This window comes from Notamacropus eugenii, chromosome 4 (genome assembly GCF_028372415.1).
Source record: "Notamacropus eugenii isolate mMacEug1 chromosome 4, mMacEug1.pri_v2, whole genome shotgun sequence".
Classification (NCBI taxonomy): domain Eukaryota; kingdom Metazoa; phylum Chordata; class Mammalia; order Diprotodontia; family Macropodidae; genus Notamacropus; species Notamacropus eugenii.
Window position 1 is genome coordinate 41,713,448 of NC_092875.1, and position 72,089 is coordinate 41,785,536.

General features: G+C 38.1%; 2 long non-coding RNA genes across 3 annotated transcripts in view; one reads left to right on the forward strand and one right to left on the reverse strand.

Moving 5' to 3' along the window:
* Positions 1 to 5,946, reverse strand: part of LOC140499381 (uncharacterized) — a 12,218-nt gene extending 6,272 nt beyond the window's left edge. For both annotated transcript variants that reach the window (XR_011965425.1, XR_011965424.1), the window contains exon 1: positions 5,831 to 5,946. This is a non-coding gene — a long non-coding RNA (uncharacterized lncRNA). The remainder of the gene's footprint in view (positions 1 to 5,830) is intronic.
* Positions 5,947 to 36,229: 30,283 nt separating this feature from the next.
* Positions 36,230 to 50,650, forward strand: LOC140498082 (uncharacterized). Its single transcript, XR_011964999.1, has 3 exons — positions 36,230 to 36,606; positions 38,172 to 38,396; positions 50,215 to 50,650. It is a non-coding gene; the product is annotated as an uncharacterized lncRNA (long non-coding RNA).
* Positions 50,651 to 72,089: the final 21,439 nt, after the last annotated feature.

Genomic DNA, 72,089 nt, shown 5'->3' on the forward strand with positions numbered 1-72,089 from the left:
AGAGGAAGGAAGAAAAGAAGCGAAGAAGGGAGGAAGGAAGGAAGGGAGGAAGGAAAGAAGAAAGGAAGGAAGGAAGGAAGGAGGGAAGGAAGGAAAGAAGAAAGGAAGGAAGGAAGGAGGGAAGGAAGGAAGGAAGGAAGGAAGGAAGGAAGGAAGGAAGGGAGGGAGGGAGGAAGGAAGTAAAAGAGGGAGGAAGAGCAAAATGGCAAGGAGAGGAATTGTTGTTGTTCAGTCACGTCCGACTCTTTGTGACCCCGTTTAAGTTTTTCTTGGAAAAGATAAATGTTTTTTGCCATCTCCTTCTCCAGTTTATTTTACAGGTGAGAAGAACATGGTTAAATGACTTGCCTAGAGTCACAGAACTGGTAAGTGTCTGAAGCCAGATTTAAACTCAGGAAGATGAGTCCTCCTGCCTCAAGGCCAGACACTCTGTGCACTATGGCACCACCTAGCTGTCCCAAAGACAGAGCTAGAGAGATAAATATGACATGAAGTAAGGAGACTTTGTAAGAACTCATTGAGGATGAGAAAACTATTAGATGATGTTTGTATGACACTTCAAGGTTTATAAAGGCATCTCTGCAGAACAACCTGGTACAAGCATTAGGGTTGCTGATTTTACGCATAAGAACCTCTGAGAGAAGTCAATTGCCCCTGCTCATACAGCTTGCAAGTTCAAGGTGAATCATGGTGTCCTAGATTTGGAGTTGGAAGGGACCTCAGAGGCCATCTGGCTCAACTCATTTTACAGATGAGGAAGCTGAAGTCCAGGGACATAAAATGTCTTTCAGTACTTAGTATAATGACTTCAATGAAAGCTTATTGACTTGACTTTGCTAAGGTCATACATTTGCCTTTTTTAAAATTTGAAACCAGATTCTCTGACCCAAAGGCCAATGTTCTTTCTAAAACATGGGCCTTCTCATTGTACTTCAGTGAACCCAAAATTCTTGATTCCAAGACTAATACATGTTTTACTCCTCTGCTTTCCTTGCCTGACGTATACTCTTGTGATTAATGATGTGGCTAGCTAGGACTGACATTTCCTAGAAAGGCACGGTCTGTCAAAAGCTAAAGTGACATATAGATGGTCATCTATGGACACAGAATCAAAGTTGGGAGAAAATTCAGTAGCCACATAATCTGATCTGTATCTGAAGAAGAATCCTATAACAAACCAATCAGTCAGACGATCACTAACTATTTATTAAACACCAATTATGGGCCAGGCACCATCCTGGGTGAGGGAAATACAAATACAATGAATGAAACAGTCATAATTGGTAACATTCTAATAAGAGACAACATGGACATGTATAATTTATAAAGAATACAAAGAGAAAAAATAAATTCATTTTAACAATTTCCTCCCCAAAATGTGGTGCCTAGAAGTGAATGTAATACTGCAAATGTAGCCTGAGCAGGGCAGAGTGCAGGCATCCATCAGCTCCCTTATCATCCTTGATAATCCTGTGAATTGTCTTACCAATCTACTAAGTGACTGGGGTCCTGTATGAGAGAAAATATGTTAAATGTAAAATTGGATTTACATTATAACAAATTTACATTCACTAAATAAAAAGTATTTACAATCTTCAATTGCTTTTAACTGCACCATAAAAACCAGATTGTCTTTTCATGCTTGGATATCAGCAAAGTGCTAGGAGCAGTGTCTAATTCAAGGGTGTAGAATTGGACGTGATGGTGGTCAGATTCTAAGGCCATGATCTTGGTGGGGCTGAATGTGTTCCCACAGGTTATCTTCCTTTTCCTTTTGGCTTAACTGTGCTTTTTCCTCATGTTCTAGCTTTATGGGAAGCCAGAGGATCCTCTTGCAAAGAAAGCTAGGTAATTGCTAACCACTTTCTCTCCCTCTGCCTCCCCCAGATTAATGAGAGCAGACTTTCTACAGGAGTTGGGAGATGGGTTTTGAATGAAATGAGATTGATGGCTTAACAGGCAGAAGGGGCCTGTCCACAGGCAGACAGGGCAAGCTAGAGAGAATCACGGGAGTGGCTGTTGAAGGAAAGGGAGGGTAACTTGGCTGAGGTATAGGTGGCAGGACAGAATGTAGGGGAAGATGTGGAGGAGGAGACTTGGGACCATGCTATCAGAAGGCTTCAACATCTTCAGATAGTGAGCTGGAAGATAACTTAGAAAAGTAATAGAAAACTAGTTTAGCTTCCTCATTTAACAGATGTGGAAATTGAGGCATAGAGAAATTCATGAGATCATAGTTTTAAAGCTGGAAAAAATTTTTGAATCTAACTCTTTCCTTTTACAAATGAGACAACTGAAGCACAGAGAGATGAGATGACATCATAGGATCACAAATTCAGAGTCAAAAGAGATTTAAATGCACTTGAGTCTAACCCTCTAATTTTACAGATGTAGTATCTGAAGCACAGAGAGCGGAAGTGATTTAAGACATAGCTTTAGCTTTAGAAGGTATCATAGAGGCAATCAAATTTAGCCTTTTCATTTTATAGGAGAAGGAACTGAGTCACAGAGAGGTTACATGAGTTACTCATAAACCATGACTTGTGATCCATTCATTGAAAATATTGGGGATATTTAATTTAGAACAGACCAAGAGGTTGATATCATGATTCTCTTCCATGAGAGATCTCACTTCTGACACTTGTTAGCAGTCTGACCTTAGCTAAGTCATTTCAGCTCTTGTTCTTGGTTTACTCACCTATTAAATGAGAGGCTTAGATGACATGACCTTCAACGTCCCTCCACATGCTAGAATCTTATGATAAATGAAAACTCACCTTTAATCAATGGCATTAATGAAAGGGTGCTCCCCTTCTCCTGGTTTACTAAAAGATCCTTCCCTCTGCAAAATGATTCAGCATAGAATTATATTAAAATAGCTAAGTTGCCTAGTGCATTTTAAACACCACTTAACTTAACTAAATTATAAGGAACATATTTTTGCACAAAGTTATGTAAACAGAACTTTGCCTTTGGCTTTTTTTTGTCAGGAGAAGAGAGGAGAGAGTGTGGAGGCAGGGATGCCCCAGAGCAGTAGGCAATAGCAGTCCAGATGTTGGGTACCTGGGGCAGAACCTGAATTTGAATGGACTGGTCTGTACCTGACATTGGAATTGTGCTTGACCCTGGATACAGGAGAGCTAGCATTGGGCTTCTGTATTTAAAAGACAGTCCGAGCTCACTGGAGAAAATCTCCTTTTTATGCCTCCAAAGGAGTAAAAGCAGTTTACACCCTGGCAAAGTAATTAATTCCTTAGAGGTTCCAGTATCAGGATTCTTATTCCTTACTTGCCTGAGGGAGCAAGAAGACTCCTGGGCATCCCAGTTGTATCCCATTTAAAAACCATCAGCTTTCTACCTGAAAATACATTCTACAGAATCTAGGCTGATGCTCAGTTGGAGAAAAAAAACATTAGTAACCTCAGAAACATTTGGAATGAGGGAAGAAATGGTACCGTCATTGATAGGTTATTGTTTCTCAAGCAGTGCCAGCCATCTTCTTTTATTTTCCTGTTGTCTTGGTAGCCTGATTCAGCTGAATTCACCTTGACATTTCCTCTTCTATTCATAGACACTATGCAGTGCCCTAAAGGATGAAGCCATGTGTGTTGAAGTGAGGCATGACATGGAGTCATGAAGAGAACCCTGGACCAATGAGTCAGGACACCTGGATCCTTGAGCAGTTCTGTTGTTGTTCAGTCATTTAGTCATGTCTAACTCTTTGTGACCCTATTTGGAGTTTTCTTGGCAAAGGCCCCAAAGTGACTTGCTATCTTACAAAAGAGGAAACTGGGGCAAACAGGGTTAAGTGACTTGCCCAGGGTCACACAGTTAGTAAGTGTCTGAGGCTGGATTTGAACTTAGGTCTTCCTGACTCCAGTCCTGGGGTTCAATCCAGTATGCTATGTAGATGCCCATTGACAATAATTAGCCATGAGTATTTGCTGGATTCTTTGTTTCTACTTCTATAAAAAGGAAGGTTTGTATGAAGTTTCTGAAGATTTAGGACTCCAAGATCTGACATCTTGTGATTCTAAGAAGCAGTTCTGACTTTCTCACATAAAGGGGACAAAAGTTTCTGAAAAATCTGGGATGACTTGTATGAACTGATCCAGAGTAAAGCAAGTAGAACCAGGAAGACAATGTGAACTATTGCAGTAACGTTGTTAAAACTAACAACTTTGAAAAACTTAAAACCTGTTCAATCCAGTGACCAAATATGATTCCAGAAGACATATAATTAAGCAGCCCACTCACCTCCTGACAGAGATTCTGCCTGAGATCACACAAGTAAAAATACAAGAGCTAGAATTCTAAGGTCTTTTCAATTCTCCTATACCATACTATGTCATTAACAGGTCTAAGAGTTAACTCTAACAGTCACAATCCCTTCACATGTATGCTCTTCCTCTGAGCTCAGAACATCCCTCTGGTTATAGATAGACCGGGCCAGTCTGGTGATTCAGGCTTTGGACTGAAATGAAATGAGACACTCGTAAACCATCTAGCAATTTTAAAAGGGTGGTTTGATTGGTCAGAGCATGAAAAGGATGTTCTTCAAGAGTTGCCACAGCATCATATAGCTTCCCTGCTTTGGTGACCAGAAGCCAGGGGAATCAGCCTTTCCCCAACTCCTCTTTGTGCCAGCTACTATAGTCAACTTCCAGCAAGTCATACCAGTGTTTTGAGCTTTAGCTCCTGAAGTCAGTTAAGTCTCAAGTGTGGTTTCAGTACCTTTCAAGGAAAAAAAACAGCCTCAGCTGCATGGAGAAAAGTCTTGGGAAAAACCAGCCTGGCCTATGGTGCAGGGACCCTAACAGAAACTGCTCTAACCACATCTCTGAAGTAGGTATTACAGATATGTGTGCAAGCTCATATTTACATATCTATAAATGAATATATAATATGATTATAATAACCACACATATATACATATGTGCACAAGTATATGGATGCTATAGGCACATGTATGTACGCACACACATAGTATATATTTGTCTTTATGGGTGCATATATTCATGTATATATGCGTATATAATAGCACCTACCTATTAGGTAGCAGAAATTTTGTAAGGATCAAATGACATAATATGTGTAAAATGCCTTACAAACCTTAAAACTCATTGAACAAATAGATACGTATTATTATTGTTATTTCATAAGTGAGGAACTCCTCTCCCTGGAACAATGTAGATCATCAACCTAGGTCAGCTGGTTGTTCAATGCACCCTAGACATAGAGTCAGGGAGAGCTGAGTTTGAATCCTGCTTCAGTCACTTGCTAGCTTGTGACCTTGGGCAAGTCATTTAACCTCTGCCTGCCTTAATTTCCTCATTGTAAGATGGGAATGATAATACAATAACACCTACCTCCAAGGATTGTTGAGAGGATCAAAGGTGGCAATATATGTAAGAGCTTCGGAAACCCTAACTTCTAATTTTATCAACTACTTCTCTCCATTTTATGTTGTCTTGGAAAGTTGCCTGGGAGTATTGAAAGGCTGAGTGACATATTATTGACCTTAATTTCAGATAAGCAAACTGTGGTTCATAGAGGTTGTATGCTGGTAACTTATGCTATTAGAGTGGGGGCAGATTTGAACTCAGGCCCTCCTGACTTCTCACTCTGTTCTCAAACCATGATATCACACCACACACATTCTAGAGGACTCAACCGTAGTCAATTGAGATGTTCCACATAAGGGCTTTGTACTAATGTTGCAAGTATTTCTTGGTCATTGACTTGGCTTAGTCATATCTCCTTACTCTCACTCTCACCCCCACAGAGAACCCCTAGATCAAAAAGAGCCTACATTTATTTATTCTCTTACTTTGTTGGATCATTTGGGCAGCAGTGGCAAGGTCAGTAGAGAGTATCCTATGAGTGAAGACAGAGACACCCAGTGTTGATGCCTATAGACCTGCAGCTAGCCCTGTTTATTCAGTCCCTCTGTTGCCATAACAACTTTTGCAAACACTCAGTGGTTACCAAGGACACTGAGAAGCATCAATATCTCTCAAATCCCATTCTCTCTTCCTAGTAGGAGGAAGAGATGTTTCAAGTCTTAACCCTCTGAAAAATAGACCTACCTTGCCAAGATCTGTAATTATTCAGACGAACCTACGTAGCTCCAGCTCAGCATTAGCATCTTGACTAATCTCCTATCTGCTGCCATCCAATGGCTATTTCAAGGTTTTAAATTTGCTCTCTATTTTCCAGGAGAAAGCATTTTGATTGTAATGATAGCTCAGGGTCTGGCAGGAGAAAATTACACAAGACCACAATATGGAATCATAATTTGTCCTTTTCCAGAATTTCCATGAGCTACTCTACTTGACTTGTTTTTAAATAAAAGGAAACACTGCATTAATTCTTGCTCATGAAGTTTCTGGTAGATGAGGAGTAAATTTTTCGTTGCAGCTCAAAGAGATTAAGGCAAAGGAAGGATGGACATGAACAAGCCAAACAGGGCAAATACTCAGCCGTCAGCAGTTTGGTTAAAAAGACATAATTAAGGAAAAAAAAAATCTCAAGTCCCAGCAACAGGTCCACAATTTAATTGATATAAATTGCAGCCACCTGCTTATCCAGTTTCCAAGTAAAAGAGTTTTCTGTGTGCTATAAATCAATTTTTTTCAGAAAAACAGAAACTGTGGAGTTCTGGTTATTTAATTTCTAGGCGGAGTCATTTAAGGTTAAAGCTTGAGGCTCATTAGAAATCTCCTTATTTAACAGATGTGAAAATTAAGGCCCAAAGAGGTGGGTCAATTATGGATTTCTTTTCCCAACCCAGTGTTTTTTTCCCTCTTAACCTTAGTTGTCAAAAGTCTTTGAGTTCATGTCATGGGATGCTAAATTAAAGGAGCTAGGAAAGTGTAGTACATAGAAGACAAGACTTGGGGAGAAAAGATCCAAGAATGATAGATATCTTCAAGGATGTGAAGGTCTTTCAGGAAAAAAGAGAAATTAGACATATTCAAATAGAGCTATCCAAAAGGGAAGTGGAAATACTGTCAAGGTACTGTGTGCTTTCTACTTCCCCTCACTGAAGGCCATTATGTTTTCTATGTCTTTCCCAAGAAATTTCAGGTTTTCTTTTTCTGCTTGGTCCCAGAGGGCAGAAACACTAACAATGGGTGGAAAATACAAATTTGCACGTTCTTGTTTGATGTAAGGAAAACCTGAGGAGGATAAGAAGATGATAGAGGAGAGAATGTTAAATTTGGCTTTAGCTAGTCCAAGTTTAGACCCTGTTTCTTCTTCCTTCTTCCCTGTGACCTTGGACACCTTACTTTATCTTTCTTGGTCTTAACTTCCTCATCCATAAAGGAGTAGATTAGCTACATCAGCATTTTGTTTGCTTGTTTGCTTTTTTGTTAAACCAACCCTTTTCATCAGCAACAATGAAATGTGTCATGAGCTCCCAGGAAAATTAAATATAGTAGTCAAACTTGGAGTCAAGAAAACTTGAGTTTGAATCCTGCCTCAGACTAGCTTTGTAACCCTAGGAAAGTCCCTTGGCCTCCCTCAATCTCAGTCTCCTCATTTGTAAAATGAAAATAATAATAGTAGCTCCCTCCCAGGTTTGTTGTGAAGATCAAATAAAAAAAAAAAATGAAATGCTTTGCAAGCCTTAAAGTGCTACATAAATACTAGCTATTATCTTCCTCCTCCTTCTCTTCATCATTATATTGATGAATTAATTAATGAGAACTATCTAAAACTGGAATGATTAGGCTGCCTCAGGTGGTAGTGAGTTCTCCCTCGCTGGTGATCTTCAGCCAAAGTCTGGATAGCCATTTGTCAGGTATACTGACATAAACAAATAATGTTTTATAGAAATAAAAGAGCTCTGTTTCAGGTATAGGTTGGATTAGATGGCCTCTTCTTCCATCTATGTAATTGTTCTGTGGCTCACTTCCATCTGGAAGTCAACTAGAGCCAGAGCCAGAATGAGAAGCCAGTTCTTCATACTCTGAGCTCAAGCCCCCTCAGTGCTGCCAACCAAATTCTCCCAACCTTGATCTGGCCCTGTGTGGATCACGGTAAAAGCAATAAACAGTCACCTTTAACTAGCCAGTTACAAGTTGTCAGAAGATACCCAGCTGAGACCATTGAAAATGACAAATTCAAAAGATTTAGGAGCATGAGAGTTTCCATTGTGCTAATGGAATATTGATTTCAATTGAGGATAACTATTTAAGAGGTACTAACTGGCCATGTGAAAGATTGCATAGTAGACTCTAAACCATGTTAGAGATTAAACAACATAGCACATAGCTGAATATTAGCTCTCAAACTGTTTCCATTGGGATGTGGCTTAGAGCAGGTACAAAAGACATTAACAGGGTATAGTTGGAGGGCAGTCTGTAAAATACAGATCTGTCATATAAACTCAGGTACAGTATCTACAAATCATAAATCTAAGAAACCTTTCCCCAGTCTGTGTTTTTCTATGTTCTCTTTCACAGCTTTTTGCTCATGCCATTGGAATGGGAAGTTTGGATACGTGACATCATCTTGGAAAGACTATTGGAAGTTAGATTTATTGAGAAATTGAAGGCTCTGAACCGACATTGACATGTTTACATATCTTTCTGCTGTTGTTCATCATAATTCAGCATGACAGAAAAAATGATAGTCTTCTCTGGCTGCGATTAGCTAGTTTCAATTTATATTCACCCTGGCTGGGACTCATAACTCAGAGAGTCTCTCATTTTTTATTCCCTCAAAAGGACTGAAGGAATGAATCATTGCTGAGCGCCTCCACAATTTAGGATGTTTGTAGCAGAAATGCTTGAATGTATGTGATTATGACTTCCCTATGAACCCTAATAGGTGATTGAGATGTAAATCTGCTGAGGGAAGCATCTAAAGATATTCATAGGTACCTTCTGCGGAATGCAGTATATCTCCAGTCCATCTGAACCATAGACAACAATGAATAGAATAACTGGGACATCTGAAGGGGCTGCTTTCGCGCTTAGGGATAGACCCCATCAACATATCTTAATGACTGTGAAATGTGAGTTGCCATTAGAGGAACAAGGTCTACAAGGCCTAAGTGACTCAACAGACGTGATAATGAAAGAGTAATTTTTAAATGAAGCAATTTCTTCCCTCCTCCTCACCCTACCTCACCCCCACTTCTAGAATGTCCCTTGCAGGTTGTCAGGTTGCCCTAGGTGACTTCAAAAGAAATCTACCTGCATCTGTACTTGCAAATCAAGTTATGGAAACTCTCATCCTATGATTGGAAAGTAATTTCAACCAATATGCCCTGCATTTGTCCTTCAGCTCGTACTGAAATAATTCAACCAGATATAGGCTGAACTATCTTTACTTTAAATAAGGAGTTCTTAACTTTTTTGTGAGAAAAGAATGCCTTTGTCAATTTGAGAAGGTGTGTAGACACCTCAGAATAATGTTTTGTTTTTTAATGCATGCGAGAAACAGTAATAATAATAGCTAGAATTCATAGAGGTCTTGAAGATTTACAAAGTGTTGTATAGATATCTCATTTTATCCTCACAACAGCTCTAGGAGGTAAGTGATATTATTATCCCCAGTAAGCAGATGAGGAAACTGAATCTGAAGGGGAAATGACGTGGTTAAGTTGTAACAACTAGTAAGTATTTGAGGTGGGATTTGAATTCAGGTCTTCCTGACTCCAACTTCAGCACTTTCAAACACTGTGTTATATGAAATTAAAAAGGAAAACAACAATACTGAAATGCAGTCATCAAAATCTGAAAAAGTTTATAGAACCTAGAACCATCTTTCCAAGAGATCTTATCTTGCCATTGTGGAAGGAGCCTTATATAGATGAAAATGATTTGAGAGAAAAATGGAAAAAAGATTTCAATGAACTCAAGGTTTGATACGTACATTCCTGCTCAAGTAACCCTCTTTCTTCCTGTACCCTTGGTTTTTAACTTAGAATCAGAGAAAATATGTGTGTCTGTGAGTTTTTGTGTGTGTGACTGTGTGTGGATATATGAGTATGTGTGTGACTGTGTGTGTATGTGTGTTTGTACGTGCCTGTGTCTGTGTGTGTACCCATAAAAATATTCAATCATACCTTGCTGCCTTCCAAACTTTTTGGTCTTTATTCCCCTCCATGCTCTCTGTCATCCAGTCATGTTGGCCTATTTGCATACCACAGTGGAGATACCCCATCACCCATCTTCATGCCTTTGAACTCTCTGCCCCCATGCCAGGATTGCTTAATCTCTTGACTTCACTGACTTGGCTTCCTTCAAGACTCAAGTCAAATCTTGCCTCCTGTACAAGACATTTCTTGGTCCTATGAGCTCCTACTGCTTCTCATATATCCCGTATATACTTACTTCTTTCTATATTATGCCATCTCCCCTTTCCATTAGAATGGCTAGGACTTTTGTTTTTGGTTTTGCTTTTGGTCTTTGTTTCCCAATGCTCTGCACAAAGTAAATGCTTGGTAACTGACTGGACGACTGAATGAGCTTATCCAAGGTAGAATGATAGAGGTAAAGAAGAGCAAAGCAGAAAAGAGAACATTGGGTTTGGAGTCAAGATCTTGATTTCCAGTCATGATTGTGCTACTTACTACCTGGGGGACTTCCTTAAGCCTTGGCCTCCTTAACTGAAATTACGGGATCTCAAACTTCTGGCCAGATGGCTAAATGAATGGCTGGATATAAACTGACCTCCCCCTTTGCATCTCAAACCTACAAGTGTGCCAAATAAAGCAATAAAAAACAGCAAGCAGAGGAGGAAAGAAACAATTCTCCACATGGCCATTCTAAATAGGAAATAAAATAGAAGGCTATGTTACTCACCTGGAATTTGGATGCTCTGCTCTGGTCCCCACTCCATTATCTCAGTATGGCTATAGTGTCATCTGTCACTGTTCTAGGAGTCTCCCGTGCACATCAATTTGGTTAGACTTTCCCATTCCTCAATAAGTAGAGGCTTAGGGACATGGTGGTGAAGGAGAAAGACAGGTGAACTTGAAGACACAGTACCTCTATGTGAATCTCAGATTTTTGACTTGCTATTTGTGTGCCTTTGGATAAGTCACTTAAAATCTCTGGGTCTTAGTTTCTTCATGTTCAAACTGAGAGAGGTGGACCATACAAACTCTAAGTTCCCTTTGAAGTTCTTCCTCTATGAACCTGTGAAGCTTCCTATCCATATTTCTCATGATGGGAGAAAGCCATCAGTCCATGATAGAGACAAGGTCTGTCTGGGAGGGCATCATGCTATCCAGATCATAAATGCAGGGCCATCAAGGAGAAAAAGAATATAAATAGTCTTTCCCCTATATTCCCTTAAACCTATAAAGGCACCAGTTAAACTGAGAGAAAAGCAACAGCAACCCAAATGGAAGAAAAGAGGGAGATGCCTGGCAAGATTATTGAGTGAGAGGTCATGTTTAAACCCATCTCTAATTCGTCATCTTAAAATAGCAAGACTTGTCAAAAATAGTAAAAGGATAATAGTATGGGGGAGAAGAGAATTCATCTTAAGAAATGCTTCCCAGAAAAGACAATAGAGAGAGACCGATAACAAAAGGAAAATGGATAAAAAATACAAAGGGGTCCTAAATGAATTTGTACTTTGGAGTGAAATAAACTGAGTCAAAACTTCCTAATGAGAGGAGAGGCACTACAATAACTAGCAAAGACCCCTGAAACAATGAGCAAATAACTTAAAAATATACAAAATGGTTCAAGAATAACAAAATAATTAAAAATAAAGAAGGAAATTGACAAAAATAAAAAGTTAAATAAAAGACGGACAATTAAAAGACATGACCTAGGATGCTTCCTATAACAGTAAATTTGCTGATAAAGATTTCACATTCAAAATTAAAGAGATGGAAGATAAATTAACAGAACAAAATTACAAGATAAGGTGGCAAGAATATATGTGTTTTATACAAGCAAAGAACATTGAGTTTCAGAATAGGATTTTGTTGTTATTTAGTCATTTTTCAGTCATGTCCAACTCTTCATAACCCATTTTGGAGGTTTCTTGGCAAAAATACTGGAGTGGCTTGTCATCTCCTTCTCCAGCACACACATGATGAAACTGAGGTAAACAGGATTAAGTGACTTGTCAAGGATCACATAGCTAGTAAATGCCTGGGGTCAGATTTGAATTCTGGTCTTCCTGACTCCTGACCTAGCTCTCTATTCACTGTGGCACCTAGTTGCCTACAGAAATAAGATACTATGAGATCATCTGAGGATCACTGATACTACGAAGCAAAGAAAATAAACTAAAATGCCATGGTCTTAAAAATCATGCAAGAAAATTGTTCAGAAATATTGCAGAAATCAAAAATACAGATCAAAATATACCAGAAGGTACCTGAACGGATAGGATAGAACAAAAGATAGAACATAGAGAAATGTCATGGTCAAACTTCAGAAACTGAACATTAAATAAAGAATTTTAGAAATTTCATCCAGAAAACTGAATTATACAAATTCCTGCTTATGAAAAATCCATGAACAATCTGGACTTAAGCATTCTGAAAAAGAAAGGAGTTATGGTTACAGTCCAAAAAGAAAAAAAACCCAAAAAACCAAACAACTACCTTACAAAGCTGAGCTTAATCATTAAGGAAAAAAGAAATACTTTTTCCCCCAAAAGGAAAGAAATCACAGGACTTTGATTTGACGTGTAAACTCATCAAACCAAAGAAACACAGCAGAGGCAAAAAAGATAGTATTGTAAGCATAGAATAAATTATTAAATCAAGCTTTACAGGATTATAGGGATTTACAAGGCTATTTTAGTTTTAAATATTTCTTTTTTCTAAAGTGTCATTAAGAGAACATTAAAGTAACATCAATAGGAATACTTCAAAAATTAGTGGTAGTGACAGGAAGGAGTCAAATTTGGTGGAGGGGATGAAGAGAGATTTACATGAATATATACAGAACCACAACTCATAGTTTTTTTCTTTCAGGAATTAGTATTCCTGGAACTGGAAATATATAGAGGAAACACTTTCATATGGGTAATAGGAAATAGAGGGACTGGGGAAATTCAGAGATATCATTCCTTTCCAAATGGGAAGAATTAGTAAGCTGCATACTTTTTGTTCATTTGAATTTGAAGAACACTGGAAAAATAAGGAGATAGCATTGAGGGGCAAAAGTAGGGAAGGTACAGGAAGACAGTTCTCTCCATGGGAAGGGGACATTGAAAAACTTTCAATTTGTTTCATATGAGGTGAGAGGATACACCTGCAGATTCCATATAGATAGTATATTGCTTGGAAAGGACCTCCTCCTAGTCTCCATCTCTTGTTCAAATCAAGAAATTCAATTCAGTTTAATAAGGATTTATTCCCTTTCTTGGCATAAGTAATATTATTTTAGAATGAATCTTCACTTCAAGTACAAAAGGGCAATCTAGTCTTTATTATGTACTGCCCTTTACCTTGTTCTTGGGCAAGGCCAACAGAGAGTCCACCTCAAATAAGTCTTCTTATGTTTCTTTGATTTCCTCATAGTCACTCTTTTTTTTACAGCATGATAATAATCTACCGTATTCATGTACTACAATTTGTCCTCCAGACATTTCCCCCAAACGGGAATCCTTCCCCATTTTTGCCTTCCAGTATTTTTGCAAGCAAAAAAAGCCAAACAGGTTATGTTCATTCCACCTGTTCTGTCCTTTCATTCCTCTCTCTTTCTGACTTTGTACTAAGTTGAGCCAATAGCCATCCTCTACATATTCTGATCCGTGTGTGTTTGTCTTTTTCACTAGGCAATTTGCTACTACCTCTTCCTTTTCATTGACTAATCCACAGGGCAGAACATAATAAGAACTAATGGAGAGAAATTTTATCCATGATTTCAACAAGTGTGCAACATTAGACCAGTGGTTTCGTGTTCTCTCAACTTTTTCTAAGAGTGAGAGGAGGTACAAGAGACTACATGCTATTCATGGGTGGACATACTAATCTCAACTGTCCATGTTCTTGAAAATATTAAAAAAAGTCCTCTGATTTGCCCCTGGACACACTTTTTACTTGGCCCTTGGAAGAACATTAGTATTAATAATAATAGTGATGATGATGATAAAGGTGTGGGAGAGTTGGGTTTAGGTATTAATGGCAGGTTCTTGGGGTTTATGAAAAAGATTAAAGCTCATGGAGTTTGATGTTCTGCTTTGGGATTATGTCAACACGAAGCAGAGCCTAAAGGAGATAAATGGGGGCCTTGACCTTTTTAAGAAGTCTGAGAAATGAACTCTTTCTGTGTCTTTGTTTATAAACTGTTCGAGATTGATCATTGTATTTCTACTGGGAAAGTCATGAGGAATATTGGACAAAGGTGCTCTCGTTTCTGCAAGTCAGGCTAAGCTAATATTCTGGGAGCAATGTATGTAGCTCTGTGTTTGTTTAGGGTGAATTCCTCTTTTTCCTGTCCCCCATAAAGAAACCAGGGGCCCTAAGTACGTGAATCAATCCAAGAATCAGCATTTATTGAGTTCTCACTATGTGACATACACAGTGCTAGGTGATGGGGATTCAAAGAGATAAAACAGCCTCTTCCCTCAAGGAGTTTTCATGCCAATGTGGGAGAGAGTATACATATAAATTTAGGTACAAGATAGAAAGTGTATATAAGGTAATGTTGGAGAGGAAGACATTCATCTATGGGTGAGTGGCAAAGACCTGGTGAGAAGGAAATGTTTGAACCTGTCTTAAAAGATGCTAAAAGGAGGAGATGGAGCCAAGATGGTAGAGCAACATCTTGGACTTGCTAGTGCTCTTCCCTGAAACCCAGCCAAATAACTGTAAAAAATAGCTCTAAACAAATTCTGGGGCTTCAGAACCCACAGAATGATGGAATGAAGTAAATCTCCAGCCCGACAGCCTGGAAGTGTCTATCATGTTGTGCTAGGAGTAGAGTAGTCCAGTGTGGGCCATGCCAGCACAGATGGGACCTGAGCAGGCCAAGGGGGACTGAATCTCGGGCACCTGTGGTGGTTTCCAGACTTCACAACCTGAAAACACTGAGGAAAAATTGGAAGGTCAGTGGAAAAAACCTTTGGGACCTGTGGGAGAGGGCAGAGTGGTCTGACCCCAGTTCCATGGCAGTGGATGGGGGGTGGGGTGGAGGAGCCTAGGGCAGCAGCAGAGGCAGGGGCAGCAGCAGTGGCTGTTTCCAGAGCTCTAGGTCAAGAGATTGGGGTTTCAAGCAACTGATAGTACATTCCCTGCCCCCAGTGGAAGCGGAGAACTACCTTGACAAAGAACTCAAAAGTTAGGTAAATAGCTGAGAAAATGAGCAAAAACCAGAAAAAGAATCACACTATAGAATCTTACTTTAGTGATGAAGAAGAACAAAGTATACAAACAAAAGACAACAAAATCAAAGCTCCTCCACCAAAGATCTCCAAGAAAAATATTAATTGGTCTTAGGCCATGGAAGAGCTCAAAAGGATTTTGAAAATCAGGTAAGAGAAATGGAGCAAAAATTGGGAAGAGAAATGAGAGTGATGCAAGAAAATCATGAAAAACCAGTCAACACTTGCTAATGGAGACTCAAAAAGATTCTGAATAAAATAACACTTTAAAAATAGACTAACCCAAATGACAAAAGAGATCCAAAAAGTTAATAAGGAGAAGAATGCCCTTTAAAAGCAGAATTGACCAGATCGAAAAGGAGGTCCAAAAGCTCAGTGAAAAAAAGTAATTCCTTAAAGATTAGAATGGAGAAGGTGGAAGTTAATGATTTTATGAAAAATCAAGAAATTATAAAACAAAACCAAAGGACTGAAAAAATAGCAGACAATGTGAAATATCTCACTGGAAAAACAGCTGACCTAGAAAATAGATCCAGGAGAGACAATTTAAAAATCATTGGACTAGCTGAAAGCCATGATGGAAAAAAGAGCATAGATACCATCTTTCAAGAAATTATCAAGGAAAATTGCCCTGATATTCTAGAATCAGAGAATGACATAGAAATTGAAAGAATCTACTGATCACCTCCTGAAAGAAATTCCCAAAGGAAAACTCCTAGGAATATTGTAGCCAAATTCCAGAGCTCTCAGGTCAAGGAGAAAATATTACAAGCAGCCAGAAAGAAACAATTCAAGTATTGTGGAAATACAATCAGGATAACACAAGATCTAGCAGTTTGTACATTAAGGGATTGCAGGGCTTGGAATATGATATTCCAGAGATCACAACTATTCTGCAAAACTGAATATAACACTTCAGGAGAACAAATGGTCATTCAATGAAATAGAGGATTTTCAAGCACTCTTGATGAAAAGATCAGAGCTGGGTGGAAAATTTGACTTCTAAACACAACAATCAAGAGAACCATGAAAAGGAAAACAGGAAAGAGAAATCATAAGGGACTTACTAAAGACTTATTTACATTCCTACATGGAAAGATAATATTTGTAACTCTTGAGACTTTTCTCAGTATTTGTGTAGTTGGAGGGATTATATACATACAGAAAGATGGCACAGAATGAACTGATTAGGTAGGAATGATATCTAAAAGCATAAAATTAAAGGGTAAGAGAAGACTATATTGGGAAGAAAAAGATAGAAATAGAATGGGGCAAGTTATCTCTCATAAAAGAGGCAAAAAAAGCTTTTTTAGTGGAGGGAAAGAGGGGGGAGGTGAGAAGGAAAGAGTGAAACTACTGTCATTGACTTTGGCTTAAGGAGGGAATAGCATACATGTTCAATTTGGTATGAAAATCCTTCTTACACTACAGAAAATTAAGGGGGAATGGGTTAGCTAGGAGGTTGGGGAGGATGATAGAAGGGAGGGAAAATGAAAGGAGGGGGTAATTAGAAGTAAACACTTTTGAGGAGGGATAGGATCAAAAAAGAGAATAGAATAAATTTGGAGGGCAGGATAGGAGGGAGGGAAATATAGTTAGTCTTTAACAATATGATTGTTATGGAAGTGTTTTGCATAATTACACATGTATAACCTATATTGAATTGCTTGCCTTCTCAGTGGGGATGGGTGGAGAGGGAGAGAAGTTGGAACTCAAATTTTTAAAAGTGTTTGTTAAAAATTGTTTATACATTCAACTTGGAAGTAAGATATACAGGCAATGGGGTAGAGAAATCTATCTTGCCCTGCAAGAAAATAGAGGCAATTGGGATAAGAGAAAGGAGGAGTGTGATAGAAGGGAGGGCAGATTGGTGGAAGTGATAATCAGAATGTATGCTGTCTTGGGGGTGAGTAGAGGGGAGAGATGGGGAGAAAATTTGGAACTCAAAATCTCATGGAAGTGTCTGTTGAAAACTAAAAACAAATTTAAAAAATAAGTAAAAAAAGATGCTAACAGGCTGACGTGTGGAGATAGAAAATTTCAGGTCCAGGGGCCAATGTATTAGAAAGTCACAATAGGGAGTAGGAACTTGTGCGAGGAACAAGTGGACAAGCATACCCAATACATGGAGGTAAATAATACATACAAAACTCAAAATGCCACATTATAAAGAGGTTTAAAACCAGAGAAGCTTTTTTTGTGATCTTAGAACTGATAGGAAGACAATGACGTTATTAGGTCAGCTAGGTGGCACAGTGGATAAAACACTGGGTTTAGAATTAGGAAGACTCATTTTCCTGAGTTTGAATCAGTCAGACTCAGACACTTACAAGCTGTGTAACCCTGGGCAAGTCACTTCACTCTGCTTGCCTCAGTTTCCTCATCTGTAAAATGAGCTGGAGAAGGAAATGACAAACCAGTATCTTTGCAAAGAAAATCCCAAATGGGGTCACAAAGTGTTGGACATGACTGAAAATAACTCAGCAACACTAGGGTTACTGGGTGAGAGAGTGACATGGCCAACTCCCCATTTTAGAAAAAAAATGTCTTAGCTGCTTGTGAAGAGTGGAGTGAACCTTCTGGGTCTTCTTGGTTAGGAAACAGCATGAAATACCATTAGGCAACATCACTGGCAAAGATAATGCTGCTATTGACAACTTCGAGAAATAGATGTGCTCCAAGGTAAGCCAAGGGAAAAATCTCAAAGTGACAAACCTTGTCAACTATAGTCATAACCTTTCTCCATTGTGGACAATGAGAGGAAATATGGTAGAGGGAATAGAGATCTGACCTTGAGCCAAGAATGCTTAGGTTCTAGTCCTACTGGGACACAATAGGGGGAAGGGAATAAAGAAGAGAGGAGCATCCTTGTCCGGGTGTACTGAGAAATGTTTAACCACCAGATTTATGGGGGCGAAAAGCATGACACAGTTTTCAGTTTAATCTGCACCCTGAATATTTTTTCCATAAAATTCTTATGTCTGGAAAATCAACAAAACACCAAATGAAGCTCCAATTTGCAGAATTTGACAATTTCCAGGGTATAAATGCTATCACTGATAATTTTAACAACTGGCCTTTGAGAAATCATTTCAAACTGGTTTCTGCACATTTTTGGAATCTTTTCTCCCCAGCACTCTGAACTCTTTCTTCTTGTGAGGTGACTGTGCTCATGATAGTACCAGAAGTCGAGAGGATAGCATTAGTCTTTGGAGAAGAAAGGCATAAATCTATTGGAGATGGAAAGAGGTTATCTTGACCATCTATGGATTTGTGCACAATTAATTAACATTTTTCTGCCAGGTGAGAAAAAGTGTGCCCTATATTATCTTGACCATGTTCTCTAGGGTTTGTCAACATCAATGCCAAAGCCCACATACCCTAAGGAGAAAAGAAGTCAACCGACCTCTGGGGAACCAGCTGTCCAGTGTAAGTGGGAGTTAGGGAATTCCTTGATGGAGGTTTACGAAGCCTCAGAGGAGGTGCTATACACACACACACACACACACATACACACACACATGCACACATGCACACGCACACACACACCTATGCATATATAGATATATCAACACATAGATATCTATATGTAGATATATCTATGCCAAGCCTAGAGGCCTGTGTGGGCTACCCGAGTCTACTTACCTCACCTCCGAGGTCTTCGGTTGGCCAAAACCGGATGCTCATATGAGAGAAAGGACGTTCCAGAGTCGAACAAGGGTTGAGCTTTATTTCAGGGTCTAGTTACAAGTGCAGGGGGGTCTTCCTTAGGAGGAAGAGGGGGAGATTTCCTAAGGAGGCTAGGATCTTAAGGGATTGGAAGTAGAAGTACAAGCGGGGAGAGAGGGGGAGGGGAGAGAGGAAAGAAGAAAGCGGAGCCTACTGTCCTCTTGGCTCCTTACATGCTAAGAGCGCTTTCAGGCTTCCTCAATCCTACTTAACCTTCAGCCACACAGTTTGCATCTCAATACCCTGCTGTTAGATAACAATAGTATGCCCAGATCCGGGATGACCTCGAGGGCAGGGAGACTCCACCCATCACGTATCTCCCGGGGAGAGGCGGAAATACCCGAGCTAGCCGAGCTAGCTCAGTCTGACCTTCTCGAATCCCCGCTGTTCATGGAGGGCCTCGTAAGACTCTAAGATTTAGAAGTCCCACTTTTACCCGCCCGAGACCGTCCACACGGAATTGAGCTTCCAATCCCAACATATCTATATATGATAAATCATATGAATGACAATGAGATGGATTAGGAATTAATTGTAAAGAGGAGAACAGATTGAATTGGCTTTGGAAAATTACCAAGTTCTTTTCACAACCCCCAAGCTTTTCCTTGAAGCAAACTCCCATCTGAACAATGTCCAGTTTTCAGGTGTTGTTGGCCATTATGGCTACAAACCATGGACTACTGGAGTTTCTGAAGAGATGAAATTAAGGTTAACCCCACAGCAATGGTGAGGTATATGGTGAACAAGCTGGAGAAGTAATGTAAAGGATATCATAAGAAATATGCAACTGGGAAAAAATATGCATGAGTCACACATAAAAATGAGGGACAAATGATGGGCAGTTTTCATGCTCCATGCATGCAGGAGCTCCATGGTGTCAAAAAGACTAAAAGAAGAACCACATAAAATTAGGTGGTTTCCATAGGGCTAGTTTATAGTAGGACATGGATGAGTTACATAGGATGTGAAATGATGCATTGGGTTGTGGTATGGACTGTTGATGGGGATATCCCCATTAGATGAGATCATGAATCCACTGGAGATATGATTTATTTCTTCATTCAATAAACATTTATTAAGGGGCTACTCTGTGTCAGGCACTGTGGTAAGCATTGGTGATATTAAAAGAGATAAAAGATTGTCCCTGCCCTCAAGTAGCATCTTGGTCCAGTGGGGAGAGCCCTGGGTTTGGAATCAGAGCACTTGAGTTTGACTTCCTGCTCTGTCATTTGCTACTGATGGAGCTTTTTGAAAACCACTTCATCTTTCTGGACCTTAACTTCTTCATCTGTAAAATGACAGAATTGGACTATATGATCTCTAAGGTTCATTCTAGCCCTGGATTATTATAAGACTCAGATGAAGGAAGAGGGAAGAAGAGGAGAAAGGGTGGGAAGGGAGGAAACATGTATTTTATATGCCATGCACCACACTAAACACTTTACAAATATCATTTCATTTGATCCTTGCAATAACCCTGGGAGGTTTTATGCCCATTTTATAGTTAAGGAAACTGAGGCAGAAAGAGGTTAAATGATTTGCCCAGGATCACATGGATATTTAGTGTTTGAGGTTAGATTTGAATTTGAGTCTTTCTGACTCCAGACATAGAACTCTTACCCACTGCATATCATCTAGCTGTCATGAATAAGATCATCATTCAAGCAACAAACAGCGATTAAGTGTCTGTTACGTGCCAGACTCTGTAAATAGCTCAGAAAATTTCAAAGCTGAAAGAAAATGTTAGTTCCACTTTGACCTATTTCCATAACTTGCTTGTTATAAGGTAAAATCATAACATGAAGCCTTTCAGCAAAAAGGAAAATAAAACAAAACAAAAATAAACAAACAAAAACAAGCCACTTGATGAAGATGTTTAATTCCACAGACAGAGCCTAGAGTGAAGACAGACTCCAGAGGGTGGGTCTCTGCATCAGCAGATTGTAAATGAAAGTATGCTTTTGATTTGAGATTGAAGATAAAATTCAAATGGGCTCACTGTTGGAAGAGATATCCACACACAGAACCATCAGTCATTCCACAGCTTTCAGATTTGTGACATTGAGCGTGTGCAGGCACATTAGAATTCACAGAGCCTGGGTGTCAATATTCTGTCCCCATTTTAAGAAAAAAGAAAGAAAAACTCAATCATGGAATCACAGAATTGGAGAGCAGAAGAGAGCTCAGGGTACACTTTGTCTAACGCATTCATTAAAGCAATCCCTACCATGATATCACTGGCCAATAATTATCCAGCCTTTGTTTAAAGACTTTCAGTGATGGGTAGATCAGCACAAACTGAGTTAGACCATTCCATCTTTGGACAGCTCTCATTAATGGGAAATTCTCCCTTTTTCCCTTCCCGAAATCAGACCTGTATTTATGTCTTTGAAATTTTCATTATTTCAGGTCTTGTCTTCTGGGATCAAATGGATTAAGCCTTATCATTCTTTTATATGGCAAGCCTTAAAATACTTGAAGACAGATATCTTCTCCTCCTACCCCTTATACCTCTCAGTCCCCATCTATTTTCTTAGATTTCTCTTCTTTAGGCTAAATAGCTAGTCAAATGTATGACAATGAATTTGAGGTACTCCATCATCTTGGAGGCTCATCTTTGGATATTCTTCAACTCTATAAATGTCCTTCCTAAACATTGTATACTAGAGGTGAACATAGCACTCCATTTGTGGTCTGATCAGGAAAAAGGCAGTAGCATTCACACCATTTTAGTTCCAGAAATTTGAATGATATACCAAAAGTATGTTATAGTTATATTATAGCGATAGCCATATATATATATATACATATATATAGTTAGATATAAAAATATATAATTATATAGAGTCATAGTTAATATTAATTGGTAGTTTTAGAACTTTCTAACATAGTAATTTGCATGCATTATTTTTGTAAGTATTGGTTTAGTCCTGAGGATGCAAAAATAAATAAATAATATTTTTAGTTTCTGACCTCAAGCAGCTTAGATTTTCCTGGAGTGGAGTGAATACTGTACATAAAAACACAATACAAGTTAGCATGGGTGATTGTGGAGTAAGAGTGGGAGATGTAGAGAAAAAGACAGATACAGACAAGGTTCTCTAGGAAAATATGAGACAATGAATACAACATGCCAAACACTCCTAAGTACTTAAGATATAAGTACAAAAACAAGGCAGTCCATGCCACAACGGTAATGCCATCAGTGCCTTCAGTTGTTTCTTAGTCGTCTCTTAATCTCTGTGAGCCCATTTGGAGTTTCATTGCAGAGATGGAGTGGTTTGACATTTCCTTCTCCAGCTCATTTTACAGAAGAGGAAAGTGTGAAACAGGGTTAAGTGACTTGCCCAGGGTCACACAGTTACTAAGTGCCTGAGGCTGGATTTGAACTTAAATCTGGTTCTCCATCCACTTTACCACCTGTCTAGTGCTTTCCACCAATTGTCCCTTTTGTTCATTTGTATGTATTTTGTGTCTATCTAAATGACCATGAAGATAGACAATTACCTTTTTTCCTCATATTTCCAGTTCCTGGCATATTGTAGTTGCTAAATAATGTACGTTGATTAATTGATAGTAGCTAACAGATGGCCCTCGTTATGCTCGTAGTTTCTATATATCCTGTTCAAAATTCAAATGTTTTAACTTTTCCAATAAAGTAATTACCTTTTATAGAGTTTTTCTGGAGGTTCAGAGGGGAGGTCAATAAGCTTTATCAAACTTAGAATTCTATCCCTCAAATTTGTTAAGTTAATAAGTTAAAATATTATGTATCATGAACTGCATGCAGTGTTGTTTTGTCTTTGTCTGATCATTTTTCAATCATGTGTGACTCTACATGGCAACATTTGGGGTTTTCTTGGCAAAGATAATGGAGAAGTTTGCCATTTCCTTCTCTGTCTCATTTTAAAGATGGGGAATCTGAAGCCAGCAGAGTGACTTGCCCAGGGTCATACAGCTAGTAAGTATTTAAGGCCAGATTTGAACTCAGAAAGGTGAGTCTTCTTGACTTCAAGCCTGGCACTGGATCCACCATCATCTAGTCACCACTACAGCAACAATGCTGTCATGAGTTGTTTATAGTAAAATGTACTCAGATGAAACCCTTATTTGGAAGAATGATTTACATAGAAGAGAAAAGGTTGTGTGCGAATGTTGGCACAATTGCCTTATCCTGTTGGATTTAAGAATCACAAAATCTAAGAGTTGGGAAAAATCTCAGTGACTATTTAGTCCAATCGGTACCTGTATAAGAACCCTCTCTACAATATACCTACTGGTAGAAATTTTGCCTCTTCTTTGAAGACATTTAGCAAGTGGTGACCTGTCTTGTCCTGGAGCAGTCCAGTTCACTTTTAGAGAGTTATAATGGTTATATTTTTGAAAGACTAAATCTCTCTCTGTCTCTGTCTCTCTCTCTGTCTCTGTCTCTCTCTCTGTCTCTGTCCCTGTCTCTCTCTCTCTTTCTCCCCCTATCTCTCTCTGTCCTTGTCTCTCTCTCTCTCTCCCCGCTTTCTCTCTGTCTCTCTCTCGCTCACTGTCTCTCTCTCTGTCTCTCTCTCTCTGTCTCTGTCTCTGTCTCTGTCTCTGTCTCTGTCTCTCTCTCTCTCTCTCTCTCTCTCTCTCTCTCTCTCTCTCTCTCTGTTTGCAATTTATATCTTTAAATCCAAAAGGAGCAAATCTAACCCTGATGATCTTCCATGAGAGAGCTCTTCAAATACTTGGAACTTAGTCAAACTACCACTGGAGACTTTAAAAGAATATATATTTGAAGGGAAGTTATCTGGGTGATTCCTAAAATGTCACTGAGTCATTCTCAGGTCTTGAAGGCACAAGTGGTGCTGACCTTTTCTTTACTGATAGATAGATAAGGGAATGACCCTTGATGGTTCATTTCTCTGGGGCAAAAGACTGCTTCTGGTAAAAAAAAAAAAAAAAGTTGCTGAATCATCTGCCTTGAGGGTCCACTTGTCAGGTTCCCAGTATTAAGAGTTCTAAGGGAAACAGTTACTGCAAAGTCTGACTCAGAGGTTTGTGACTTGAGATTCCCATTGGAATGTGAAAGTTGTAGAATATTGGAGAAAATGGAGAACAAAGAATACTTTAGTGAGTTGTAGATAAAGAATTGGAGGACATTTAGGTTTAAGAGGCAGGGAAATCTGGACATCAAAACTATTCTATGATTATGAGACAAGTGTAACTTGTCTGATCATAGCCAAGACCATTTGCATAAAGGACACAGGTCTGAACCCAAAAGGGAAAGGGGTGAAAGGATAGATTTTGGGACTGTGTTAAAGGAACTCTGTTTCTTTGCCTCTTTTTCTCCCCATCTCTCCCCCACCCCCACATTTGTGTGTATGTGTGTGTGTGTGTGTGTGTGTTTGTGTGTCTGTCTGTCTCTGTACTTCCACTTGCTCCCAAAAGGGATAAGAAGAAGACATCACACACATACATACACACAATGAAGTGCTCTCCATGATGACTTCCTATTGAGTAGAATAAGAAAGAATATGAAGAATTAACTCTGATACCTAGTATGATTTTCTGTTGAGAAGAAAAGAGAGAAGATCCATTTCTTTCTTTTCAGTTATTATTGCTGAGATGTGAATAAGGAGAAGATGAAAAGTGAAAAGGAGCAGTGTTGTAGAGGCTCTTGTCAATTGAATTGTCATCTCTCCCCTCCCCCACCGAAAAAGATAATACTAAAGTTGTTGCTGAGGAGAATGTCAAAGTGAGCATGGGGACAATTTGAAAAAAGAGAACCAGAGAAGTAACCAACAGATTGGTTAGTTTGGCTGAGATTGTGCCCAGGAAAGTGGTTCTCCAGCAGTGTGGATGAATTCATTTGAACCGTGAAACATCTGTTCAACACAGAAGCCGTGTTCATCAAGGAACTTTGATGGACAGACAGTTACTGAGGCATAAAGAATACACTGAAGTTTATAATTCTAGTGTTTTCCTTTCCATGAGTTTTCCTTTCTCGATTAGTTTCCCTGTCAGATTTTTATAAGTATATGCCCACTTTTTCCCACAGATACTGAGTGCTTTGGTGGGAGATATTGCTTAAAATTGTTTTTGAATTGTAATGTATTTTTTATATTCTTAAATTTGTTTAAATGAGTACTTGCAATGTTATCATTTTTACTTTTACCTTATTATTAAATATGTGGTTAGTATTTAATGTTTCATTATCGTGAATGGCTAATGTGGTGTAAATGAGAATCACACTACTAAGAGCTTGAATATGATAGTAGTAGAACAGAAGGGAATGTCCTTACAACAGGGTTACCTCCAGGATCTTGAGAGAGTTTGAATACAGCCTCCTTAACATATTGGGGTACTAGTCAGTTTTATAACCAACCAGCCACAATAAGTGACCTTCCATCCTTAAATATACCAGCAAATACATCCCTGAACTCTAGTAATAGTAGTACAAATAGAAGTTAATCCAATATTCCTCTCATTAATAGAGTAGCAGAATGCACTGATTTAGCTCCTTCCTGGGGGATGATGGTCTGAGGTTATCTGTGTAAGTCTGGTAAAAAGAGTTAACTAGGGTTTGGGGAAATATAGATAGTTTCTACTAGTTTCCATGTATACTCCTATTGACCATACCATTTTCAATCAGATAGTATCATCACACTTCATCTATTCATAATCCCAAATTTCTCACACTTTATATTCAAATTTAACCATTTTGACTACTGTCATGAAAACACGAGGGAAGGTGAGGGCCAAGAAAGTTAAGGTGTTTCTTCCATGTTCTTTATAATCATAACTTATTGTTTACCATGAGAAGGAGTGATAAGAAGTCTCATCAGGGTTTATACACACAGCATACTCTTAATAAATTTTTGTTGAATTGAAGTGGGAAGGGAAAAAGAAGGGGAAAGAATAAACATTTATATAGCACCTACTATGTGCCAGGCATTATGCTAAATGCTTTCCACAAACAGTTTCTCATTTGATTCCCACTACAACCCTTCAAGGTATTCCCATTTTGTAGATGAGGAAACTGAGACAAAAAGAAATAAAGTGACTTGTCCAAGGTCACAGGGAAGATAAGTTATCCAGCTAAACTGGCCTCCTTTGAATAACAGGTCTTCTGTTTTTCATTTGGCACTCTCTTTCCATGACTACCATAGTATTTTCTGAGTGTCCTTGCTTCTCTTCTGTAGGCATTCCTCATTCTTCAGAAATGGTATTTGTTGAGTTTGATCAGAAGCTAGGAATGTCCAAGTGAATTCTAGATAGGATGCTTGAGAAGGGAAGATTCTAAGAATACCATGTATAAAGTTGTTTTTCTTTTCTTTTTTAAAATTTTATTACAGAATCACAGAATTTAGGTATTGGAAGGAATCTCAGCAACCATCTAATTCAGCCACATATAGAAGATGTCAACACAATGACAGTGGGTAGTAGGTAATGATGCCATACCTCAACTCTAATCACTTCCCCTAAAAAAAGTTATGAAAACATATAAGTAAATCTCAATAGGAAACCCAGGGAAGTGAATGAGTCCCTTCATGAAATACCTTAGTATCTATGGGATATATAAGTAACCTGACATGGAATAAGTGGCACATTATTGAGAAGTGAATCACTATGATGAGGATGACAGTGATACTTTGAAAGGCAGCAAATATTTTTGTTTCCAATTTTGGTGGGAGAAAGTTAAGGAAGAAAGAGAAAAAAAAAAAGAACTTTGATCTGAAAAAGGTAAAACATTTCATACAACTGTCTTAGATGAGTATGGACCAGTGAAGGAGGTCAGAAGTTGAATATGGAGGGGATAAATTTGGGAGAAATTGAGGAAAACTTGAAAAATTCTCTCTGGGCTCATATACTGGTTCAAATTCCATTTTTTGATTGATTTGATAATAAAAAGAAGGGGCTAAAAAAGAATTAAGGAAAATTGAAGAAGAAAAATGAAGATGAGAGGGTAGAATATGAAGAGGTAGACTCAAGAAAGGTAAGATAATGGCAGTTTGCAAGATGAGGCAACATGAGTTAACAAAAGTTCAGAACAGCTGGGAGAGACTCATGAAAGGCTGAAGGAAAGGTGAGCATGTATCTGGTATGTAGTAAATACTTAATAAATGCTAATCTATTTATCTAACCATCTCTCTCTCTCTCTCTCTCTCTCTCTCTCTCTCTCTCTCTGTTTCCCTCTCTCTCTCTCTCCCTCCTTCCCTCTCTGGGTCTCTCTCTGTCTCTGTCTGTCTGTTTTTCTGTCTCTCTCTCTCTCTCTCTCTCTCTCTCTCTCTCTCTCTCTCTCTCTCTCTCTCTCTCTCTCTCTCTTTCATAACGATTTGCTGAACTGATAAGAGAAACAGAGAAGTATTTTCAGGGAGTGTGTATCCAAGACAGAGCAGACGCTCTTTCCAGACTCATCAAATTTGATAATTATTCACTTTGTGGTAAATCATTAAGGCAATAATAAAACTTCCAGACAGAATTCAAAAAAAGTTGGAGGTAATAATGAAATCTTGAACAAGAAAGTTAAGATAATAAGGGAACACACTGCATTTTTCTCACTCTTTTACATTGATGAAAATGATGGAAAAGAGACAAAAATTGGGAGTTAACAGGATGTCTAAGAATAGGATTTGGATTTATGGATCACAACTTACAATATGAGGTTAAGATTTTTTTTTTTTGTGCCAGAGATGAAGTGTATCTATTAAAGTGTGATACGAATGTATTTGTCAGGTATCTTACAAATCTAGTCAAGAGGGTTTTATGTTCAAAATTACGAGAGAAGAATTCTTATGTATATCTTCAAAAGTGGATAATCCATAGAGTGGTGATAAAGAAGAAAGAGAAATAGCACCTGAGACATTAAGAAATTCACATACAAAAAATTCTAAGAAAAGAACTTGTCATGAAAACAACAGTTTCAAGTATCTATACCCAAATGCCCAGAGTTTAGGAAACTAACAAGAGGAACTCTCATAAGGGGTAAAACGTGACCTCAAAGGAATCATTGAAACCATGACTGTGCTATAGCTCTGGATGGGAAGCTAGATGGTGCAGTGGATAGAACACCAGTGCAGGAGTCAGGAGGACCTGAGTTCAAATCTCACCTCAGACGCTTGATACTGACTAACTGTGTGACCTTGGGCAAGCCACTTAGTCCCAATTGTCTCATCCTGGGTCATCTCCAATCATCCTGATGAATATCTGGTCACTGGATTCAGATGGCTCCAAAGGAGAAGTGAGACTGGTGACCTGCAAAGCCCTCCCTCACGCAAAACAAAAGTCAAGTGCAAGTCATGTCATTATTCCTCTGATGGCGTGGTCTTCTTCAGCAACAAAGGACAAACACACTGGAGCTCTGGATGGAAAAATGTTATCCAAAGGAATGGAATAAGCTGAAGGGGGAAGAGTAGAATGTATATTAAGTAGGTATATGTATGTGAGGAAATAAAAGGGACTAGTGAGGCAGCAGAAGGATAAAAGAATAGATGAACACAATGGAGATAGAGGATTTGAGTCAAGGTAAATGGAGACAGAAATGAAATCTGTTTTTGGAATGTAGCCCATCTGAGCCACATTTTAAGAAGTGCTGAAGGGGTCACAATCAGAAAAAATTTCAGAAGTCCTGTGGAATACAGCATAGCTGGGGGAAGCTAGGTGGTGCAGTGCCAGACCTGGAATCAGGAAGACTCATCTTCCTGATTTTGAATCTGAGCTCAGACACTTACTAGATGTGTGACCTTAGGCAATTTGCTTAATTCCATTTGGCTCAATTAACTCATTTGTAAAATGAGCTGGAGATACTAATTAGATTAATATCTTTTTGAGTTTCCTTGATGATAATTTGTCTCTCAAAATGTGGAGGGAACAGTTGTTGTTTAGTTATGTCTAGCTCTTTGTTACCACATGGATCATACAGTCCATGGGATTTTCCTGGCAAAGATATTGGAGTGCTTTGCGATTTCCTCTTCAGTGGATCAAAGCAAATGAAGGTTGTGTTGACCAACTAATAAGTGTCTGACACAAGATTTGAACTCAGGTTTGAAGTCTACAGCTCTAGCGCTCTGTCCATTGAGCCATCTAACTGTCTTCTAGGGAAATAGATGTTAAATGACTTCCCCAAGGTCACATAGCTAGTAAGTGTCTGAGCCCAGATTTGAACTGAGGAAGGAGATAAAAGGAAATTCAATTACAGATCTTATTCATACTCCCAATTAGGAACTGGTCACTGGGGTGGAAATGATAGGAATTTTGAGGGGAAATGATAGAGGAGAATATATCTGGGTATAGTTTGACATATACTTGGCTTTGATGAAGTCGATTCAAAGGTCTAAAGGAAAGACAAGCAGAATCATATGGATAAAAATACTTTGATGAATGTCAACCCATAAAGGATAGAAAAAACTCAAAAATGAAATCAGGAAGATACAAAGGAACACAATTCTAATGATGAGAAAAATACAATCAAAGGAATTATAGATTTGGAACAAGAGGGAACCCTAGAGGTCTCTAAATTCAATCCTTATTTTATAGATTAAGAAACTAAAGCCCCAAAAGATATAAGCAGCTTGAGCAACGTCATGCAACGAATGTCAGAAATAAGATTTAAAAACACATAATTTTTCGCAATTTTGGGTAGAGTAGGACAAGATTTATAAATTAATTGGTATAGACTTTGCATTATCTCTTACTGATTATGTGAGGTTTTTTTTTCTTCAGTTTTTAGTATCTTGAAGAAAAAATGTCTATAAGAATTTGGACATTCTTAGCAAATGACAGTGAAATTGACTCCTGTTGGAAGAACCCAGTCTTGTTTCACTTTTGTATCTGTTGATTCATTTACAAGTATTCCAGATTCCCCTCAAACTCTAAAAAGGGTACCTGATCCTGGGGAAAGATTTTCCTACCCCGCAGGCTAAGAATATAAGCCTCAGTGAAGCCAATGGATGAGTTCTTGAACGGGCAAGATAGGATACTATGCATACCAAAAAGAAAAAAAACTCTAAATGTGTCATGGTGTATTGATCTGGAAGGTCCAACAGTACCTCATTAATCAAAGGCTGGAAGGTCACAAGTACACTAGCTAATTTAAAGAGCATGATCCAGTATTCATAATGTCCAAACCAGGTTCAATAGGCTTTTGAATTCATCTCTAGCTGTAATTCTAAGATGATTTTTTTCCTTTGCAAATATACCTTGTTATAGATCCATATTTGCTGAACTCTAGCCAAAATATTCAAGATCAATGAATCCAAGTAGCAGTTACAAATAGCTGTTTTGTTTAGGCTGTGATCATTAATTCGGTGGACGACTCACCTCCTTTCTTGAGGACAAAAAAAAGAGAAGTCTTTACTGATTCATAAGGCTGTTCGATAAAGGCTTTCTTTATATTCATTGTATTTTTGCTTTCAGGAGCTGTATCTCCCATTCTTTCATAATTTAATATATTCATACTGGGAGAATGGGTTATATTAGAGGTCTATGGTCCAATCAGCATCCTCGAAATAGTTGGTCAATTATTTTCTAGATAAAGTTATTAGTATTCAGAGAATCATATAATTTGAGAGTTGGAAGGGGCTTCATCAGCCATCCAATCCAATTCATACAAAAAAGGAATTCCCAGCATAATATACCCAACTAGATGTCATTTGGATTCTTCTCAAAGACCTTCAAGGAAGGGGACTTGATTATGAGGAAAGCTAATCTACATCGGGACATTACTCACTGTTAGGAAGTCTCTCCTGATATCTAGCCTTTTTACATTATGTCTTGTTCTGTCCGCTTTACACAAGAGAACAAATCAAATCCCTCTTCCATCAAGCAGACCCTGGAGAACATCTTTCATGTCTCCCCTGAGTCTTCTCTTATTCAAGCTGAACATTCCTGGTGCTATCAACTCTTCTTTGTATTGGCAAGTACTCAAGGTCCTTCACCATCCTGGTCACGCTCCACTGATCTCTATCCAGCTAATAAAAGTCCTTCCTAAAATGTGGTACCCAGATCTGAATGTAATAGTCCCAATGATGTCTGTGAGATAGGCTAGAACGGGATTACCATATTTTTATCACTAACATGCATAAATATATGCTCATGAAATTTCTAGATGACAGACATCTGTCTAGATGACAGACATCTGTCTAGATGACAGACATCTGTCTAGATGACAGACTATCACAGAGTGATAGTTAACATAGTGGACAGCAAACATAACATAGTGAATAGTCAGGACCCCAAAATATTTCAAACAAACAAAATATTTCAACAGTCTAGAGCATTAGATTGAATGTAATAAGACAAAACCCAAGAGAAATATAGTTAAAATCTTATATTTGGGTATAAAATATCTACTTCACAAGTACAATATGGGGGAGGTTGGTTAGACATCAATTATTAGAATAAAAGATCTGGGGATATAGTTTTCTGTAATCTATACATGAGTTAAGAATATGATGTGGTGGCAAAAAAAAAACTAATATGATCTTAGGCTGCCTTCTGAGGCACAGCTTTCAGGAACAAAGGAGGAGGGGAAGGAAAAGGAACAAAATTTAAGTGCCTACTATGTGTCAGACACTCTGCTAAGTGTTTTACAAATATTTCCCTTGAATATGGAGGGGACTATCTCTCCGTGTTTGACCCTGGTGAGAATATACCTGAAGTATTACATTCAGTTCTGAGCAGCACAGTTTAAGAAAACCATTGCAGATCTAGAGATTGACCCTAGGAGGTAAATCAGGATGCTGAATGGTCTTGTGTTAATATCATATGAAGAGTATTTGAGGGAAATGAGTATGATTAACCCGGAGAATAAAAGATTAAGGGGTGAAAGAAATGTCTGTGTTCAAGCATTTGAAGGATTGTCATTTATAAAAGGGATTATTAGACCTGTTTGGATTTAGAGTGAAGAACCAGAAGAAAGGAGGTGGAGTCTCAGAGCAACCATAGGATCAGATATGAAGCCTGGGTTGTCTCTAAATTGCTTTTTCCTCACACATTTAATCTGGTAAATTGGCATGCAGTTCTGGGGAAGGTATCAAGCATAGGAATAGAACTTGAAAACCCCTAGAGAGGGACACACAGACCTATCATAGTTAATGTCTTTACTATTTCCTGCCTTTCCACAGGTTCAGCCCACTAGCCTTAATAAAGTAAAAAAGGAAATAAAAGAAAGATAACTGGAGATATCCTGGGTTGTCAAAGGGAAAAAATGGATTAAATGTCCTTTACTAAAGTTGGCTCAGATCTAAGCATCTCATGAGCACTGATTTGGAGAATCAGAAATACCTGATTTCCACTTTTGTCATTAATAAATTGAATAATCTTCTTAAGGTGCTTAATTTTCTTCAATCTCAGTTTTTATTCAGTTTCTGAAAATGCGTATAAGTATACCTGTTACTCAGTATTATTGAGGAGATAAAAACAGCATTAAAGATTGGAATGCTTTCTGAAGGAAGAAAAAGAGTTAAACAGTATTATTGAAATGTGCAATTTTGTTATGATGCTTGTCTAGTTTGACAGTAGACAATAAGCAATAGTGGTGCTGGGTAAAATAAATACCACAGTGGATGCCTTCAAAATGATTTGCAAGATATTCAGGCTTCAGAAGTTTGACCTTGATGACATAAAAGCAGAGAGAGGCAGAAGATTTAGTTCCCAGTTGGGTACTAGTTTGTTTACTTTGCTTAGCTGTTCAGAGCTAATAGTCCTAATGTTTTAGCTATAAATGATAACTTGGACTGTGTCCTAGTCATAAAGGAAAGGAGCGAAGTATGGAAGAGAGTGTAACAAGGTCATAAATCTACTCCTCAAAAAAGAAAAACAAAAGGGGGTTGTATTTGTGGAGTGGGATGCAGTGAATGATTTTTGAGGATGGCGGTAATTAATTTAGTTTAATGGCACCTTCAAAGGAGACAGGTCCCATCCATTGTCTCTCCATGTACAGGTAACATTCTAGGGAAGTCTGCATAGAAAGTAGAAACACATTCTGCTTAACATCCTTAATTACTTTTGAGAAAACATGTTGTTAGAGGAAATAAGATTATAGGGGATATTTTGTTCCATAGGGCAACTAGGTGGTGCAATAGATAGAGCGCTAGGATGGAGTCAGGAAGATGAATCTTACTGAGTTCAAATTTGGACTCAGACATTATATGTGTAATCTTGGGCAATTGATTTAAACCTGTTTGCCTCAGTTTCTCATCTGTACAATGAGGTTGGAGAAGGAAATGGCAAACCACTCCAGTATATCTGCCTAGAAAACCCTGAATGGAATCATAAAGAGTTGGACATGCCTGAAAAACAACTGAAAAGTAACTGTTCCACAGGAAGAGTATGATAAATAGGTGCCTGATCAAACAGTGCTATAGTAGCCTTTTGTGACTTTACGGTGGTGTTTGATCTGTCTATCTATCTGTCTGTCTGTCTATCTAGATATCTATATTAACATATATATAAAGATATCTAGATAGAAAGATCTTTCTTCATCTATTTATATATCTATATCTCTACACACATTTATGTGTATGTATGTATATGTATATGTATGTATGTATGTATATGTATGTTGAAAGCATCTCAGAATCACAGAGTTTGGAAGAGGTCTGACATAAAATGGTTTGATTGGGGAAAAATATGATGGTAAGTATGTATGAGTAGCAACATAGAGGTTGGAGTATTGGACCTGGAATCAAGACTTTTTTGTTTGTTGAACTCTGTGTGTGTGTGTGTGTGTGTGTGTGTGTGCATGTGCACACAATGGACTTTTGGCAGGACACCTTCCTAGAGTCCTGTTAAGCATCTGTACTAAACTAGAAGCCTCCAAAGGGTAGGAGCCTCATCATCTTGATATACCTCAAGCATCTTAGCACACTGCTTTTGTACATGATAAATGCCTTGCAAACATCTGTGTAATTGAACAAAGGTGAAACTTCAAATCACTAGGGCACTGATCTTATGATTTAACTATTCTTTGATAAGGGGACTGCAGAGACTCTTTTCTTAATCAGGAGAGAGATTTATTTGAGAGATAGATTGTAAGTTAAGGATCAGTTTTGTGAGTAGTGAATTTTTCTGAAGTTCACTTGCCTCTTCTATTGAGGCAGGTGAAAGGATGCAACATTGATAGAATTAGAGAGTTAGAAGCAAATAAATGACAAAATAGGAACATACAACCATTGCATTTAGCGTGTGAAGTAACTAAAACTATGGTTAAGTAACTTGGCCAAGGTCACATAAGTAGTAAATAATAGAGCTGGTTTGGCTGGTATTTGAATCTGGGTGCTCTGGTTCCTACTACATAATACTTTGTAGTAGATACTGTGTTAGGTATTGGGGGTACAAAGGAAAAAAAAGAAACAGGCCATGTGATCAAGAAACATTCTTCTGGGAGGGTAGATGAACAATAATTACATATATGAATATATTAGAAATTTCCAGAGAAAATAGATGCAAAGAAACTTTCTGGGGGAAGCACTAATAACCTGGGCATACCGAAAGGCTTCATATACATGGTATCGCCTGGACTGGGGTCTTGAAGGAAGGAAGAGTTTTCAAAAGGTAGAAGGAGAGAATTTCAGGTACAGATATCAGCTGACCTGTAGACATGGGGTGGGAAACTGAATGCTACATATGAAAAATAGTAAGGGCATGGGGTACATGAGTACAAGCCGTAAGTGATCATTCTAGAAAGATAGTTTGGATCCATACTGAGGAGGATTTTAAATGCCTATCAGCCAAGTGTTTAGTTTATCCTGGTGACAACTGACTTGCCCATGATGAGACAGAATATGCTAGAGACAAGACCTGAACCCAGGACTTATTGACTCTTAAGTTCATCCCTCCAGCCATAGCACCAGGATGTGTGTATGTAAGTATCTGTGTATACACACATATATAAATAAACACATGTATACATACACATAATATATGTACACTAACACATATGTGCACATGTAGATAGTACATATATATATCTCTACAGATGCACCTACACTATTCATGCCTACATACACATATAGGTATATGCATGTGTATACACATACATATATAGACATGCATATGCAAGTCATATATGTGACATATACATATATGTGTGCATATATCCTAGATTACATATGCATATGGAATAGATATTAATTTTAGAGATTTGATTTAGGGAAAATGTTTATGTAGAATCAGAGCACCTGAGTTCAAATATCAGCCCAACTCAATCTTTTATCACCTGTGTGACCTTGGGCAAGTCACTTAATGTGACCTCTGTTTTTCCATATGTAAAATGAAACAGCTGTATATTCCTACTGTGTTATTTGTTTGCTTCCAGGTCTCCCAAGTTATCCATGTTGCCTCCTCCCCTTGCCTCAAAAACAATATTTTTAAAAGGGACAACAGTGAACTTTGGAAAAATTCAAAAGCTGAGATAAAGAAAGAGACAAAGGAAGTGTAATGAAACAAAAGGAAGAAAGGAAAAATATACGTAGCTGTACATATATATATATGTATGTATATATATATATATATATATACACACATCACACATATATAAGCACATATTTTAAGTACCTGTGTGTATGCAATTGCACATATATACACATGCACACGTATATATACACATTTGTATGCAAATACATGCAAATCTATGTGTTTATACAAACGTATAATATACATATAAAATATACAGACACATACATCCAAAATGTATATAATCACTTTGTTGTTCAATTGTGTGTCACTCTTTGAGTTCTTTTGGGATTTTCTTTGCAGAGATACTGGAGTGGTTTTCCATTTTTCTCTCTAGCTCATTGTACAGATAAGGAAACTGAGTCAAACAGGGTTAAGTGACTTGCTCAAGGTCACACAGCTAATAAGTGTCTGAGACCAGATTTGAACTCAGGAAAATGAGTTCCTGACTTCAGGCCTGGCACTCTATTCACTAAACCACCTAGCTGACCTGGCATAAAATTAAACTTGTTTATTTCAACTATTACTAATTATATCTTGAAATGCTTTCCATGATATTACTGCGTTCTGCCCCCCACTCCCCCCACCCTTCTGGATACTGTTTTATTTAGTGGATGAAAAAGACACAGTTTGAGTGCTGGGTCAGGATTTCCTGAGTATAACAGTTGAGAAGAACATTTGTTGCTGATAACTATATGGACTGGATGTAACTTCAGCCCCATTCATTTATTATATCCCACTCGTGCTCCCATGAAGTCTCTCAGATGACTACTGATTGCCTCTCTGCTTACTTTGCAAAAGAATCTGTTTACCTTGGAGGCAAGGTCAAGTGAGGCATTTGAGACCACGGTGTGTTCTATCATTTCTGCTCTCTGGAAGTCTGGCAAAAGAAATCTCCTTCATTGTCATTATCATGTCCTAATGAAAAGTGCAGTTTCAATGAAATACTGTCAACTGCTTAGGCCCAGAGTTATATATATATATGTCTCGGAATCTTATCAGTGGCAGTTGTTTCAAATCATGATGTGTTCTAAGGATGGCCAGCTACTCAAGAAGAAACTCAGGACATTGACCAGTGTGTGGCTTTCTGAAGATGCATGATGAAGGATTGGTTAAGGGGGAATTTGTAAGGTGCAGAAACACGTAAAATGAGAAGCTTCATCAGCTGGGGGAAAATGGGAAAAAGAAGACACCTAAAGTAACATATGAGACATTAAAAGAATACTTTAATGTGGTTGATGAGATTCAGGGATCAGGGAAAAGGACTGTATATGATGGGGCTGGGGAGCTGCAGTGGGCTGGGGAGCTCAATAAATGGCTAATGGATTGATTCCTGATTCAGGTAGTGAGAGTAACTTATGGGAAAGGTGGGCTTTTAGCTCCCTTATTCAGCTCATTCCTCCTGATTAGAATGCCACTTTGGGTAAGCTAAATCTTTCTTTAAAGAAAAGAGAGAAAGATAGGCAAAGGGAGAGATACAAAGAGGAAGAAGCAGAAAGGCAGAGAGACAAAGACATAGACATACATGCAGAAAGAGAGAGAAAAAGGAGAGACAAAGACTGAGATAGTGATGCACAGAGATCTACAGAGAAACAGAGAGATAAAGGAAAACAGAGAGAAGGGAGGCAGAAAGATTCAGAAAGGAAAAGTCAGAGGAGAGGAATTGAAAAGCAGGGAGAGAGACAGAGAGAGAGAAAGAGAGAGACAGAGAAATAGAGAGACAGAGACAGAGAGACAGAGAAAGGAAGGAGAAAGGAGACAAAAGAAAGAAGAAATGAAAGATGTAGAGAGATACGAAAAGAGAGAGAGAAAGGAAGAAAGACATAGAAAGAGACAGGGAGGTAGTCAATAAGCATTTATTAAGTGCTTACTATGTGCTAGCCTTTAGCTAATGAATGGGTGTTGCTTCAGACAAACTGAGACCTGGGAAAGACCTTTGCTTAAAAAGGCCAAGGTTCCCCACTACATCTAAGGCCATCTTTACTCAGTCTGATCTATACTTTGCTAGTAGGGCCAGATGTCTGTGCAGGAGAAAGAGAGACTGGTGACTATAGATAGCCCTCCCTCACCTAAATCCAATTCACTCAAAAGTCAAGACACCACCCTCTTGATATCATTGGTCCTTTTTTAAGAATGAAGGATCACCACCATTGGTTAAGCACTGTGCTAAGCTCTGGGGCTCCAAAGAAAAGCAAAAGGCAGTGTCTGTCCTTGAAGAGTTCACAATCTAATGGAGAGAGAGGAAATCAGAAACAGAGAAACAGAGAAGAGAGGATGGAATGATCCTAGCTCAGGGAGGTAGTATATACTGTTAGAAATAATGTAAGTCTGAGAGGTTATTTCTAGTCTAGGATCTAACCTTGTTGACCTTTAGCATATCTTGATTTATTTATTGCATGAACAAATTAATATAGTTGAATTGAAGAAACATTTATTGATGGCCTACTGTGCTAGGGAGTGGATTTAGGGATCTCAGTGGCCTCTTTTAACACCTAGGGGAGGGTGGTCAGGCTCCTATGGAAACAGGAGATCATACTATGAGAGGATCAGTTGAAGGAAATGGGAATATTTAGCCTGGAAAAGTGCAGATTTGCATGTGGAGGAGAAGGAAATGGGAACATGTGAACATGGTAAATATCTTCAAGACTTTGAAGAGTTATTTTGAGAAGAGTAAGATTTATTCTGTTTTGCCCCAGGGAACAAAACTAGAAGAAACAGAAGGGAGATACAGAAAGAACTATTTAGAATTGACAAGTTTGCATTGACAAACAGGTCACTCCCCCTCACTGGAGGTCTTTAAAGAAAAGCTGGCTATGTTGTACAGAAAATGCCTGACTATTATAAATATCCAAATTAACTATGAAGGACATATGAAGAAAGAATGTATTACTTGCATCCAGAAAAAGAACTGATAGATGAAAGTAAGTAAAGAATAACTTTACATGTATCCACACATATATACATATGTGTATACCTATTTGTGTATATATATATGTGTATGTGTGTATATATACACACACATACATGCACATACTTACATGTGTGTATGTATACATGCACTTATATAGCCATCTCTAGGGCAGGGGGCGAGGGAAGAAAAAAAAGAAATTTCCCTGATAATTTTGTTGTGTATTTGAAGAGAATAGCAAATTGTGCATGGTGAATTTGCAGCTGCATGTCCAATCATCTTTTTTTATTGTGCTTCCTTATGGAAGTGATTATTTTGTTCCATAAATTAAAAAAAAAATTTAATAATGGAAAAAAATCCTGTCTTGGGAAGGATTTGGCTAGTTGCTCTCCATGGTTCCTACAAACACTGAGATTCAGTGCTTCAGAAATAATAACAGCTAGCATTTATATGGGGCAGCTAAGCGATGCAGCAATAAGGTTCAGGGTCTGGAATCATGAAGATCTGAGTTCAAATCTGTCTTCAAACACATGAGCTATATGAACCTGAGCAAGTTATTTATCCCTGTTTGTCTCAATTTCTTTATCTGCAAAATGAGCTGGAGAAGGAAATGGCAAACCAGTCCAGTGTCTCTTCCAAGGAAACCCCAAATGGGGTCATGAAAAGTCAGACATGACTAAAATGACAGAACAGCATTTATATAGCCTCTTAAAGTTTGCAATAAACTTTACAAATGTTATCTCATTTTATTCTTACAGAACTCTAGGAGGTGGGGGCTTTTATTATGTACCCCCCCATTTTATAGACAAGGAAACTGAGGCAGATAGGGGACTTGCCCAGGGTCAGTCATGGAACTAATAAACGCCCAAGGCCAGATTTGGACTGAAGTCTTCCTGATTTCAAGTCCAGTGTTCTATTCACCATAATAATAAGAGCTAGCTGACATTTATACAACTCTTTAAAATTTCCAAAGGACTTAACAAATATGATTACCTCTTATCTTCATAGCCATCTGCTGAGATAGCTGTTACTGTTGGTGTCATTTTAAAGATGAGGCAACTGAGGCTGAGAAGGTTCAATGATTTGTCCATGGCCACAGAGTTAGTGTGTCTGAGTGTAGATTTGAACTCAGGTCTTCTTGGATCCAAAGCCAGTGTCCTATTCCCTACATTCTTATTGTTTAGCCATTTCAGTTATGTCTGACCCTCCTTGACCTCATTTGAGGTTTTCTTAGTAGAGATACCAGAGTGTTTGCCACTTTCTCCTCCAGATCCTTTTACAGACAAAGAAACTAAGGCCATGAGTTAAGTGATTTATCCAGGGTCACGTAGCTTGTAAGTGTCTGAAGCCAGATTTGAACTCAGGTCTTCTTGACTGCAGACCCAGTGCTCTATTCTATATGTCATCTAGTTGTCTATCTAGCTGCCTTGAAAAGATCTTAAACAATATAGTATTAATGGGAAAGAACTAGTCCAATCCTCAGAAGAATTATGTTCTGTTAAATAAAATTCTGCTTTTTACTACTATTATTATTGCTAATTGACTTACTAGTTGGAATTTCACTGCTTTCCATTAAATATAAGGGGAAAATTTGGTAGACAATTGTTATCTTTGAAGTCAAGCATCAAAGCTTATTTGATTAAATTTAATCAAGAAAACACATTTTCATTAAAAAAAACCCACAGGTATAAGTAATTAAAATTCACCTAATGCCTACAAAGCCAGTTTTGCATTCACTATTGTGACAGCTTCTACAGCTTTCTCTCTGCTTTATTCTGGGTGCCTGGGTTAATGCTCTCAGAAATTATATTCTAGACCTTGTTCTCCCTGAGCTTATTTTTTTTTTTAACAATTCAGTTGGTTATCTTATAGCTAACCATTTCTATCCATATAAAGAATGACCTGGGTGACTAGATGGCACAGTGGATAGAGTGCTGGTCCTGCAGTTAGGAAGACATGAGTTCAAATTTAACCTCAGATGCCTAGTAGATGTATGACTCAGGACAAGTTACTTAATGCAGTTTGCCTCAGTTTCTTCATCTGCAAAATGAACTGGACAAGGAAATGGAAACCACTCCAGAATCTTTGCCAAGAAAAGCCCAATGGAATCATGAAGAGTTAGACACAATTGAAAAATAAATAATAAATAAGAAATTATGACCCAATAAACCATTTCCTCATGGATGTCTTGAACTAATGCTCAGGTCTACTTTTGTTCTAGCTTCTTTTCTAATTAAACAAATTTAAGTTCCAAACATGACTCTACTCTTGATTATCCATGCAACCTTTAGCACTATCGTTATCCTCTCTATGTCTCAGTTTCCTCACCTATACAATGATGGGGCTGGACAAGAAGACCTCAAAGGATATTTCCAGCTCTGTATTTAGGTGGTGTCATAGAGCACTGGACCTAGAATCAAGGAGACCAGAGTTTGATCCATTCTCAGATACCTACTAGCTGTGTAATTCTAGACAAGTCACTTTCTCTATGTTTGCCTCAACTGTAAAGTGGGGATAATACCAGCACATACCTCCCAGAGCTGTTGTGAAGACCAAATAAGATAATATTTGTAAAGAGCTTAATGCACTGCCTGGCACGTAGTAGGTGTTATATTAATGCTAGCAGTTATATATATATATATATATATATATATATATATATATATATATATATATATATATATATATATCTGTACATATATGTATGTGTATGTATATATACATATATGTTAGTGAATGTATATGTATATACATACTATAATTTGCAATTATATGTAATTATATACATTATATATATTCTTAAGTGAAAACCTCTTAGAGCCTCAGTGTCTTCATTTGCAAAATATGGGAGTCACATGAGCATTCTCCTAAAGGTCCTTCCAGCTCTCGGCCTCTGATTATCTTCAAGGGAAACCTATTGAAGTTTCTTAAGGGTGACTGCAGAATTGAGGTGTGAGAGATCTGTTTCAATCTCTAGGAAATTTGAAATACACACACACATATACATCTATACACATACATGTATCCACATGTACATTTACATGCATGTGTATATTTGTGTGAGCATGTATATTTAAATGTCACATCTAATCCAGAGATTACCAGTGAAATGGAGTCAATTCTGGGGTCATTCTGAAAGCTTAGGGTAAAGCAGCTCAGGGGTCTAGTTGAGTCTCTGTGGCTATTACCTGGTCTGTGCCTCCTGTCCTGCTTGAAATATATTCCTTCTTTTTTTTTCTTTCTACTGTTGAAGATTACTTCATCAACCTCATCCTCTCACTGACCTTCTCTGCTTTTATTCCCCCCCTTTTTTTAGTGAACCCCATTTACTTGCCATCTCTTCTGAATTTACATGCCAACCTATTTCTCTTATGACTGGATGCTTCCCTCAGTAAAATGTAAAGTTCACAAGGACAGGGACTGGTTCATTTTTGTGTAGCCCTAACACTTATCACAGTGCCAGCACATATTAGGTACTTAAGTTCTCTCTGATTGGAATTGTCTTCCACTGGCATAAGAAAAATACTTACACATATTCAAAATCACTGGATCTGAATGGGAGGCCAAATATTCTAAACAAACAATCTGATCATTTTTATATAAAGGTAGAAAATAAAAGAACATTTTACATGAATCCCATGTTGTGAATCTGTCATGCTTAGCATGATTTTTCCTTTTAAGATATTCTCCATCTACCTTTCAAAGCTATCCTGCTTTTTTGTATCTCTTTCTGGTCATTCCTTCTATTCTCTGTACATGTTTAAAATGCTTCAGCAACTCCCTTTTTCTCTTGCTTTTTATTTTCTTCCCTACACTCCTGTCCAAGATGTATTATTGACTTTGACATCATTAAAAAGATAAAACCAAGTTAAGTCAGGGAGTACAAAAAGCTGTGGGGGTTGTTGTCCTTTGTCTTCTAAGAGGACCAAGATGACATCACCATGATATAGGGAATTTTCAGTTGCCCAACTGTGACTGATCAGGCCAATATGAGCTCAGAATGCTCTACCACAGGTTGGGCACAAGATAGTCCATGTGAATATTTGGGGGGGGGGTATATCCCAAATTTGCACATCTTGCATTTACTTTGTGCAGTCTCAATTCTGCTTTTCTCCAAAAAAGACTCTCTCACTGACCTTTAGCGCCCGTGGGTGGAGGGACCTGCGGGGCTGCTGGAGATTCTGTCCCTGAAGCCTGCTCAGATCTGCTCCTCTCAGTGCCATGTGGCCAAGGCAGGGCTGGGCTCTGCTCCAGGTCTGGTGCATGACAGACCTTTGGTGTTGGTTTTTCAGGTCCCTCTGGAACAGAAATCTCCTCCACTCGTTGTTCTGTGGCTTCTGCTGCTCCAGAATTTGTTGGGAGTTCTTCTTTACAGATATTTTATGGGCTGTGGGTTTGGAGCTAGCATATGTGTACCTTTCTACTCCTCCATCTTGGCTCCTCCCCTCTTAATTGTGCTTTTCTCAAAGAACAGAGCACCTTTTCTGATGTGGGCATGCCATACTGAATGGTCCTGTGCCAGTGTCTCCCATATGGCACAATAAAATCCAAAGTTCTTGAGAAAGACCTTAAGAGTGTCCTTGTATCACTTCTCACCACCATGTGATCACCTTCCCCATGTGAGTTCTCCATAAAATAGTCTTTTTGTCAAGTGTACATTTTGCATTCGAACAATGTGGCCAGCCCATCAGAGTTGTGTTCTCTGAAGCATAGTTTGAATACTTGGCAGTTCAGCTCCAGAAAGAATTTCAGTGTCTGGTACCTTATCCTGCCAGGTGACCCTCAGCATCTTCCTAAGGCAGTTCAAATGGAAGTGATTCAGTTTCCTGGCATGGCGCTGGTAGACTGTCCATGTTTCACAAACATATAACAATGAGGTCAGCACAACGGCTCTGTAGACCTTCAGTTTGGTAGTCATTCTAATACCTCTTCTCTCCCAACCTTTTCTTTGCAGCTTCCTAAACACTGAGCTAGCTCTAGCAATGCATGCATCAAGCTCATTGTCAATGTGTATATCCCTGGAAAGTACACTATCAAAGTAAGTGAACTTATCCACAGCATTCAAAATTTCTCCATTTGTTGTAACTGATGGTTCCACGTATGGATAATGTGGTGGTGGCTGATGGAGCACCTGTGTTTTCTTGGTGTTGATTATTAGGCCAAAACTAGCACAGACAGCAGAGAATTCATCCCTACTTTGTTGCATCTCAGCTTGAGAGGCTGCATGGAGTTCATAATCATCTGCAAACAGAAAATCATGCACCAACACTCCCTCTGCTTTGGTCTTGGCTTGTAGCCTTTTCAAATTGAAGAACTTAACATCAGTATGGTAGTTAACCTTGATTCTGTGTTCATCCTCATAGAAAGCACTTGTCAACATGTGTGAAAACATCATGCTAAAAAGCATAGGAGCAAGCACACAGCCCTGTTTCACTCCATTGTTGACTGGGAAGGCACGAGAGCATTGTCCATTATCCAGAACCCCAGAAAAAATGCCATCATGAAATTGACATACAATATCAATGAACTTCTCCAAGCGATCAAATTTTGACATAATTTTCCATAAACCCTCACGACTAACAGTGTTAAAGGCCTTAGTCAGATAATGGACAAAAAGATGTAAGGGTACAGGGAAGGATGTTTGACACATGCCATAGATGGTAATTTTAACTTGATTTCATGTGGACAAAAATGGTGGGAGGGCACTAGGGGATATTTTCTTTTCTTGCCCAGCTTTCTTTCCTTTGGCTCTGATGTCCTTAGGCTAAAGTCACCAATGAGCAATTGCTCTGGTCACCAGAAACAAAAGAATTTTCAACTGAATTTTGGATTGTCTCATGAATGTATAGGTGATGACTTGACCTGTGACCAAGTTTGAAAGTACTATGATTCTTTTTTCAAGAGAGTTCAGTTTTGTGATTTGCTTCTTTGTTTGTTTGAAAGAAATTTTCTGAAGAACATCATAGACACCAAAAACTGGAAGAAAGTTGAGAACCTTTCATTTTCCATAAGAGGAACATGAAGTCTAGATTGGGAAATGGCCAAAGCCATACAGCTGGTTGAGCCCAGAATGGAGTTGAAGCCTTCTAAATCCTACTCCAAGACTTTCCTCAATACTTCATGTTTCTACCTTAGAGAAATGACTTCCATGACAGGGAGATATATTCTCATAGGAGCACAGAAGGAGAGTTGGAGAGAACCTTAGAGGTTTTTCAGGCCAAGCTACTAATTTTGCAAATGAGGCAACTGAGGCCCAGAGAAATTAAGAGACTTGCCTAAATGATGCAGTTTAGAGGTAGGAGAGACAGGATTGGAATCTAATTCCTTTGTCTTTAAATCCAACAGTCTTTCCCCTAACCTGACAAATTTAAACATTGATTCTAAGTGAATAAGATAAAATCTAGTCAGGATAGATGTAAATTTTTCCACTTAGATTCAAAACCTCGGTTTCACAAGGATAGGATGGGGGAGGAGACATGGTTAGACAGAAGTTTGAAAAAATGAGGGTTTTAGTGGATGGAAAGAAAGCTCAGTATGAGACAACAGTAAGGTGTGTCAGCCCAAAAGACTATTGTAAAAATCTTGGTGTGCATCGAGAGAAACAGCTCCCAAAAATAATGAAGTGGCAGTATTTCTAGGCCCTGTCCTGCCAGGTGGCAACTGGCCTATTGTGTTCAGTACTGGGCAACATGATTCAGAAAGCATATTGACAAGCTAGAGAGTCTGCAGAGGAGAGTTGCTAGAATGGCATCTACCTCCCAGGGACTTTGTGAAGACTCATAGTAAGTGCTTTGTTGTTATTGAGTGGATTCAGTCATGTCCAACTCTTCATGACCCCATTTGAGGTTTTCTTGACAAAGATACTTTAGTGGTTTGCCATTTCCTACTCCAGCTCATTTTATTTGTGAGGAAGCTGAGGCCAATCCGGTTAAGTATTTGCCTAGGATCCCACAGCTAGTAAGTGTCTGAGACTGAATTTGAACTCCTAAAGATGTCTTCCAGATTCCAAGGCCAGTGCTCTATCTACTGCACCACCCAGGTATCCTAGTAGGTGATTTATACATTTTTATCCCCTTCCCTTGGTCTTCACTATACATCTGAGGATAAGGTGAAGAAGAATGGGAATGTTTAGCATGAAGAAGAGAAGGCTGAGAAAAGAATGATATCAGTCTTTCAGGACTTGAAAGGCTGCCACATGGAGAAGGTGCTAACTTTATTCTGCTTGGTCCCAGAGGCAAAACTAAGAATAATGGGTGGAAGTTATAAGAAGGACAATTTGGGCTTACATATGGGGGAAAAACTCTTAAACAATTAGAGCTGCCTGTATTGACAATACTTTTTACTTATTGTTAATATAATTTTGCTTCTTAATGAGATCTTCCTCACCCATTAGTGGGTCTGCCCATTAAGGGGAGTTTGATTAGGAAAGATTCATAAGAAGGCCCGTATCTTTTCTTAATTTTCTAATGAGGCACTGGTTCTCAAGGGCTGTGAAGCCCTCTGGCTCTGAAAAATGTAAAGGTACTATGAGGTAAGGTTTGCTTTGAGATTTAATGATTGGAAGTGTTTGTTTGGCCAGAAAAGACTTTGGGAAGCCTCTAAGTAGTACCCCCACCTTTGAAAATGCAGGTGTTGTTGTTTCTCTCTCTGGTAACTATGCATATGTGTAATGGTCAGACAGTTGGATCTGTCTGTTGAACTGTGATGTGGTTATTGTTTATGGCAGACAGTTGGAAGCCCTGCCTGTTGGTTTTTATTTCTCTGTATTTTCTCTGAAATTCAGGGTGCTGAGTTTTTCCGCTGAAGTAAGTGAATGATATATGTGCTTGATTAAAGTGATTGTTGACCCCTCTAAAATTGCCTTTCCTTGTAGAAATGCATATCTAAGAAGCTGTACAGCAGGCCCTCCTATGTACGTCGGGATGCTTGCTTTTATACTGCTGAAAGTGGAATGGGATACCATTGTATTTTGGAAGGAAAAACCATAAAAAAAAGTCTCCCTCACAACAAGGGACCTACGTCTTTGCTATACCTCTTTCCCCTTGCCTGACAATCTTTCCTTCTTGCCCTGCCTCCATTTTTGAGAATCCTTTCTATGCTTCCATGCTCAGAACTTATCAGGATAGAAATGGCCAGATTCTTATTTGATTGGCACCTCTGTGCCTGTGAACCCAATCAGACCCCCCTAAACAGATTCTTATGCCTTCTCATAAAACTTGAACTCACCAAACACTGGAGCTACCTGAGCTGCCCTTAGGTATTCAATCATTAATTAGCATTTATTAAGTATTAATTATGTGTCAGGCATGGTGCAACATAAAGACAAGTGCTGGGTATATAAAGAGAAAAAAATGCACAAAATAGTCCTTGTCCTCAAGAATATTACCTTCTCACTCAACAAAAGATAAGAAGAACCTAGGAAATTTGGTGAAATCTCAGTGAAGATTCATTACATTCTCAGAGCACACTCTCATCAGACTATTTTGGATTTTTTTCCTTCTAAAAAAGTTTTCTGCCAGTTCCTGGACACATTACTTGTTGTATCCCTTCCCTATATTTCCCTATTCTGAATAAGCCATTTTTTAACCCCAGGCCTGCTTCTTCATCTGTAAAATTAGGGGATTAGACTCAGGGATCCCTGAAGTCTCTTTCAGCTCCAAATCTATGACTCAATGATCATTTTGGAAGTTTATGTGGTCTAGTGAACTACTTTAATTTGGAAGTTTTATTGCTGACCCATGGGGGTGGGGTGGGGTAGTGGTTCAGCAGGTTAATGGAGTACCATTGCTTTGCTGGCTGTGTCTCCTTCCGTGTGGGCCTGGGTGTCCTTCCCTTAAACACCAAACAAAAGGGCTTGCTTCTTTGAGCATTTCTTGGCTTATCTGATTCTTCTGAAAATCTCACTGTTTTAGTTCCAGGAAGGCACCCTAAAAGCTGACTCAGAGGTAATGGGCTTCTTCCCCATTAGAACTGGTCATGCAGTCTATGAATATCTGTTGGCAAGTATATTTTAGCAAGGATTGTTGTCAGGCTCACGTGAAATAGCACTTTGCAAACAGTAAGGCACTATCTAAACATGAACTATGATCCTGATTAGAAAAATGATATGAATTGCCCATGGACACACATCCAGGAAATGTGGGGCTTGGGGTTCATACCCAGGTACCCTGACTGCAAGATCAAAGCATATAGCCAATTGCAATAGAAGTTCTTGTATGCTAAGGCTAAAATACATAGTCTGGGTGATGCTTCCACTTTGCTCCAAAATGTTTCATTTTGGTACTTTAGAAACACAGAATTTCGGCACAGGAAGGGGCGCTCCTTAGAGACCAACCAATAAATCAACATTTATTCACCACCAACATTTTTTAGTCCCTGTTTTAGACAAAAGTGAAACCATCCTGTTTCTTTCTCTCTTTCGTAAGTAATATATGAAAATGCATAAATATAATTATATAATAGTATATATAATATTTGATACATCTAAATATAGCATATGTATAAAACAAACATGTGTATTTATATGTAAGCATGTGTATACACATGTGTATATATATGCATATGTGCACATACACACGTGCATAGACATGCAAAACACATGTATGTGTGTAGAGAGAGACAGAGACAATAACACAGAGAGGGGGAGAGAGAGACAGACAGAGACAGACAGAGAGAAAGAGACAGGGAAGGAGGGAGAGAGAAGAGAGGGAAAGAAGCAGAAAGAGGAGAGAGGCAGAGAGGTAGAGAGGTGGAGCAGATGGAGTGGTAGGCTTGAATACAGGAAGACCTGAGTTCAAATGTGGTCTCAAATGCTTACTAGTTGTGCGATCCTGAACAAATCACTTAAACTTCATTTGCCTCAGTTTCCTGAACTATAAAATGGGGACAAAAATATACCTCACAGTATTGTGAGAATCAAACGAGATATTTGTAAAATGTTTAATATAATGCTTGGCACATACACAAGTGCTTATCATCACTCTTTCCTTTTCTATATAGATATCTCTAGAATAATGACAAGAAAACTCCTTGGTATCAATTTGAGATAAAAGTCAGTAAAAGGCTTTATTCTCTTCTTAGTTATCAGCTGAGGTAGGGAGAAGTATCATGTCACACAAAAGTGTGTGTCTGTGGAGCAAGTAGGCCCCTGAATACAAATCATTTCATCTAAGTACTTACAGTGCAGAGATAACACAGTGATTCACAACTGGTCAGCCACTGGCCTGGGAAGCAATCTATTGTGTTTCAGAGAAAGGGAGACAGAAACTTCTTTATGTGTTAGAATATCATTGGTCTTGGGGGGCATTTAATACAAGATAACTTTGGTTTGCCTTTTGCTTGACTTCCATCTTTTGGGGGGGAGGAAAAAAAGCAAAGGAAATAAATTTACTTGATAATTCTGTTGTATATTTGAATGGAATAACAAGTGCATAGTAGAAATGCAATTTCATTTATGATCATCTTTTTACTTTACTATGTTATGAAAATGCTTGTTTTATTCCATAAATTAAAAGTAAAATAAAGGTAATGAATAGGGGATAGAAGTAACTGTCCATTTACATTAAAAACTGGGTTTATTCTAAAATATTCATGGTGAGAAAGGGAAAATTCATTGTCTACTTTGCCTTGCCACCATAATATGTATATGAAGAATAGATACAGAAGGGTAACAACTTATTATTTGGGATGGTGGGGAGAGGGAGATACTAGGAACAGGTTGAATCAGGAATATTCTCATGTGGGAAGAAGAGTCTGAATTGAGTTATGAAAGAAACCAAGGAATCCAATAGATGTGTGTAAGTAAGGAGGAAGTGAATTTTTAATGATGGGGAGCAGCTAATTCAAAGTCTGGGAGGTAAAAGATGAAATGTTACATATGAAGAACAGTAAGAAGAGTAGTTGAGTTTTAGGTCGAATTTTTTGTTCGAGATTAGGTTGGATCATAGCATAGATAAAGGGGAATGCTGTTTAAAAAGTCTTGAAAGCAGGTTAGGGACTGGTTGTAGAAGGCTTTAAGTCAAGTCATAAAGCATGTATTAAGTGTTTGCCATGGGATGACACTGTTCAAAGCACTAGTGGTATAAATAAAGCAGAAACAAAGACTGACCATAAGAGGCTTACAGTCAAATGAGGAGAGAAAACATAGAAAAAGAAAATGAGAAGGGACTATGGAGAAGGTTTCTGTATGGAGGTATATTGAAGAAAGAAGTTCAAAGAGTCAGAACTCGAGTCTAGAGAGGAGTAAAGGCATGACCATGGCAGGTCTGGATACTTTCTTAAAATGGAAGTTCCAGCAGGAACTGATCAGTTAGAGGAAAGGTCCACAAACAGAGTATGAAGCCTAATGGGTCATGGTGGAGAAAGAAGTGCAAAGAGTCAGGAGTGAAGGCCAGTGAAGAATGAAAGAGATTGGAACGTATAAATTCCAAAAAAGAAAAGTATCTTTGATTCTTGAAATAATAGGAATTCCCTGAATCTTACTGAGATCAAAGTCATTGTCTTTTGTTCTACAAGTGCAGAAATTGAGACCCAAGAAAGGGGAAGCAAGGGCCTGTATTTCACAATTAGTTTCTTTCAGTTCCCTAGGGGCTCTCATCAAGAGCAGGTCTTCTCTTTTGTCAATGATAGTCATTTTGTCCAGCACACACAGGACGTGGCCCTAGATTCTACTCAGAGGGAACAGAGCCCAGTGGTCTTTGACAAATGATGGGACATATTATTGTAATGATGACATTAATTGGCCTCGATTGTCAGGCACATTTTAAGTGCCTAATGATCCATTGGATCATAAATAGGAAATGGTTGACATAATTTTTGCCTCTCTATTATAGGGATCGACTGTACTTTAAGATAACAGATTCTATCAGATGGAAGAATAATGAGGAGACTTTATTACACAGTCTGGTCCTTTGTCTGAAAACTGCACTGCCTTCACTGTGGGAGACCAGCTGACAGGAGAGAAATCACATTCATTAATTAATATTGTAACCTTTGTGGGAATGGGGGTAGTAGTGTTGGTGGCGTGATTGAAATAAAAAATAGGAAACAATATACATCAAAAAAGTAAAGAAATAGGCAACAACAATAGCAAAACACCTACCATTATGCTAGTAATACCAAAAAATAAAGAGCAAATTTAGTGAGTCCTAGATGGCCTTCAGTCACTAAAAGGCAGAAAGAAGCATGCTAGGAATGACAGCTTGAAAATACTTGAACACTGGTGTATCCAGGTTTGGTTTAAAAAATAAAAACAGCCCATAACAAATAAAAGAGAAAACAGTACTTGTCTGCCTACTCAGATTTCAGAATTCCTAAAATCTCAGGAAGAATATATTTTTTTAAAGTTTATTTATTTATTTTCAGTTTTCAACATTCATTTCCACATAATTTTGAGTTCCAAATTTTCTCCCCACCTCTCTCCCCCATAATGCCTTGCATTCTGGTTACCCCTTCCCTCAATATGCCTTCCCTTCTATCACACCTCTCATCCCTTTTTATCCCTTATCCCCATCTTCTCTTTACTTGTAGGGCAAGATAGATTTCTATACCCCATTACTTGTATTTCTTATTTCCCAGTTGCATGCAAAAACAATTCCCAACTTTACTTCCTAAAATTTTGAGTTCCAGCTTCTCTCCCTTTCTCCCTCCCCACCCATCCCCATTGAGAAGGCAAGCAATTCAATATAGGTTATATATGTGTAGCTTTGCAAAAGACTTCCATTATAGTCGTGTTGTGTAAGACTAACTATATTTCCTTACATTCTATTCTCCCCTCCCCATTTATTCTGTTCTCTCTTTTGACCTTGTCCCTCCCCAAAAGTGTTTACTTCTAATTACTCCCTCATTACATTTGCACTCCTTTCTATCATCCCCTCACCCCACTTCTCCCCTTCTACCTTACTTTTCTATAGTGTAAGGTAGATTTTCATATCAAATTGAATATGTTATTCCCTCCTTAAGCCAAATGTGGAGAGAGTAAGCTTTTCTTTTTCCCTCTCCCCTCCTCCCTTTTCTCCTCCATTGAAAAAGCTTTTTCTTGCCTCTTTTATGAGAGATAATTTGTCCCACTCCATTTCTCCCTTTCTCCTCTCAACATGTTCCTCTCTGACCCCTTAATTTTATATTTTTAGATATCATCCCTTCTTATTTATCTCACCCTGCACTCTCCATATATATATATGTATATACATATATACACACACACACATGTTTGTGTGTGTCTGTGTGTGCATGTGTGTGTATGTATGTAATTCCTCCAACCACCCCAAAACTGAGAAAAGTCTCAAGAGTTACAAATATTATCTTTCCATGTAAAGAGTTCAACTTTAGAAAGTCCCTTATGATTTATCTTTCCTGTTTACCTTTTCATGCTTCTCTTGATTCTTGTGTTTGAAAGTCAAATTTTTATTCAGTTCTAGTCTTTTCATCAACAGTGCTTGAAAGTCGTCTATTTCATTGAATGACCATTTTTTTCCTGAAGTATTATACTCAGATTTGCTGGGTAGGTGATTCTTGGTTTTAATCCTAGTTCCTTTGAATTCTGGAACATCATATTCCTTAATATAGAAGTTGCTAGATCTTGTGTTATCCTGATTGTATTTCCACAATACACAAATTGTTTCTTTCTAGCTGCTTGCAATATTATCTTGACCTGGGAACTCTGGAATTTGGGTACCATATTCCTAGGAGTTTCTCTTTTTGGATCTCTTTCAGGTGGCGTTAGCGGATTCTTTCAATATTTATTTTGCCCTCTGGTTCTAGAATATCAGGGCAGTTTTCCTTGATAATTTCATGAAATATGATGTTTAGGCTCATTTTTTGATAATGGCTTTCAGGTAGTCCCATAATTTTTAAATTGCCTCTCTCAGATCTGTTTCCAGGTCAGTTGTTTTTCCAATGAGATAATTCACATTGTCTTCTATTTTTTCATTCTTTTGGTTTTGTTTTGTAATTTCTTGGTTTCTCACAAAATCATTAGCTTCCATCTGCTCCATTCTAATTTTTAAAGAACTATTTTCTTCAGTGAGTTTTTGAACCTCCTTTTTCATTTGACTAATTCTGCTTTTTAAAGCATTCTTCTCCTCATTGACTTTTTGATCCTCTTTTGCCCGTTGAGTTAGTCTATTTTTAAAAATACTATTTTCTTCAGCAATTTTTTGGGTCTCCTTTAGTAGGCTATTGACTCGCTTTTCATGATTTTCTTGCATCGTTCTCATTTCCCTTCCCAATTTTCCTTCCACCTGTCTTACTTGATTTTCAAAATCTTTTTTGAGCTCTTCCATGGCCTGAGACTATTGCGTATTTATTTTGGAGGTTTTGTATGTAGAAGCTTTGTTCTTCCTCATCTGAAAGGATGGAAGAAAATACCTGTTCACCAAGCAAGTAACCTTCTATAGCCTTGTTTTTTTTCCCCGTTTTTGGGCATTTTCCCATCCAGTTACTTAACTTTTGAGTCTTTTGCCAAAAAGAGGGTATACTCTGAAGACTTGTAAGTTCTCAGTTCCTCCTAGGTGGAAAAATCAAGGGAGAGGAGTTTACTCCTCTCCTGGACTGCACACTAGTCTGGAAACAACAAAAAAACTTTTCTGTCCAGAATCTGAGAGTACAATTCCCTCTCCACAAAGGCCTTCAGCTCCACAAGGCCAGTGCTCTGCTCCTCCTCATCCCAGAGTTGTGCTGAGGGCTGAGATTCAGGTCAGTTGCTCAATTCCCCCTGGGGCTTTAGGAGGAGGGTTCCAAGAAAGCAGCTGCAGTGGCTGCTGCCAGTGGTCCAGACCATGTTCCCTTCTCCTGGGTAAAAGATCCCTCCCACTGACCTTTGAAGCTGTCTGTGGTGTTTGTGGGTTGAGCAATCTGGGGACAGCAGCTGCTGCTGATGGAGACCTGAAGCCTGTTCCAGGTGTTGTCCCTGCTACGCTGTGTGGCCCACACTGGGCTGCACTCTGCTCTCTGCCAGGTGTGATAGACCTTTCCTGTCAGCCTTCCAGGTTATCTTGGGCTGGAAATCTCTTTCACTCTGTAGTTTTGTGGTTTCTGCTGCTCTAGAATTTGTTTAGAGTCATTTTTTACAGCTATTTTATGAGTTATGTGGGGGAACTTCTTTCCCCCACAAAGGTCCATCTTTCTACTCTACCATCTTGAAGAATATTCTTTTTAAAAAAATAAATAATACAGTTTCTACTGGCTTCTGTGGGATGCCAAATGCAGTAGAAATAAAAACAAATCCCTGATCTCTGCCTTTACCACCCCTAAACCCCAACCACACTGTCCCATTATAGTATGTTGGTGATCATAGGTACTTAAATGCTATTCCAGTAGATCTCTAGGTCTCTAGACCTTACTGAGCTGGGATGAGCTTGGTGGTAATTTGAGTTTTTTGTCTAAGGACTTGCTTGACTACTTTTGGAGATGCTTTTCATCAGGTTAACCCCAGAGTGATTATTTTATTTAGTCACAGCACCCATCAAAAACCATCAATTAATAAATCAACTTACATTTATTAAGTGTTTAATACATTCAAGTACATTTACCACCTCAAAACTGGTCTCCCTCTTTTGGCTTTCTTATTTTTCTCAATTGAGGTTATTATTTTTAAGATCACTCAGACTTGAAAATTAGTGTTATCTCTAACTCCTTCCTAATGCCCTAAGTGCTGCATAATTTTAAATTAAGAATTCATGACTTCATGACTGTAGGTACCCCCTCCACTGATTCAGGTTTCTTTTCCTCTAAAACTTGGCAAATGATTACTGAGAGTTGTTATGAGAAAAATACTTATCGTCTTGTGGTAAACCAAGTCTCTTAACTTAACAAATTCTCAGGTGAAGTCAATCTATTGCTCATTCAGCACTTGAAATTTATCCAGCAAGGTGAGACCTGAAAGAATGGGTGTTCTTCTGGTTTCATCTCTGATAATCTTAGAGTTGCTTCTCCACTTGGATGAAATAATGTAGGCAAAGTTGTCAATGTTCCCCCATATTCCATCAATTAACAAATTCTACTTGTTCATAATATAATAGGGTACCACCTAAGGGACAGCAACTCCTTTGGAGGAAGAAAGGGGAGACATCCAAGATTTTACTATTTATTCTGGGAATTATTGTCCAGAGTACCTTGATGCAGCAGACAGAAGAGCAGTGTTGATAGAAAAAGTCTTCCTCTTATATACGAACAACCAAACCTTGCTTCCCAGTGACCTCTGTTGGTTATAGTAACATCTCTCACATCTACATCTTCCCATCAATTTGTATTGCTGCCTTTCTAATCTAGATACTTATTACCTTAATCATCAATTATGATAACCATTCTCTATCCTTTAGTTTTCAGCTTTTCATTCAGTCATATTTTCCTATCTTATCTCAATTTTAATCTTCTCTATCATTTCTCTCTCATCTATCTATCTATCCATCTATCATCTATCTAGTTTGTCCATCCTTCCATCCACCCATCCATCCATCCATCTATCCCTCTATCCATCCATCCATCCATCCATCTATCTAACTATCTATCTATCTATCTATCTATCTATCTATCTATCTATCTATCTATCTATCTATCTATCTATCTATCTATCTATCTATCTATCTATCTACCTACCTACCTACCTACCTATCTACCTACCTATCTACCTACCTATCTATCTATCTATCTATCTATCTATCTATCTATCTATCTATCTATCCATCTATCTAATTATTTGAGCCTAGATGTTTGTATTTTGCCTAGGCTAGAAGTGAAGCAGCTGCTCACTGACCAAATTCCACCACTACTAGACAAAGGAGCTTTGATTTTGTTAGTCTCCTGGCTTCCTTGCAATCTCAGCTAGAATTCCACATTCTACAAAGAAGTCTTTGCGAGTCCTCCCTAATTCCAGAGCCCTCCCTCTCTTCATACCTTTATTTTATTCTGTATGTATCTTCTTTATACACGAATGGTTGCATAATATTTCCCCCATTAGTTTGTAATCTCTTAGAGAAGGGGTTGCTATTATTATTATTTTACTTTTCTTTGTCTCTTCAGCACAGTGCCTTACACATAGCTGGTGTTTAATAAATGCTTGCTGACTTGAATTTCTGACATGGTTTGGTTCACTCCTCCTTGGGCAGCCTAGAGTAGGGTTCATAATTTTGGTGCCAGAATGAATGAGGACACCCAGTGGTGCAGCCTACTGCATCTAAGAACTCCAAAGCTCAATTGGTCCATCAGCTTCAGTTCATAACAGGGAGTTTTGACTAAGCAGCCTTTATAAAGCACCTTCGTTGTGCCAGGTAACATACTAGGTACCAGAGCAACAAAGACAAATATTAAAAATCTCTTATTGTCTGGGAGCTAGGAAATTATGGGCAGTTAGTGGGTAGAGTATTGGGCAGGGAATCAGAAAGCCCAGAATTGAAATTCAGCCTCAGACACTTACGAGCTGTGTGATCTTGGGCAATTCACTTAATCTCTATTTGCCTTAGTCACCTCATCTGTAAAGTGAGGATAATAATAGAATCTACATCTTGGTTGTGAGGATCAAATGAAATCAAAATTATGAACCACTTAGCCCAGTTCCTGATGCACAGTGGATCCTGTATAAATGTTAGTTGTTTGTAATAATAATCATTATTATTATTATTAACATCATCCTCATCTTTACCACCACCACCACCACCACATCATTATTTAAGATCATCTCTAGGCACATTAGGAACAAAATGAGTAATATGGAGAATGTCACTTTCTCAAAATACTTTAACAACTCCAGCAACTTTGGGTCAAATTCCCAAATTTTTATTTGGGAATATATATATACATCTCCTTTGTGACAGATACTGTACCTGTCACAGAGAATAAAAAAAGATAAAACCAAAATAATTTACATTCTACTGAGGGTGGAGTGGAGAGCAGCAAGGCTGATAAATAAATAATTTTTTTTCTTGTCTAGACCCATGATTTCATTGGTATCAGAAACTCCCCATGAGAAAATTTCTGTATTAAAGTAGATTAGTACTTACTTTGTAACTGTTAGTTTTATTTTTTTAGATTAATTACTTATTTTTAGCATTCATTAAAAAATTGAGTTCCAAATTCTCTCCCTTCCCCAATCATTAAGAAGGCAGGCAATATGATAGCAATTATATATGTGAAATCATGCAAAACATATTTCCATATTAGTTATATTTCCCCAAAAAAACAAGAAAAAGAAATTAAGAAAATTATTCTCCAATTTGTACTCAAAGTTCATCAGTTCTCACTCTGAAGGTGGTTAACATTTTTCTTCATGAGTCCTTTGGAGTTGTCTTGGATCACTGTATTGATCTAACAGTTAGTTTTAGTCAATTTTCAGAGCAATTGGAACTTAAATGACTTGCCCATAGTCACAATGGCCAGGTGTTGAGACTTGAACTGAGATCTTTCTGACTTTGAGATCATCTCTATAAACACTGCAGGACTGTGCAAAATAGATTATATGCATTGAAATTTCAGGAGGAGGGGGACACAAAGCATTAACAACTGGAGCAAGGAGGAAAAGGAAAGACTGTATGGAACTTAATATATGATTTGAGCCCTGAATGCAGAAAGAGTTGTAAGGTGAAAAGGAAGAAGGAGACTCAAAAATTGCTAGCTCTGGAAGGGACCTTAGGAGTCATCCTGGCTACCTTCTATAGACAATAATACCGAAGTCCTAAGAGATGAAATAATACACTTTTTAAGTGGTGAATGCAATAACTAGGACTAGAACACTTGTCAGGATAACATGAGGATTCATTTTCCTGATGTTCAAGGCTCTGATCATTTGGACTTCATTTAATTCATTTGGATTATTTGTGCCTAACCTGTGATGGAGCCTTCGGATCTTGTATTGGTCTGATCAACCACAGCTGGACACACTATAACTTGACTCCAATACAGTTATGCTGTTTTGGCCAGCAAATGAAGGACAACAACCAACCACTGACCAGTCAATCAAGATCAATGAACATGGATAGATACAGGGCTTAGAGCTTGGATCCATTATGTATTTATGATCTGTTTCATCTTGGACAGCTCATTTGTCTCTGCACATCAATCAATCAGTCAATTAATAAGTACCGATTTAGTACTAACTGTGCGATAAGTGCTGGGAATAAAGAGAAAACAAAAAGCAAAAACAACCCTTGCCTTTAAGGAGCTTACATTCTAAATGGAGAAATACCATACAATGGCAGTAGTTCTTTTCTTTGCAAAATGAGGAAGGGCTTAACTAGCTGGCCTTTAGAGTTCCAATGACTCCAAAGGGCATGATCCTTTGGTCTATTTGAGCTCTAAATCCTATGACATTTGACTTGTCTCTCACTTGTCTCCTATGATAGTCCTGAAAAAGACAAGGAAAAGGAAAGGCTTGACTTGTATGCTGCTCTCCAATTATTTTCATCTGTGAACATTGCTCCAGATCCAACAGCCATTCTAAGTTTTCAGAGCAGTACAACACAAACATCTGGCTTGAGCTCAGATTCTTTGAACTATTTCAGGTTTAATGTACTCTGTGTTTTGGTCAAGTTGTTCTATCTGTTATTTTGTAGACTCAGCTCTCCATTTCCTCCTACTTTGCTTTGAACAGGTTTTTCCCCATATCAGGAAAGTATTTCCTTCCTCAACATTGCCTTCTAAAAGAGCTAATAATTATAGAAGCTAACATTTGCATAGTACATCCAAATTTTCAAAACAATTTGTATATATCTGATTATTACAACAACCTTATGAGGATAGGTACAGATGAGACTGAGAGAGGAGAAGGTATTTGTTTAGGGTCATACAAATGTTAAGAGTCTGAATCAGGATTTGAATTTAGGTCTTCCTGATTCCAAGTCCAGGTGCTCTATCCATTTCTATACCACAAAGCTATCTTCAGTAGCCTTTAAGAACTCTTAATTTTCTTTGAGGCTCTGCTCAGTTATCATCTCCTATGGGGAAGTTTTCTTGGTCACTCCAGTTATTTCCCTGTTTAGCCAAATTTCAAGTTAACACTCAAATTATCTCATATTTATTGTGCTCAATTACATGCTCCATTATCTTATTAGATTGTAAGTTTTTTATGAGCTTTTGTTATCATTGTTCAATCATTTTTTAGTCATTTCTGCTTTTTGTGACCTCATTTGGGGTTTCCTTTGCAAAGGTGTTAGAGTGGTTTTCTATTTCCTCCTCTAGTTCACTTTATAGATAAGAAAACTGAGGCAAACAAGGTTAAGTGACTTGTCCAGGGTCGCACAGTCAGTAAGTATCTGAGGTTGGATCTGAATTAAGATCTTCCTGACTCTAGGCCTCAAACTCTATCCACTGAGCAACCTAGCTACCTTTGTGAGTAGAGACTGTTTTATTTTTCTCTTTGTATATCAAACACAGGAGTGTACTGGTAAGTGTTTAACAACCCAGCTCCAGGGGAAACAAATAGTATATACATTTTATTAAGTTTAACCTACTTTATTAACTTTTTCATAAGTCTAGACAATCAAGAAAACAATCATTCAAACCCTGATTTGTAATGGCTGCCAATTTCTCAGGTATAAATGCTAACACTGAAAATTTAACAATCAGCTTTCTCAAGCCTGTTACAGCTGGCACACCTTAGGAGCCCAAGCACCTTACACAGAACTGAACATGCAGCGACTGTTTTATTCTTTTTATTCTATTTATTGCTTGTTCAACTGGATTTAATGATCAAAGTTAAAAGTTTAAGAATACCTTCTTGCAACTGGCCCAAATATGGTGAACAACTCATGCTTTATACATGAACCCAGGTACTTGACTGTAATTAAATATTTGATTAATTATTAGAAGAATATAATTGTCTCTACAAAACTTGAAGGAAGTAAACAACCATTAAATAATGGATTTATTATTTTAATTATCAAATTGCTCCCCTTCTGTAGACTTGCTTTCCCATTGGAAAAAAAGCTTGGGAGTCAAATGCATCTAATTTTAAATAAACAGACAAAAATTAAACATCAAGGGCATGGATTATTTAAATCTCTCTTAGATCTGGAAATGTGGGAGTATTTCATCACTTTTATAATATCTTAGGGAAAGCCTTATGATGTGCAATACTTTATTTGAAGGTAAGGGGTTGTAGAGATATTTTTTAGCCATGGTTCAGAGGTGGGGAAAAATTGGACCACTCTTGGTTTCTGTTGTGAACATGTATTAAAGGATCACTAATTAGAGCCATCACACAAAACTTGCTCGTTACTGACTGAAATTCTCACTGGGTGAGAATCAAAATAAGCCACAGAAATCCCAAACAGGGAGAATCATGGGTTCATAGGATTTAAACTTGGAAAAGATCTTTGAATTATTTCAGTTCAATTCAACACACATTTATGAAGTATCCATTTTGTTCATTTATGTTAATAAAATGAAGCAGGGAATATGGAACCAGGTCTGAAGTCAGGAAGACTTATCTTCATGAGATCAAATCTAGCCTCAGACTCATAGGAGTTGTGTGACCGTGGGCAAGTCACTTATTCCTGTTGGTCTCAGTTTCCTCATCTGTAAAATGAGTTGGAGAAGGAAATGGGAAACCACTCCAATATCCTTGCCAAGAAAACCCCAAATGGGTTCATGATGATCCAGGCATGACTGAAATGACTAAACAACAATAACAGTTATGTTCAAGGAACAAAGCATTATGTTAAGTTCTGAAGCTACAGAGATTGAAAAAAAAAAATTCCTGACCTCAAAAAGTTTGTACTATCTTGGGAGATGTAAAATGAACACACATAAATAAATGGAAAGCAATTTCATGAGGAAGAGAAAATGATAACTGGGAAGAAGGGGGAAATTAGAAAATATCTAGTCAAGCAGGTGGCACCTGAACTATATTTTGGGGGAAACAAGGAAATATGAATTAGAGGAGATAGCACCATCTTGGCAAAGGCCTAGAGATGGGAAGTTATATAGGGGGAACAGCTATTGTTATATTGTTATATAGGGGGAACAGTTTGACTGGAATGGAGAATGTGGAAGGAAAGATTATAAACTGGAAATGTAGATGGCAGCCGTGTTGTGGAGAAGTATGAAAACAATCATTCTGACTATTTTATGGAGTGATAGAAATGGAGAGGGGGAAGGGAACATGCCCAAGACAATTCTGGAATGAATGTTACAGGCAAAATTTGAACCCAAGTCCTCTAACTTTAAATATGAAAGGAACAACATAACAATAATACAATAGTTTTCCTTTTATTATGAAACAATTTCTATTATACATACAACAACAGTTTTCCTTCCATTATCCAATGGTTCCTATCACACACACAACAGTTTTCCTTTTATTATACAATGATTTCCATCATACATACAACAACCATTTTCCTTCCATTATAGAATGATTTCTATCTCACACACACACACACACACACACACACACACAAGTGCCACTACCAACAACAGGCTTCCTTCTATTATACAATGATTCCTATCATACACACAACAGTTTTCCTTTTATTATACTATGATTTCTATCATATACACAACAACTATTTTCCTTTCAATATACAATTTCTATCACATACAACAATAACAACCCCAAACCACACACAGATAAATTGATTCCAGAGTTCTCCCACTTAGCCAAATCCTTTGGGAGAGAAGAATTCTCTGGGTTTTTAGCTGGGAAAACCTGTTCCCCACTCTTTTTTTAGTCAGGAGCCTTTCTGTAGAGGGAATGATAAGTCTCCCTTCATGTACTAGCCAGGAAGAGAAGCTGCAAGTAGAGATATGAGGCAGGGAGAGCAGTAGAGTCTCCAAATGGCTGCAGAGCAGCATTGAGAAGGATGAAACCTGAGGAAGGCAGAAACCCATTTACTTCGTCTACAGCCAACTGGTCCAGGACAAAGAAGAGTGATACCGATACGGAGGCAGCACCTAGCTTGTTATGAATGAGAAAGTAAGAACAACTTTCCTGAGTCAGTCACCTCTGGATGAGAGAATGTTGAATGCAATAAACTGCCTGGAACTCATTCAGCAGGAGTGTGGCAGACACCAGTCATGTTCAAGGGATTTTTCAGTTGCTGTAAACCCAAGATTCCTAACTTGGAAGCCTGACATTTTGTAATTGTCTGTTTTCCCCCCTCTTTACCTTGCTACTAGCATCAAACTATTGACTTAAATTTGAACTCCTGAACTCTGACCCTTGGACCCTGTGATTCTTATTTGTGAGTACCTCATGTGGCTGAGGCAGCTAGGTTGAGAGAGCTCTGAAGTCAAAGCCTGAAGTCAGACTCATCTTCTTGAGTTCAAATCCGACATCAGACTCTTACTTTCTATGTGACCCTGGGCAAATCCCTTAACCCCATTTGCCTCAGTTCCCTAATCTAGAAAATGAGCTGGAGAAGAAAATGGAAAACCATTCCAATATCTCTGCCAAGAAAACCCTAAATGGAGTCATGAAGAGTCAGACATGGCTGAAAAACTGAACAATGTATGGCTAACTACATCTTTTCCAGTCCCAGATGCACTGCACTTAATTCCTAGCCATCTTCTTACCAGCTGTCACACTCACAACACACACACACACACACACACACACACACACACATCTCTCCACCACTCTTATTTCTAGTTATGAATATGTAATTACACTAATACTACCATTGCAAAGGAAAAGGATATGCTAGTATATTCCCTGATAACTTCATTTTCCATCCCTATAACTTCCCCAACCAAACACACTTTTCTGATGCAGTCAAAAAACAAGCATCTATTAAATGCCTTCTGTGTACCAGGCATTGTGTGAGAATAAAGATGAAAAGAAAGCAATAATATGTGGGGTGGAGCCAAGATGGCAGAGTGAGAGCAACTACTCACCTAAACTCTAAGACAAACTCTTTCAGATGCCTCTATAAAGAGAATATGATCAAATTTTAGAGTGGCAGACTCCAATAGGAGACAGACCGTTGCAGATTTCCAGCCCAGGACAGACTGGATGATCAATAGGAAGGATCAATTGCACCCAGCTGGAGGAGCACACAGTGCACAGACAGTACCAGTGTGGTCCCCACCATGGCAGGGTTGAGCAGGAAGTCCCAGGAGGTCTGAGGCAGCAGCCACACTGCAGAACCTTGGCATATCAGCCCAGGATGGGAGTCCAGTGGAACCGAGCTAGAGAGAGCTGAGGAATCCCAGGCAACTGCAGCAGGTGCTATCAACACACAGATTAAATGTCTGTAAGTTACCTACTTGACCTTCCTGGAGCCAAGACAGTGATCTGTAAATGCTCTACCCCTCCCTTTGTTGACCTTGAAAAACCCATAAAATACTTCCCCAGGAAAACTCTTGGAACAGTGGGATCAGCAGAAGGGGAAAAGAGTCTCTTAGCCCATGAGACTAGGAAAATTGCAAAGGAGGATTCCTCTTGCAATGGCTAAAGGGGACCAGTCCAAGACCAAGTTGTCCCAGACAGCCCCACCTCGAGGAACCTGGGGGAGATCCTGAGTCCCAGAAGGGTAGAGCCCACAATCATCAACACCAGGACCCAAGTGCCTCAGCACAGTCAGGGTAATAGGGAAGACACTAGTGCAAAACTAATTCACCAGCCACTGAGTCTGCCTGTGCTCAGGAGAAGAGACTTCCTGTGACCAGATCACCCTCCCCCACACTTAATGCAGCTTGCTCCAGGGTAACTCTGTGGAAACTCAGAAAGACTTCACCTGGCTTCTGCTTTGGCACATCAGCCAGCTTAGTACCAGGTAAGCTACAGCATTCTAACCTCTAACTGAAAGAACCAGAGGCTACAATACATACAGCCTTAAGTTGTAAACACAGGAATGGTGAGACAAAGCCCTCTGCACCCCAGAAGCAGAGATCCACTTTAAAAGCCAGGAAAAGTGCAATCATCATGATGAAGAAGCAATCCAGAAAAGACAAGATCACAGAATCTTTCTATGAGGACAAGAAACAAAACATTAAAACCAAGGAGGGAAGCATTGAGACTGTACTTCCATCTGAAATTTCAGAAAGCAATATTAACTGGTCGCAAGTCCAAAGAGCATTCTTGGAAGAGCTCAAGAAGGATTTTAAAAGCCAAATTAGGGGAAAAGAGGAAAAACTGACCAATGATTTATAAAATATGAAAAAAGAAATCATGGAAGACTTTAAAGGAAAATTGGACTAATGGAAAAAGAATGAAACCTAACTGGGAAAATTGGACAAATGGAAAAGGAAGTACAAAAACTAACTGGAGAAAATAACTCCTTAAAAGGAACAATTAGACAAATGGAAAAGGAGATGCAAAAGTTAACTGAAGAAAAAAATTGATAAAAATTAGAATTGGGCAAGTAGAAGCTAATGACTCCATGTGACATCAAGAATCAGTCAAACAGAATCTAAAGAATAAAAAGACAGAAGAAAATGTAAAATATCTGACTGAAAAAACAACTGACCTAGAAAATAGATTCAGGAGAGAAAATTTAAGAATTATTGGCCTCCAAGAAGACCATGATAAAAAAAGAGCCTGGACAATATCTTTCAAGAAATAATCAAGGAAAACTGCCCAGAAGTTCTAGATCCAGAGGGCAAAATACCTATCAAAGGAATCCACCATTCACCTCCCAGAAGGGATCCCAAACTAAAAACATCGAGGAATATGGTTACCAAATTTCAGAACTATCAAGTGAAGGAGAAAATACTACAGGTAGCCAGAAAGAAACTATTCAAATATCGAGGGAGCGGGTATAAAGTAAATTATGTGATGATAAAAATGTGATTTTAAAAGTGCGAAGGGATTGGAACAGGAGATGTGAAAAAGAGGAGGCTGAAAAAGGTAAATTACATCACAGGAAGAGGCACAAAAATATATTACAACGGAGGGAAAGGGGGGAGGGAGATGAGCATTGTTTGAGATTTACTCTCATCTAATTTGGTTCAAAAAAGGAACAACAAACTCAGTTAAGTAGAAATCTAACTAGCTCTGCAGGCAGTAGGAGGGGAAGGCAGAAAGAAAAGAGAGAGGAGGCTAGAAGGGAGGGAAGAAGTAGTAAGGGAAAAGGGGAGTAAAAGGATGGGGGGGGCTGAAAGAAGGGAGGGAATACTGAGGGAATCAGTGGTCAAAAATTAAAACTCTATTGTGGAAGGGAAGAGAGAAGGGAGAACTAAAAGCATAAATGGGGGAAAGAGGATGGAGGGAAAAACACAGATAGTAACCATAATTCTGAATATGAATGGGATAAACTCTCTCATATAACAGAGACAGATAACAAAATGGACTAAAAACCATAGTTCAACAATATATTCTTTACAAGAAATACATTTGAAATGGGGGGATAAACACCGAAGAAAGGTAAAAGTTTGGAGCAGAATATATTAGCCTCCAACTGTTCCATTCTAATTTTTAAAGAACTATTTTGTTCAGTGAGCTTTTGAAACTCCTTTTCCACTTGGCTAATTCTTCTTTTTAAACCATTATTCTCCTCACTGACTTTTTGGAGCTCTTTTCCCAATGGAGTTAACCTATTTTTAAAGGTGTTATTTTCCTCAGCATTTTTTTGGTTCTCCTTTAGCAAGCTGCTGACTCACTTTTCAAGCTCTTCTATGGCTTGAACCCATTTCAAATTCATTCTGAAGGTCCTGGAGGCAGAAGCCTTAACTTCCTGTGACAGTATGCCTTGTTCTTCCTCAAGTGATAGGATGGAAGGAAATATCTGTTCACCAACAAAGTAACCTCCTATGGTATTATGTTTTTTCCTTTTTTGGGGCATTTTCCCAGGCACTTACTTGACTTCTGAATCCTTTGTTAAGAGGAGGGTCCTAGTGTTCCTCTTCCCACCATGGATGTGTTCAGGGCTGAGATCAGATCAACTGCTCAATTCCCCCAGGGGCTTTGGGTGGGGGCAGGGCCACCACTCAGGGTTGAGGATCAGATCAGTGCTCACTTTCCCCAGAGCCTTTAACCTGAGCTGCCTGGACAGTGGACCCAAGCTGCTTCCTATTTCTCTAATGAATACAGGTGCAAAATTTTTAAATGTTATTAGCAAAAAGAATATAACAACTTTTCAGTAGAATAATACATTATGACCAGGTAGGCTTTATACCAGGAATGAAGGGTTGGTTTAATATCAGGAAAACTATTAGCATTTTTTATCATATCAACAACAAAACTAACAGAAACCATATGACTTTCTTAATAGATGCAGAAAAGGTTTTTGACAAAATACAACACCTATTCCTACCGAAAACACTAGATAGCATAGGAGTAAGTGGAACTTTCCACAAAATAATGAGCAGTATGTATAAAACCATCAGCAAGCATTATATGCATTGGGGTAAGCTAGATGCATTTCCAATAAGATCAGGGATGAAACAAAGAAGTCCATTATCACCACTGTTTTTCAATATGTTAGAAGAACATATTGAACATAACAAGAAATGTTAGCTGTAGCAATAAGAGAAGAAAAAGAAATTTAAGAAATTAGAATAGCCAGAGAAGAAACTAAGTTATCAGTCTTTGTAGATGATATAATAATATACTTGGAGAATCCCAGAGAATCCAGTAAAAAACTACTTGAATTAATAAACAACTTTGGCAAAGTTTTAGGTTACAAAATAAACATTCATAAATTATCTGCATTTCTGTATATTACTAACAAAGTCCAAAAGCAAGAGATAGAATGAGAAATCCCATTTCAAGCTATGGTAGACCCTATAAAATATTTGGGAGTCTACTTGCCAAGACAAACCCAGGGACTATATGAACACAATTACAAACACTTTTTTCACAGATAAAGTCAGATCTAAGTAAGTGGAAAAACATCAGTTGCTCATGGGTAGGCCAAGGAAATATAATAAAAATGACAATTCTACCTAAATTAATTTACTTATTTAGTGCCATACCAATCAAACTAATTTGTCAAATTTATTGAGAATGGAAAAATCTATGATAAAACAAGTGATAGAGACCATTATGAAGTGCAAAATGGGTAATTTTTATTACATTAAATTGAAAAGTTTTTGCACAAACAAGCCCAGTGCAACCAAGATTAGGAGAGAAGCAAAAAACTTGGAAAGAAATTTTGCAACTGGTGCCTGCATTAAAGGCCTCATTTCTAAAATATATAGAGAACTGAGTCAAATGTACAAGAATACAAGTCATTCCCCAGTTGATAAATGGTCAAAGGGTATGAACAGGCAGATTTCAGAGGAAGAAATTAAAACTATCTATAATGATATGAAAAAGTGCTCTAAATCAGTACTGATTAGAGAGATGCAAATCAAAACAGCTCTGATGTGCTACAGGAAGATGACAAATATTGGAGAAGATGTGGGAGAATTGAAACACTAATTCATTGTTGGTGGAGGTGTGAACTGATCCAACCATTCTGGAGAGCAATTTGGAACTATGCCCAAAAGGCTACAAAAATGTGCATACCCTTTGACCCAGCAATATTGCTTCTAGGACTGTATCCCCAAGAGATCATAAAATTGGGAAAGATTCCCAAATGTACAAAAACTATTTATAACAGCTCTCTTTTTCGTGTCCAAAAACTGGATCTCAAGGGGATGCTCATCATTTGGGGAATGGCTGAAAAAGTTGTAGTATATGAATGTAATAGAATACTATTGTGCTATGAGAAAAAAAGGAACAGGAAGACTTCAGAGAGGCCTGGAAAGACTTACAGGAACTGATGCTGACTGAAAGTAGCAGAACTGGGAGAACTTTGTGTACAATAACAACCACAGTGTGCTTGGAATTTTTCTGGTAAACTTAGTCCTTCACAGCAATGCAAGGACCTAAAAAATTCCCAGTGGATTTGAGACAAAACACCTTCCATATCCAGAGAAAGAACTATGGAATTGGATTGGAGAATGAAGCAGACCATTTTCTTTTATATTATGTTTTGTTTTATGATTTCTCCCATTCATTTTAATTCTTCTATGCAACATGAGTAAAGTGAAAATGTATTTAATAGGAATATATGTGTAGAACCTATATAAGATTGCATGCTGTCTCGGGGAAGCGGGGGAGGGAGGGGAAAAAATCTAAGATATATGGAATGATTGTAGAACATTGAAAACAAATAAAATAATTTAAAAAAGAAAGTAATAATTCCTATTTTGAATGAGTTTGCATTTCATGGGTCTATAATAAATACATCTGTCTATCTATCTATCTATCCAACTATCTATGTATCTATCTATCTATGTATCTATATATCTTTCTATCATCTATCTATCTGTCTGTCTATCTATCTATCTATCTATCTATCTATCTATCTATCTATCTATCTATCTATCTATCTATCTACCTTTCTATCCACCTATCTGTCTGTCCGTCTATCTATCTATGAATCCATACCTATCTACATAAACAAGCACACATGCACATGTATATGAATATACATACACATACATGAATATAATCAATAGAAAATGAGCTTCTGGCCTCATTAGGCCTAGATGTACCTTTTGGGTTTCTTCTTATTCTAAGTTCTTGCCCCTGTGATCTCCAATGCTCCTACCAACTCTGACCTTTTGTGATCATTCAGTTGGCATTGGATTTAAGGAAGAATAGAGCTTGGGATCATAGCTAAGATTATACATTTATCATTCTGGCTATATCACCTGTCTGAGACAGCTTTGTGTACTCTTCTATTTTTATTCCAAAGTGGAAAAGTCCCTAGAAACATCCACATGTTCTCCTTTTCTAATAACTGTGATCACTTATTTTTGACAGGACATTATGGCAAACTTTGTAGTGGACCATCTGAGTGAGACAAAAATCATTACCTCTCTGATGATTGTCGTCATATACTATTTATTCTAATAGCTAAATAGTTCCTATGAATGATTTAATACAAGCAGACATAAAACATGTATATGTTTAGAAATCAGATTACTGGCTGACAAGCTCCATCGGATCATGGCTTCATTTCTTTGGCTGCTATGCAATTTCCATTTTAATGCCTTGGAAGGTGCTTATTGCAGGCTGACAGACAGCTGATGGGCTTTCCTAAGTCAGGGCATATTGAATACATTGTCACTGATTTCTGCAGTCTTCTATGGTGGGAGGTTAGACTGATACTGCAATGGAATGATTCAAGTATTTCAGATAGTTGGCTGAATTTTATAGGAATGATTCTCTTCTGTGGGAAGGAAAGGATAAATGTTCTTTAAGGAAAATGTAGCCAAGGCAAGATTATAGTTGATATCAACCTCATCTCAGATGTCACTGGAGAGAGGCTTAGATAAAATATTTGCTCCATTTAAATTGAGTCACTTCAAGAATCTCTAATATTATTGGTGTAAATACTCATGAAATTGATCATAGAGTGAGAGTTGAAATGTATATTCAGGTTTTTTTTAACCAAGCCATTTATGTTACATAGGAGGAAACTGAGGCCCAGAGAACTTAACTGAATGACCCAAAATCATACAGGTAGTAATTGACAGAGCCAGGATTTCATAAGATCATGGTGTCATTGATCTACAACTAGAAGTAACTTAGAGATCATCTAGTATAAATGCTTATTTTACAATTGAGGAAACTGAGGCCCACTAAAATTTAGGGAATTGTTCAAGGTCATAGAGGACTGAATGTCCAAAATTGAGATTTAAATCTAGTTCCTCTAATTGTTGATCCAGGACTCTTTTTATTCATTGCCTCTTCTTGCTCTTAAGAAAGATGACAATCACTTTACCAAATGGTAAATTTTCTTTGAGAGTTAATGTAAAAAAAATACTTTTGTAGATAACCTGATGAAGAGGACCTCCAAATTTAGGCAGTCTGGTCCTCAGACAATAGAAATATATTCCCTTCTTGGACAAATATTCAACTTTTCCAGTGTTGTCAAATCTACTAGCTCTGGCTGAAAAACATTTTATACAACTGAGGCAGTTTAAGGAAATTCTAAAGACATATTTTAGATTGGGACGACCCTGCCAGACTTTGTATTCCCCAAGCGTAGATAGATCTCCATGCTATAACAAGGCAACACAATGTAGGATTTAAATGACTTATTTTTTTCTTTTTAAATATTTTGTTTTTTCCACTTACATGTAAAAATTTTAGCTTTTTTTTTAAAATTGAGTTCCAAATTCCCTCCTCCCCACCCCTTTCTTCTAATTCAAAGGTGAGCAATTTGATATAAGTTAAAAATATGTAAAAATGTAAAATGTAAAAAATATGTTAAAATGATAAACATTTCCCTATCAGCCATAAATTATATACACTCCACCCAAAATAAAGAAACATAAAGTTAAAAAAACTTCTTGGATTTGCATTCAGACTTTCTGTATATGAAAATATTTTTAAATTATGAGTCCTTTGAAATTGCCTTAGATCATTATATCACTGAGAATAGCTAAGTCATTTATAGTTGATCATCATACAACATTGCTGTTACTATATACAATGCTCTCCAGGTTCATCTCACATCGCTTTGCATCAGTTCATGTAAGTTTTTCTAGTATTTTCTGAAACCATTTCTTATGGTATTCCAACACAATCATATACCACAACTTATTCAGTAATTCCCTAATTAAGGGTTATCTCCTCAGTTTCTAATTCTTTGCCACTGCAGAAAGACTGTCATACATATTTTTGTACATATAGGTCCTTTTCTTATTTATTTTTTGGGGGAAGGGAGTAATACAGACCTAGTAATTGTACTGCTGGCTCAAAGGATTTGCATATTTTTAAGGATTTTGGGGCATAGCTCCACATTGCTCTTCAGAATTGTTGCATCAGTTTACCACTCCAATAGCACATCAGTGTCCCGAAATTTCTATATCCCCTTTAAGATTTGTCATTTTCCTTTGCTGTCATATTAGCCAGCCTGATCAGTATGAGTTGGTACCTCATTTTAATTGGTATTTCCTAATAAATAGTGATTTAGAGCATTTTTTTCATATGACTATAGATAGCTTTGATTTCTTCATCTGAAAATTGCCTGTCCATATCCTTTGATTATTTGTCAATGGGAGAAAGACATGTTTTCTTATAAACTTGACCAAGTTCTCTCTATATTTGAGAAATAAGGTCTTTGTTTGAGAAACTTGCTGTAAAAGTATTTTCCCAGTTTTCTACTTTCCTTCTAATCTTGGTTGCATTGATTTGGTTTGCATAAACTTTTTAAAGAATTAATGTAATCAAAATTATCCATTTACATCCTGTTATGTTTTCTCTCTCTTATTTGGTCATAAAATCTCTCTCTCTCTCTCTCTCTCTCTCTCGCTATCTATAGCCATACCTATACCTAAGCAGAGGTGTGATCACTGCTCTCCTAGCCTATACACTGGTCAGTGAGTGACCACAAGCATGTTTTTCCACTCTGGACCTGTGGCCTGGGTCCCTACTTTTGCTAGTACATTTCCTTTGCCTTGGCCTATGTCTTGGACAATATCTTGGCAATGCAATAGAGTCTTATTTCCAGTTCCAACAAAGGGTCCCCTGTAATCTCCTTATTACCAGTTGTCCAACCCTTATTGTTTATGAGTTGAGTGTACCTGAAACTAGAGCTGAAGATTCAGTCACCCCCAAGGCCTGTTTCTGGCTTACCAGGGCACAGACTATGCTGGACTGTACTCCACTCTTATCCCAGTTAGACAGACCTTTCCTGCTAAGTTTCTAGGTTGTCTTGAGTTAGAAAATTATTTCACCATATCATTTTATTTTTTCTGTCATTTCACAATTTGTTTTGAGGTATTATTTTAATGTGAGAAGGGAAATTTGGAAAGGCTCATGTGAGTTCTTCCCTTTGCTCTTCCATCTTGACTCCACTTCCTATGACATCTCTTTACAAAAAAGCCTAGAAGACTGGAGCCAAGATAACAGTAGAAGCAGGGCCCTGCCACTGCTCTCCCCCCAAACCTCTCAAAATCCTGTAAAAATGACTCTAAATAAATTCTAGGGCAGCAGAAGTCACAAAATGACATACTGAAGCAAATTTCTAGCCCAACACAATCTGTAAAGTCAACAGGAAGGGGTTATCACACTAGGCTGGGAGCAGAGCATAGCTCAGTGTGGGCCATGCCAACCCAGAGGGAGCTGGAGCATGCCTTAGGGGACTAAATGCCTGGCTATTGTGGATTCCAAACTTTTCAATCCACAAATGCTAAAGACAGCCTCAAAGGTCAGTGAGAAGGGTCACCCATCTGGCTGAAAGGGGAGCATGATCCAGTCCCTGCTTCAGTCCCAGGGCAGATGCAGCCAATGCTGAAGCAGAGCTCCAATTAATAAATCTCAAAAGTCAAGTAATTGACTGGAAAAATGAGCAAAAGGAAGAAAAAGAAACAGACTATGGATTCTTATTTTCTCAGTATAGAAGCATTTTACTGCATCATTGGTAACAAGGAAAATCAAAACATACAGCTAGAAGAAAACAACAAAGCCAAAGTTCCTGCAACCAAAGCCTCTAAGAAAAATATGAATTGGTCTCAGGCCATGGAAGTGCTTTAAAAGAATTTTGAAAACCAAGTAAGAGAAATAGAGGAAAAAATGGGAAGAGAAATGAGAGTGATGCAAGAAAATCATGAAAAATGAATCAACAGCTTGCTAAAGGAAAACTCAAAAAATACCGAAGAAAATAACATTTTAAAATTAGACTAACCCAAATGGCAAAAGAGGTCCAAAAAGCCAATGAGAAGAATGTCTTAAAAAGCAGAATGGGCCAAATGGAAAAAGAGGTCAAAAAGCTCACTAAAAAATAATAATTCTTTACAAATTAGAATGGAGTAAATGAAAGTTAATGACTTT